We start from the raw sequence: 72089 nt of genomic DNA, 5'->3' as shown, positions 1-72089 counted from the left end.
AGCGTGGCGTCAGCCTATCAGCGCAACATGCGGCGTGTCCTGGCGGCTCAGGAGGCCAGGTACCACGCCGTCCTGGAGGAAATGGAGACGGTCTTCAAGGAACCTCCCGAGCCCCTAGAGCCTCCCGAGGCTCAGGGCTCCGGTGGCTCGTGAGGAGTAATCCCTTCGACGCACGCCTTCAGCTGCACCAACTCTACTTCGTCTACAGAACCAGGTGACATCTTCGAAGCTCGTTTAGCTGGGAGCGCCCATCGGGCTGCATTATTCCCAGGCCGCGTGGGTCTGTCCCTGCGGCATGTATCCCTTTTGCTTATGTCTTTAGCTTACCTTGCTGGGGGCGCCCCTCGGGCTGCATCATCCCCAAGCCGCTCGGGCCGGACCCAGTGGCATGTATCTTCCTGCATTTACCCAAGCTGATCTGCTTTTCATGATTAACCTACCCACGCTATCGCCTGCTCGATCATCGCCTCCCATGGGGCCTTCTCACAGACATGGCATTGGTGCATGGGTCCGTCCCTGCCACGTCGACAAATCTGAGCGGCCGAGCTCTGGCTCGCGGCACGCCCCGCGCATGTCAGCTTACCAGGCCCTCAGTGCCTTCACTTCATCTAGAGCAACCAGCAGCAGGCTGACAGCCATAACGGCAAACCGTGCTTCTCCTAGTGCCTGATCACAGGAACCTCATGGGGAGGATAACAGGAGGCACCGCGAGTCTCCTTTTTTCTCGTGCAATTCGCTTGCGCGTTAAAGGGGGGCTCCTGAGCATCGCGACTCAAGAGCTCTTACTGGCTCTCCAGCCCTCACCCCCTGGCCTTGACCACGGCATCCCGACCTGGCAGACCAGCGGCGGCTGAGCTCGCTCGAGGGCCAGGACCTGAGGACGTAGAGCACTGAGGAGAGCATGGAGGAAGGAAACTCATATGGGTCGGCCTTGCTATGCCACACGAGTAGGCGCGCAGCCCTAGCGCACCATCAGGAATCGCCATGAAGTCAACAAGATAAGTCTCGATCTCGGACCAGCTAAATGTTCGGGCCTAACGGTCACTTACGCCTCGCCGCAGCCCCGTTGTGGCCACGTCGACTCCTTTTCTTGCCTCACCATGGCCGCTTGAGCGCTAAGGGGGACCTCCTGAGCATCGCGCCTCAGGGGCTCTTACTGGACCTCGGGCCGCAGACCTCCTGGCCTTGACCACGCATGCGACCTGGCATACCAGCGACGGCTGTAGCCTGCCTCGGGATCGGGACCCGTCAGTAGAGCAACAAGCTATTGCGAGGAAAGAAAAGGGGGACCGAGCCTTAACGGGACATTCGTTCACCAAATTTTCATAACAGGGAAGATAAGCACAAAAGACATTGCAAACCCTTACATGCCCCCACGGGGTACTTCGTGACTCTTTGCAGGGAACAAAAGCTAAAACTAAGGGGGATTCAATCTACACCCTCCCGTGGCGGACGCCATCATCAACAGTGGGCCACAGGAGGCCGGCGCCAACCCCATCCAGATCAGCGACGGCCGGACGCCGCGGCTCTGCTCCAAGCGCGGCGAGAGCTCGGGGGCACGTAGCTGTCATCACTCGTCTCCGGAGTCTCATAGAGCTCAGGAGAGCTGCTAGAGTCCCAAGGGCTGCTGCTGCTGGAGTAGCCGCGGGCAGAACGCGCGTCAGCCTCGTGCTCCTCTTCGGGGCAGCACTCCAGGCGGTGGCCCTCTGGATCGAAGACCTTGAAGAAGAGCGTGGAGACGCCGTCGAACTCAAGGTGGATCATGAGGGCACCCCTCGCGCGGCAGACCCGCGCGATCTCGCCCCAGCCACGAGTCATGAAGATCTTGCCGGCGGGGACTGCTTCGACCTTTGCTCCGGTCGCCGGAGCGCTGCAGTCGGCGTGCTGCAACCAGAGCTTGAGAGGCCCCCTCGGCAGCATCACGTCAGAGAAGAACCGCGGGAAGCGGATGCAGGAGCTAGGAGGCATCGGCGCCCACAGCAGCAACTCACGCGAGGAGTCCGCGGCGTGGACTCCGGGGGCGACGGCACGCGTCGCCGTGGCGCGGCGACCCCAGACGCGGCGTGGGCGCCGCTGCTCGTCGCTCCGTCCTCCTGAGCCCTCAGCTCGGGCGTAAAAGGGTAGCAGATACCCTGGAGGAGGCCGCTCGCACCAAGGCCTCGTCACCACCTGCATCGCCGCTTCATCACGGGGGTGGACCATCCTCTTCTTCGGCGGAAGTGGCCCCGGATCATCGCGAGGGGCCTTTCTTCTCTTCGGCAGAAAACCTTCTGATGGGCGCCATTGTTGTTAGCAGTGGAGCAAGGAGGAAGGAGCAAGCAAGCGAGGAGGAGATGGGCAACGGGGGCTCCGCCTCCTCCCCATTTATAGCAAGAGAAGGCCAACCGGCGCCTCCCACGATCGCAGGTAATGATGGTTTTCCTTGCATGTCATAGGGACTTGTCAATTCGTGCAGTTGCCGAGGCAGCGTGGGGAAGCGGAGATGCCCATGTCCAATCAACCGCCACGCGTCAACCGAGGCCGCAGGCTTTTGGGGCCCACGGTGCTCCGTACTTGACACTTGGCTTCGCCGTGAAGCCAAGCCCGAGCGCACCTTCGGCCCGGGGGCTACTGTCGGCGTTCTTGGAACGGGGGTCCCCAGACTTGCCTGCTAGCGGCCCACAGCGTGGCTAGGCCAGCAGGCCGTACGGCCCATCTTCATCAACAAGGCATCCAAGACCCTCGCGAGGGGCCAAGCCTCGCGAGGCGGACGATGCAAGACCTCTTCAGGAGTGGCCTAGTCAGGCAGGCTCACGAGGAGCGGAGATATCAAGGCGGGGCAAACCTCACGAGGCTCTCGTGATGTGAGCCATGACGATCGGCAGCAGGCGGGCGCCAGCGCGCGGAGCGTCCTTGTTTCCTCTTCGGTGCTAAGGAGGCCAGCGCAGGCGAAGAGTACCGAGGCATCAGTCAAAGGTTGCTATATTGGTGCAACGAGACCAAGACCATGAGGACGGCAAGACGAAGGTCATCGTGGAGCCCAAGACGGCGTCACCACCAGAGCTTTTCGTAGGCGAAGACTGCATTTGTCAGGATAGCTTGTACTAGCTGTCCCACTTTAAATTTGCCCGCCGTTGTTGGCTCCCTTCCCGCTCAATATTTTGGAAGAGGACCAGGGCCCCTATAAATAGGTCTAGCCACCAGAGATCGAGAGAAGGAGAGGGGCGCACAAGTCCGCAAGCACAAGAACACCCCAACCTCAGGAGGCTGTTCTTCCCTCTGTACTGTTCACCACCAGCCCAAGAGGCAATCATCCACGACCACAGTGGAGTACGGTATTACACCATAACGGTGACCCGAACCAGTATAAATCTCGTGTCTCTTTGTGATTGCGAGTTCGTCAAGTTCGTCCGCGAGATCTTAGCGAGCTAGGGTGTAGATCGGTAGGAGGGAAAGACTTCAGGCGCACCCCAATGTTCGAACCTTAAGGGTTTGCCGGAAACCCACATTCGACAGTTGGGTGAAGAGTTGAAAGATGTGCGGGCCCAGCTAGCCGACTCCGTGAAGGAGAACAAGAAGCTGCGGGGCGGTATATTCAGTAAGTTTCCGAACTTGTTTTTTTTAGTAGTTCAGAGATAAATGGAACTGATATAGCTATGTTTGCAGGTATATTGACGGGCTGTCCTGAAGAGGAGGTGTCCGGATCAGCAAGTGATCTGCTGCAAAGACTGTCGCAAGTGCACGAGCATGCTCGGCTGGCCATGCGGAGTGTTGCCTAGGCCTTATAGCCATCCGCCTCCCCTCCAGGAAGTATGGAGGAGCTTGTAGAGTTGTTCAAGGGAGCGCAGCGGCGTATCCGATTATGTAAGATATCGGCCTACCGAGAGGGTGCGCGAGAAGCCTGGGCCATGGTGAAGACCCGATATACCAAGCTGAATCCTAATCACATGGCCCGGGTTGGACCGTTGGGGACAAATGGGGAAGAAATTCCCGTTAGTTTAGTATATGACCAAGTAGAGGTTGCCGCCAAATATTCCCAACAGGATTGTAAGTTAGACTGCCTGTTAGATGGTATAGAGGAAGAAGTGTTTGAGTCCAAGTGACTGTGTACTTTCCTCACCATGTGGAATTCTAGCTGAATTATATATCATTTGTCATGGCAGACCTTTTCACTTCAACCACCGGACCCGAAGGTGAGGAGTGTTTCCGAATACCGTCATGGCCGAATAGGCTCGGGTATGCGCGGAAAACTAAGCGTAGGGGTCATAGTTGCTTGAACAGACAAGTTGTATCTGGCTAGTTATGTTATATTACATTGAGATTGTAAGAAACATCTTCCAGGGAGAATAGTTCCGTTAAGGGTTCCTTTCCCTAGGTGTGCATGCAGTAGTAGACATGTCCGAATTGTGATGTGAAAATCACAATGTGTATAGCTTCTGGGGGTTCACAATAGAGTGAGTGCAAAGAATATTTTTCATCCACCGACCGAATATTCCCTTAAGAATGCTAGCTTTCTGCTTCACCCAGTCTGAGGTATACATTCGGATGACCCGGCAGTAACAATCGCAGAGGTGCTCCCTTTACCACCTAGCCGAACAATCGGGAATGTAGGGGTAAGCACAGGAGCCAGGCAACCCAGCTTGGCCAAAACTTAAGTCATATCGATGCATATAATGGTGAAGAAAAGACATACGGGAAAAACGTGCATGTGTGATGAGCTTGATGCTCGAAAAATAGTATTAACAAGCTTCTGTTAAAGAAGCCCCAAGGTATGACGGGCGTACATATGTAGAAATGTGTATGTCAGCAGTGTTCGGTCAAGCCGAACGAGAGCTTTAAAGTGAAAAAAATAATTGTGTAAAAGGGAGAAAAAGTAATGGAAACTATAGGGGAGAAGGAGACTAACAAAAGTTCGGCGCTAGGCATAGAACCTTCGGAGTCTGGCCGCGTTCCAGGGGTTCGGTTCTAGGCGATTGTCTGATGCGTCACGAAGACGGTACGCTCCTCTGGTAAGAACTTCATCCATTATGAAGGGACCCTACCATTTGGGCTTGAGTTTGTCCTTTCTCTTCTCCGGCAAGCGAAGAACGAGTTCGCCAACATTGTAAGTCTTGGCCCGTACTTCTCTGCTTTGATATCTTTGAGCCTGCTGCTGATAAAATGCTGAACGGGCTTTGGCAATGTCGCGCTCCTCCTCGAGGGCGTCTAGGCTGTCCTGTCTATCCAACTCGGCCTCTTTCTCTTCGTACATACGCACTCGAGGTGACTCATGTATAATATCGTAGGGCAATACAGCCTCTGCACCGTACACCATGAAGAAAGGTGTGTATCCGGTAGTACGGTTGGGCGTGGTCCGCAGCCCCCAGAGTACGGAGTCAAGCTCCTCGACCGAGTGTTTGTCTGATTCTTTCAAAGACCGCACTAGCCTGGGTTTGATGCCGCTCATAATAAGACCATTAGCTCGCCCGACTTGACTGTTTGTTTGTGGGTGGTGGACAGAGGCGTAATCGAGCTTAATGCCCAGATTAGCACACCAGGTTTTCACCTCATCAGCTGTGAAATTGGAACCGTTATCAGTGATGATGTTGTGCGGTATACCATAACGGTGCACCACATCAGATATAAATGCGATCACCGGTCCGGACTCGGCCGTTTTAACTGGTCTAGCCTCTATCCACTTGGTGAATTTGTCCACCATGACCAGCAGATATTTTTTCTTATGGCTTCCCCCTTTAAGGGGTCCAACCATGTCCAAGCCCCAGACCGCAAAGGGCCATGTCATGGGGATTGTTTGTAGGGCGGTTGGGGGCATATGGCTTTGGTTGGCCAAGGGTTCGCATCCAACGCAGCGCTGGACGAGGTCCTGTGCGTCTGCCCGAGCCATAGGCCAATAAAATCCTGTCCGGAAGGCCTTGCTGACCAGTGACCGGGCTGCGGCATGGTGCCCACCGAGACCGGCGTGAATTTCTGCCCAGAGTTGTCGCCCCTCCTCCTCGGAGATACACCTTTGAAGGATTCCGGTAGTGCTTTTCTTGTAGAGCTCTCCCGCGTGAACTTTATAGGCCTTCGAACACCAGACGATGCGGCGAGCCTCGTTCTGATCCTCTGGGAGCTCCTTCCTATTAAAGTAGGCCAAGATTGGATCGGTCCACGGGGCAATTACTGCCATGATGAGGTGGGCTGATTGTGTTATTTCGGTGGCTCAGCCTCCGATGATATCGGCGTGTTCGCTATCTGTGTTTGTGTTCGGAATGGGACTGTCGTTGATGTCTCCCCCTTGCCACACCACGGATGGCTTAAAGAGCCTTTCGAGCAAGATGTTAGGTGGGACGGGGTCGCGCTTAGCACCGATGCGAGCAAGGACGTCTGCCGCCTGATTACTTTCGCATGCGACGTGATGAAATTCGAGCCCCTCGAACCGAGCCGACATCTTCAAGATGGCATTGCGATAAGCTGCCATCTTTGGATCTTTGGCATCAAAGTCTCCATTAATTTGGGAAATTGCGAGTTTTGGGTCCCCGCGCACCTCCAGGCGTTGTATGCCCATTGACACGGCCATCCGAAGGCCATGTAGCAAGGCCTCGTATTCGGCTGCGTTGTTGGAGTCTGTGTATAATATTTGGAGTACGTACTGGATGATATCTCCTGTGGGGGGCATTAATACGACGCCCGCCCCTAGCCCTACCAACATTTTGGAGCCGTCAAAATGCATAACCCAGTTGGAATATGCGTCGTACTCTTTAGGGAGTTCGGCCTCTGTCCATCGGCGACGAAGTCAGCCAGTACCTGGGATTTGATGGCTCGACGTGGTTTGTACGTTATGTCGAATGGCAGGAGCTCAATGGCCCATTTGGCAATCCGGCCCGTTGCATCCCGGTTGTTGATTATATCATTGAGGGGCACTTCGGAAGCCATTGTGATCGAACACTCCTGAAAGTAGTGTCGCAATTTTCGAGATGCCATGAAGACTGCATATGCTATCTTTTGATAGTGAGGGTACCGGGATTTGCATGGTGTGAGGCCGGTGGATACGTAGTATACCGGCTTTTGGAGCGGAAATTTGTGTCCGTCCTGTTCTCGTTCGACGACGAGTACGGCGCTCACCACCTGGTGTGTTGCCGATATATACAGGAGCATTGGTTCACCGACGTTTGGCGCGGCCAAGATTGGGTTGCTTGCCAGAAGGGCTTTTATTTCCTCCAGTCTGGCTGTCGCTGCGTCTGTCCATTCGAAGTTATCGGTGCGCCGTAGTAGGCGATAAAGGGGCAGCGCCTTTTCCCCCAACATGGAGATAAAGCGGCTTAAAGCTGCCACGCACCCAGCGAGTTTTTGGACCTGTTTGAGTTCGGTTGGCGTGGCCAACTACGACAGAGCTCGGATTTTGGCTGGATTTGCTTCAATTCCTCTGTTGGAAACGATGAAGCCCAGTAGTTTACCGGCGGGGACGCCGAAGACGCACTTTTCCGGGTTAAGCTTGCTGTCGTATGTGCGGAGGTTGTCGAATGTGAGACGCAAGTCGTCTATTAGTGTTTCAATGTGTCTAGTTTTGTTGATGACATCGTCCATGTACGCCTCCACTGTTTTGCCGATCTGTTTCTCGAGGCATGCTTGGATCATGCGCTGGTAGGTGGTGCCAGTGTTCTTGAGCCCGAAAGGCATGGTGTTGAAGCAAAATGGCCCGTATGGCATAATGAATGCTGTTGCGGCTTGATCAGACTCCTTCATTTTGATTTGATGGTATCCGGAATATGCATCAAGGAAGCACAGTGAGTCGTGTCCTGCGGTAGCGTCAATGATTTGATCAATGCGGGGAGAGGGAAGGGATCCTTAGGGCAAGCCTTGTTAAGGTCTTTGGAGTCGACGCATAGGCGCGAGGATTTATCCTTCTTTGGTACCATTACCAAGTTTGCCAGCCAGTCCGGATGTTTAATATCTTTGATGAATCCGGCCTCGATGAGTTTGGCTAGCTCCTCACCCATAGCTTGTCGTTTGGGTTCGGAAAAGCGCCGCAGTGTTTGCTTGACCTGCTTATATCCCTTTAGTATGTTCAGGCTGTGTTCGGCCAACTCGCGTGGGATTCCTGGCATATCTGAGGGGTGCCAGACGAACATATCCCAGTTTTCACGCAAGAAATCTCCTAGTGCGGCATCTACTGTGGGGCTGAGTTGCCCTCCGATGGAAGCTGTATTCTTCGGGTCTGTTGGATGGACCTGAGATATGACCGTTTCTTCTACTGGCTTGAAGGAAGTAGATTTGGGTCGTTTGTCCAGGATAACATCATCTCTATCCAAAGTGGAGCGTAGTGCGGTTAGTTCTTCAGCCGCAAGGGCCTCAGACAATGCCTCGAGGGCCAAGGACGCGGTTTTATTCTCGGCGCGGAGTGCTATATCTGGATCACTGATGAGGGTGATTATTCCATTAGGACCGGGAATTTTTAGCTTCATATACCCATAGTGAGGTATGGCTTGAAAGCGCATGAAGGCCTCTCGCCCCAACAAGGCGTGGTATCCACTGTTGAAAGGGGCCACCTGGAAAGTTATTTCTTCGGACCGATAATTCTCCGGCGTGCCGAATACCACATCAAGTGTAATTTTTCCCGCACACCGCGCTTCCCGACTGGGAATGATACCTTGAAAGGTTGTGCTGCTTTTCTCGATGCGGCTCCTGTCTATTTCCATCTTGTGGAGCGTGTCCTCGTAAATGAGGTTTAGTCCGCTGCCGCTGCCCATGAGGACTTTTGTAAGTCAAAACCGTCCATGATGGGACTGAGGACTAATGCAGCTAGCGCTCGGACTGTTCTGTATTTAGGTTCGTCACTGGCATTAAAGGTTATGGCCGTGTCGTTCCAGGGGTCAATTGCGGTGACCTGGCAAACTTCGGCGAGATCGCGCAGTGCCCATTTGCGCTTATTGTTTGAAGCGAATGTCTCGAATACTGTCAATACTCTATTGTCGTCGTTTGCTGGAGGGTGTTGTTCTGGGGTGTGCTTGATAAGGATGTCCTCGCCGCTCTTGGCTACCTGCCGAAGTATCCAACATGCTCTGAGGCTATGTGTTGTCACGGTATCTGGCGTCGTGTGTATTTTACATGGGCCATTGAGCCATTCCTCCAGAACGGTGCCGTGCAGCGTAATGGGTTTATGTTTTTTGACTGTTCGGCTGGGCATGCCACGGGGGTGCATCCTCTTCGCCTGTAGGATGAGTTGGGTTGGGACCGATGGTTCCCAGCGAGCTGCCTGAGTTTTCCAAGCGCTTTCCATCGTGCTGTACTTTTGTACGATAGTTGCTAAGTCAGCAAACTTTACTATGCGGTGGCGATTGATGGCGTTGAGGATACCTTCCTCCGCGCAGTTGTTGTGGAATGCCGCTATCACGTCTTCGTCGCGGCAATCTTTTACCTTATTTCTAACAAGGAGGAATCTGGCCCAGAACTGGTGGACCGTTTCCTGAGACTTTTGTTTGATGCTCATGAGAGCGTCTATGTCCGGGTGGGTGGGTGGAACGAAATCCGAACCGTGACCCGATTTTGGATCCGGAGTTTGAAGATCTACCGGACCTGCCAGTTCGGGCTCTGGGATATCGACTGATTTTTTAGGCTCATTGTCCGACTCCATGTTCGCGGGACGGGACATGCCTTTCCGCCGGAGAATATCCGGCCCTTCAAGATCGGAGATCCGAACATAGTTTGTCTTCAATATAGTAGAAGAGTTGCTCTACTCCTCGACTACCGCTATATGATGGGTGATCGGTGGAGTTTTAATTTCTCTCTGGTCAGGTTTAAGCCCAACCCGATCATAGTCCGTGGCGACCCCCAAGGCGGCCATGCGATCCAGGAGTTCGTTTAACGATGATAACTCCATTGGATCCATGCGGGCGGAGTATTCGGGATCGTCACGGAGGAGATTTTCGATGACTTGAGAGGTCATCGTCGGCTTAAGGGCCGACCCGACGGTCATGACGAAGCCGCCCAGCCGGAGGGTTTGGCCTAAGGCTAGGGCTCCTCCGGAGATGGTATTATCCTTGAAAACAAGGCGAGCCATCAACCCTCTTGGCGACGGCACATCGGAACTCTCAATGAAAGCACCAATGTCGGTGTCAAAACCGGCGGATCTCGGGTAGGGGGTCCCGAACTGTGCGTCTAGGATCAATGGTAACAGGAGACGGGGGACACAATGTTTTCCCAGGTTCGGGCCCTCTCTATGGAGGTAATACCCTACTTCCTGCTTGATTGATCTTGATGAATATGAGTGTTACAAGAGTTGATCTACCACGAGATCGCAATGGCTAAACCCTAGAAGTCTAGCCTATATGAATATGTTAATGAGTTTGCCTATCTGTACTACGCTCTCCGGTTTATATAGACACCGGAGAGATCTAGGGTTACACGGGGTCGGTTACATCAGAGCGAATCTACATAGTCGGTTGCCAAGCTTGCCTTCCATGCCAAGTTGAGTCCAATCCGGACACGGGTACAATCTTCGGTCTTCATGTCTTCACAGCCCATCAGTCCGGCCCACAGATAACAGGCCAGACGCCCGAGGACCCCTTAGTCCAGGACTCCCTCACCGGTAGGTTTCACGGGTCGGAGTTATTAGAAAAGTAAATTCCTTGTACTACAAAACATTGGTCTCACGCGGTTTCGGGCGAGTAGAGGCTCTTTTGGCGCTTTGTTCGAAATTTTGAAACACAAGCATTCACGTTTAGAGTACTCTTGAACTTTGAGGATTGACCTAAATAGACAACGTTAAATTTGACCTTGTATGTTTGAAAACCTCACTAAATTATCCGCTTCTTTTTGAAATTTTGACACTTGAAAATCCTATAACTACGATTATTTTGGAATGGAGGAGCTAAATTAGAATCTATTTTGTACACGACTACATATGCTATTATGTACAAAATCAGAGCAAAGATTGGTGCCCCCATAATTTAGGTATGATTTACAAATGCCATGATATCAAATTCAAATAATTGAATGGACTTCATGGTGAATTCGATTTTTTAAACCACCTTAAGTTGAATTCAAATGTATGCTAGTTCATAGGTAGCTATTTATAATGTTCATTGTGTAACTTTCGTATGTATAATGTGCTTTACACACACAACATGAACTATACTCACGTTTATATTCGATTGCTAAAGCGATGCATTGTCTGGAGTTCAAAATACTAACTATGTGGATCAATTGTGTCAAATAATAACATAGAGATGCTCAAATTCGATAGAATCTAGATGTCGGATGGATCAATGACCATTCCTTACGCTAATTGCAAATATCATGATCCCATCCTAATATTTGGATATAATTTATAGCTTTAATCAATGTGTACAGTAGTCTTGTACGTGTAGTTTCACTCTCCATCGGCGGTCTCTCACACATGCTCACACACTCTCCCCCAAGGTGTCTTTCTCGCACACATTCTCTCGATATAACCCTCCCTCTATCTCGTAACCATTTACGACTGTTTTCACTAACCTTTATCACAAGCACTCTTCCTCTGGCAAGCATACACACGCACAATCCCCATTGACCCTTTCTATATACATAGACCTACCTACGTGTCTCCTATACGCACATTATCTTTAGGCCTGTCTCTCACGCATTGTCTCACACCTCTCTTCCTAATCGATGAGTATGATTCTAGCAGAGCATTCTGTAGGTTGCCCCTTAAAGTTAGGTTGGATGAATAGTAATATCAAAGATAAAGGGGTTACCTTAGTCCGAGAACCTAGGGTTAAAAATCCTAGCCGGCTTTGTCAGTGGACATAGAGTCCTTCACAATTATGCTATCTTTGTCTTCTACGACTAGTCATCCATGGGTCTCCCTAAATGCGTCACGGGCCGACCAATGTGGCGCAGGACGGAACCGAACGAAGGGCCTCACCTCGACCCACCGGACCTCACGCGGTGACACACCCTCTGCCCCCACGTCTCGTTATCTTCTCACACCCACACATACCAACACAGACACCACACACACAAAAAATATTCTCCTCGTGCCTCTATCCACTCCCCCTTGCATATACACACTCAAGGGAATCTCTCGCCGTGACGTCATATTCGTCTCTCTCTCTCTAGACCACTCTCATTTCTCGTGCTATCTCTCCCACGCCCCCCTGTCAGCCCCTCTATCCATGCCTCTCTCGAATACGTAATACACACACATACCTTTCTAGGCCCTGCCAAATGCATCAACTACACATTCACACATGTTACATCACGTACCGCATTCATCTAAAAAGCCCTCTCTTCACATTTATTTCGCATACAACATTCCTTTTGAATAAAGTGTGGCCAAAAAAATATTTTAGAATTTCTACATATATACAACATTACAAAGTTATATGGAGGAGTATGAACGCTTGCATTGCCTCGTGCCCACAATGATATTTATTCCGCACTTTGAATTTGTACATTTTTATACTATATATAAAGTTAGTCATAATAAAGAGAAACGAAGAGCATCTCTCTCTCCATCGCATACCCCCCCCCTCTATGCCCCTTTCACGTACGCACACAAACTATCTCCAGGTCCTCTAAAAGTAAGCCCCCAGCACATTCACGCATGTTTCATCTTTCTCTCGCGATATATACAGTGACGATCATTGTATTTGAAGCGAAAGCACGATACGTACATTGGACTTCAGAATCCACTCATTACGGTCACCATTTACGTTTTGTGGTTATTATACAGTCACGGGCTCACCGTACAACTCTGTATTTGCTCAAGACACGACAAGTTGACCAGTTAAACGCTCCACGTGGCACCTCTAGTGTTGCATCACATTACCTCACTACCATCGGGCCCACCTGTCGGCTTGTATCTACTCTACATCTACACTCTTATAAAATACTAGCAAGATGCCCATGCGTTGCACGGAACATCAAGATGCATTTGTATGAGTAGTTTATCTTGTGGGAGAAAAGGATGAACAAGGGAAGGCCTTATTTGCAAGTGTGGACAGGGGTGTGGGTATCTTTTTGCAAAATTGCCATAGTTTCCTTCCTATCCGTTAGATATAGATCGGACGACCTATATTGCAGGATGGCGGGCACACGATCATCACCGACTATGCTTTTTATAAGAGTAGGGATAAAATACACTCTCTTATAAAAAAACAGAGTTGGTGATGATGGTGTGCCTACCATCCTGCAATATAAGCCGTCCGATTTATATCTGACGGATAGGAAAGAAACTATGACAATTTTGCAAAAAGGTACACACACACCTCTCCACATTCCCCAATAAGGCCTTCCCTTGTTCACCCATTTCTCTCACAAGATAAACTAGTCATACAAATGCATCTTGATGTTACATGCAACGCACGATCATCTTGCTAGTAAGAATGAAAACAAACGACAAAAAAATATTGGACGGTGGTTCGAAGTCATGACTGCGGGCACAGCGGACAAGGTGGCCTTGTATTGGTATGCTGAGCGGTCTGTTTTAACACACAGGAGCTGGTTTGGTGATTGTACACACACACGCACGCATGCACATGAACTGCATGCACACAACACTCACACGAACACATGGACCCACGCACGCACGCAACACTCACACGTACACACGCAGCCATGCACGCACGCAACACTCACACGCACACACGCACGCATGCATGCACACACCAGTACACCACACGACCAACACACACTCTCAAGCTCAAGTACTCAACCTACACATGCATGCGCACACATCAGGCCCTGACAGACACATACACAACCAGGTGATTCCCACGCATGGGGTGGAGTATTGTCGTGCCTGCGTAAATTTGTGTTTATCTGATGTTTTCCCTATGCGAACTGATAGGTGGGACCCACAAGGAACGTGGTCAATTTAACTAGTCAACATGGTGCCACACAGACTATTTGGCCGGTCAACAGAGTGCAATCCGATGATGAACCGTGAGCAAGTGACCGTATAATCACCGCAAAACGTATATAGTGACCGTAATCAGCTTATTCTGAAGTTCCGTGAACGTATTACGCTTTTCTCTCTGTAGGCCCTCCAAAACTACATCTCTACACGTTCTCGCATGTTACATCTAACAACTATGCAATACAGCACTACTACTACACTCTAACACAATAAATCATATGTGTTTTTGGTTTTACTAGATATCATATTGTTATTTCATTATTCAGTTTGCATACATTAAAATTGCCTTTGAAATGTATGGCCAGTATCCTGTTTAATCGGGTTTGTATCGATGGATCATGCCAAACAGCAAAACCATAGTACTATATACAGTACAAGTGACAGTTCACTCGGCCGTCGTGTCGTGTACTCCTCCGTCGTAAGAGTGGAGCGCTCGCTTTCATAAATCTTCTAGTCCCTTTCGCCAACATGTGGTGCATCAAGCTACCGGGTCCACGTGCCATACCGGAATACAGTGCAGAGCAGCCGGAGTGAAGCACCCCGTTATGGCGCCAGCGTAGTAATGAGCAATGAGGCGTCAAATCACAAAGTTGCACCTTTCCCGCAGTTAAGTTGGAGGGACGAAGTAATAATGCTAAAAAATAAGTTGGGGACGAAGCAACCATCATTTCACTCGTTGCTGAATCCGCTTCTCCCTCGTCTTCTTCAAGTTAACCACGTGTTGCTTCTGCCGTTGTTCTGCCTCATGTGGGAAGCAGATCGGCTTGGTAAAGCACTGACACATATGATCGCATGTTAGCAAACCGCCAGGACAACGTCCTCCAAAAATAAGAAACCTCCCCCGCCATCCACGCGGCAAAATCACCTCCTTTTTACTAATCTTGATTCTATAATTTTTTTAGATCAATATAATTGAGATTTGTATAGATAGCACACAGGAGCAAAACCAAGTGGTACGGTTAGGGGCATCCACAATGTGTAGCCAAATGTGAAAATAGCTTTTGGCATCGTGGGAACCATTGTGGACGGTGTTGCCAAAGCCAAAAGGATGGAACCGAAGCTCCCTGATTGATTGATTGATTGAAGGAATGGAAAAAATGCAACGTCTCTCCTCTTTCTCCCGTGCTTGGACGCATGTACAGTATAGAGGACAGAATCTACTCCCCTGTCCCTTCTATCACAAATCACAAAGCAGTGAGGCATCAAATCACAAAGCACAGACGAAGCAACCATCATTTCACTCTTCGCTGACTCCGCTTCTCCATCGTCTTCTTCGAGAAAACATGTCACTGCACTAAGCTGGACGGACGACGCTATTGTGTACGAGCAGTACTAGTACATTTACGCGTCCTTTGGTTCAACGGACTTCCTGGATGCAAATAAGGCGGCACTTGCGAACGACTTACCGTGGTCTCCCTCAATGGTGTTCTCCGTCGAACTCACTTCGCGAAACCACAACGTTCGAGATATCGTCGACGTCACCGCAATGGGGAAGGATGTCAAATATAGTTACTACCTCCATTTTTTTGTACACAAGGCCAGTATATCAAAATTACAATTTGCAAAAGGCCAGTAACACTAATCGAGGCAAAATTGATGGGGTTTGCCTCGTACTAGCAACCAAGGACATTAATATCCCCTGCATGCATGCCGAAGTGAGAAGGTTGGTTTGCATGGCGCTGCATTAATCAAGCGATGAGGAGTGAGATGGTTAGCTCTTTGGGCTTTGGAAAAAAATACGCATTAATTGACACGTGAAACGATGATTTGTATCGATTAATCCTGCGAAGGAAAACCCCGCCTTTCTTTTTTAACACTAGTACTCCTAGTACGTAGTACTACGTACTTATCCTGTTTGGGTCTCGGCCTTGCATTGCCATACTTCGCCACACATTTTTGCCAAGCTTGCTTTATTTTCAAAATGAAAAGGAGGTACACTTGCGCACGGCTGTCGCGGTCGCACCGCACCCTCACACGGTCACTCCTGCACGCCGCGGTCGCACCGCACCCTCACATGCAGAGTCGCTCCTGCACGCCACAAACCCAACCAACGGAACGCACCCTCACTGACATGTGTTGTCGCATGTGAACAAACTAAACTCAGCCATCCTACCGCTGACACATAATTTTCGTTCATAGAGTATGTTTATCCAACCGCATGTTGGGGAGTATCCGTACGGCCCATGCGGTGGTTTGTTGGGGAAGAAGAAGTGGTGAGGAAGAAGGGTTTGGAGATGTAGGATATTCATCCAACCGCCTGAAATGGTAGACTGACCCAAGTCAGGCGACTTGCATAACAATATATGTTTTTATACAGCAAAAGATCCATAAAAACAACAACATAAAGAAAAACTATCACTGCTCGCGGAACGAGCCGGCCTCGTCGTCTTTGGCTGCCGACGCGAACCAGCCGTAGCTGCCGATGTGTGTCTCCGCACCGTGGTTGTCCTCGGCCTCCAGCTACTCGTTCACGCGGAGCGTGCGGGCGCTCTGCACGGACGAGAGCACCACCTGGTTCAAGTCGAGGACGTCCGGTTCCGCCTGCAGGAGGGCCTCGATGGCAGCGGCATCCGTCCGCTCCGTGTCGAGTCGAGCCTCCGTCGCCCAGTTCAAGTCCAGGACGTCCGGTTCCGCCTGCAGGAGGGCCTCGATGAGAGCAGCATCCGCGCGCTCCGCGTCAAGTTGAAACTCTGCCACCCGGTTCAAGTCCAGGACGTCCGGTTCCGCCTGCAGGAGGGCCTCGATGGCAGCGGCATCCACGCGCTCCGCCTCAAGTTGAGCCTCCGCCGCCCGGTTTACATCCACGACATCCGGTTCTGCCTGCAGGAGAGCCTCGATGGCAGCGGCATGCGCGCGCTCCGCGTCGAGTTGAGCCTGTGCCTCCCGGTCCTCCTTTAGTATCGCCAGGTTGAACCGCTGGTCCGCCTGCACCATGGGGGACTCGGACGCCGGCACAAAGTCGACGTCCATTGTCTTATACCCATCGGGGGCCTTCTGCGCCGTGACCTCCGCCATGAACATTGGATTGGCTTCCTCCTCCTCGTAGCTTGGCTCCAGAGAACTCGGGGATTGGCCCGCCGCAAAGCGAGCTTGGGAACGGACGTCTCTGGCGCCGACCGCCGCCACGATTTCTGCGCTGCGCTCCGGTGTCAGCATCTTGTACTATGTCATCTTGCGGTGCACAATGGCTTTCCGGCGAACTAGGGGACGCTTGATGCGGGCTAGGGGATCGAAAGGTGGGGGAAGGGCTGGAGATTAGGTGTGGTTTTAGGGCAGTGGCTGGCGTAGGCCGAGCATCGAAGGTTGTGGTGTGAATAGTGGTTCCGGTGACGACCGGTCAATCGGTTTTGACTGTACATCGCTCTTGTCGCGTTCGCGTTGCAGCCCGGCACGCTGGACCCTCCACGTCTCTCACCGAATGGAACGCGTTTCGTCTTGCGTTTTTGCTCGCTTGTGGGACCGCAGTTGAGAGCAAGCCGACGTCCCTCCCCCTCCCCCGCCCGCGTCATTTTATGCGTAGTAAATAAAAACAGAGGGAGTATACTACGGATGAGGATCCCCTGACGTGGCCGGACCCATTGAGTAACTGACATGCGGGGCCTAGAAAACATGGGGTCCGCCAGTAAGTGACCGAAAGGGAGGGTAAGGCAGGGATACGTATGTGAAAGGAGCTTCCAATGATATAATTTTCACATTATACATCTCATGTACTATTAATCTTGTCAATAGTCAAATGCGGTTTTGAAAAACGCATTAGAGCATGGTTAATAATATAGCCAGTCGATGGTTATAAGGAATTGCATGTCATCTATAGCCATCATCTATTATATGCACTCATACAGTAGTGTCGGATATAAGGTTGGCTATTTCCTGCAAAAAAAGTTATAAGGTTGGCTATTGTATTAGTAGTTTTTTCCATCTCCTCTCCATCTCTTTCTTCATATTTATTGTACGTATTTAACTAGGAATGTGTATATAGCTAGGCTCTTGCATGAGAGCTCACTCCCCTTACTTTTTCACATCTCTCTCCTCCACATAGGCCCTATATAAATGGAAGGAGGGAGTACAACTATGAGCACTGCATACTCTCGTACAGATGTTGTGAGTACTCCACTAGTACTATTGGACAGGGAGCTTAAGAAAATTTACTATTGGACTGGCTATACGTGGCGAAATCCTAGTAGGAAGAGCATGCGCGAGAACAAGCACATTCATGTGGTTGAAAACAAATTGGAAACCATCTCGAGTACAAATCTAGGAGTATGTACGAATCTAACAATATTGATTGGGCGTTGTTGAATGTTGATACTTTTTTTATCAAAGTAGAGATACTTGGACTACACATAAAACTTATATTGAAACTAGAAAGGATAGGAGGGAGTATATTGTACGTTCAAAAACGAAACGAACATTGAATACCCTTTATATATGATTTGCGGATGCTATGATCACCGGTTCAAAATTTTGAATCCGCCTTAGGTATCACACATGCCCCCACTCGTTCTCTCTCGATCTCATCTCGGGGTCTGGAGATCGATTGAAAGAGGACTAGGGTGGGTACAATACGTTCGTTTCGCTTATGAACGTACAATATACTCCCTCTAATCCCCACAGACCCCCCCCCCCCCCCCCCGCGGGTCATTTCTACCATAGAAACAGACCAAACCTTTATCTCCTATCACGACACGCAATTGATCTTTGAACATCAATCGATCTCGTCAACATGTGTCGGGGCATGAACCGAATGGGATGTCAAAACTAATACGTGAAGCGACACGTAGTGGAGGCAAAGTGAAACTTCAAACGAACCATTTGTTTGTATGCATGTCGGACAAATTACAAATAAACATTGGAAATACAAGCATGGTCTAGGCCCACATGCGAATGATACTCGGCAGAATGTTCAAATGAGCCATGCGGGAGGATGGACTCGACCGGAGGGCGACATGATCGATGGAGAAGAGGGTTGGAGAGGAATGAGAAATAAGCAAACGTCATATGATTATACTTGAACGGCTCAAATAAACAATAAGTTGTCTCGCTTGGCCTACATAGTGAAAGGCCTAATGCGCAACGTGGAGCACTGACGCTCGAATATGGCCGGGAAAACAGGGAAACCGACATGTGGGGCACACCTGTTAGGACGACGTAGCGCAAACTAGTCCAATGGAGGAGCTGGCCCACGACCTCCTCGCCACCGGCAACCGTTCATGTGGGTCATGGGGGCCAACAACGTGGCGCAGCTCCAGCACCCCCTCTGGACACGGCGACCGCGGTGAGCGACACGCTCATCGTCGCTAGACACGGTCGGTTTCAGTGTGCCGACGGTGGCGTTAGTGCTGTGGCACGACCAACAGTATGTTTGGTTTGTGCCCAAGGTTGCCCCATCAAAGCATTGGGTGTAGCCAAAATTTTGGTTGAAGTTTTGGTTGCCCATGATTTGGCTGACATCGGCAAGAAAAATGAACTAGAGTTGGCTAGAGTTCATTGGCATGCCAAAAAAATGGCAACCATCCAAACAAAGACCAATCTTTGGGTCATGACCAAAATTTTGATAAGGTGCACTTTGGCCACAATCCAAACACACCCCAACACCCGGCTCGTCGAGGATGCACGGGGCGCCAGGACACGTCCGCGGAGTGGTGTAGCGCGGCCAACTGCATCCTCAGGACCTGAGACTATGCCGGGTCGTCTTGATTTTTCAATGACATGCGTCGATCACATGTGAGCAAAGGGCATCTCCAACATTGCCACGACTGCAGCTGACTACCCTGGCACACCAAAAACCCTCGTCCCTCGCGCCGTCGCGCGGTGCGTTCCCAGCCGGCGCCAGTTACCCGCATTCATTCCGTCCGTCTGTATGCCGTCGTTAAGAGGCTCGGTGCCTGAGGAACCAACTCCGGCGACTTCATGACGCACCAGGAAGCTTGGCCTCACCGGAATGCGCTACTTAAAGCGGCAACGCCCAGCTAACCTCTACACCATAGTGCATCGTCCTCCTACCTGGCACCACATCCTCCATGACCGCAAGCGCGAATGCTCTGCGGGAGAGCTTGTCTTCGGGGATGGAGCTCGAGGTCGCAGCCCTCGCTCAAGTCGCCGCACAAGCGGTGGCCACGCTGGCGGCCGACGACGGGAGCACCATCAGCCACGCGTCCTACTTGCCGCCGTCCAACGTCCGGCACCGCCGAGGTCGGGGACTCCTCCGAGGATGAGTAGGGCATGGGAGGCGGCAGGGCATGGTGTGCCAACTGGCCGATCCGTCTCCCGTGTTCTACTTTTCCTCGCCGGAGACCGCACCTTCACTTCACGGGTCTTTAACCCCACTCCCGCACATGGAGATCGCAGATGGAGGACGTCGGTCACCGCCGTAGAATAGATTTAGGGTCAGGTTTCTTTTATTTTTCTGTCCTATAAAAGTTTGAAATGTAATGGAAATCTGCCGTGTTTGCATTAATCTCGGCCGGTGTATATGAACTTTCACAATAATATAGTATATTGTAGGAGTACTAGCAAGATGCCCGTGCGTTGCACGGAGGATTAACATCTTGTGGGAGAAAAGGATGAACGAGGGAAGGCCTTATCTGCAAATGCAGATTCACGCATTTGACATTTTTCTACATCTACGGGAACCTATGAAAGGGTTAACGTAAATTGCCTCTCTCTCTCCTCCCCTAATTTTCATGGTGGTGGGCCCCTCCCTCCCCCCAATCTACAATCAGCAGCTCACACATTTCACATTATGATAATTACGTAACTGGGAATACGTAGGTGTAGCATTACTCGTCCTAAAAAACCCAACAAAGCCAACCTCCCAGCATATCGCGCTTGAAAAGACCCGGCCGTGCCGTTTTAGTTGGGATTACCGGATTGCTAGTAGTAGTATCGATGTATTGCCCGAAGCAACAAGTTTTTTTAGGGGGCGAAGCACCTAGTTTAAAAGGAAAAAAGGTGGTACACTCACAGCACCCCTGTCACGGTCGCATTGCACCCGACACACGTTCGGTCCTGCACACGGCTCACGCAAACGGAACGCGCTCCGGCTTGCCTCTTCACTGACACGTGGGACTGCACTTAGAGAAACCGACCATGCGCCAAACTCCCCCCGCCCACCGCGCGAAAATCCTCCCCCACCCCACCCAAAAATTCCCCCCAAATCCTAGATTCAACCACCCTTCGGCCAACTAGCCAATAATATTGCCCAAACCCCCCCCCCCCCCATCCCCCTCCACTCCATTCGCTCCGCCAAAGCCACCCTCCCCGCAACGCCAATACGTCGGTGCCGCGGTTCGTCGAGGGGACGCACGGCGATCCTCTCGCTCCCACAGTACGCTCTCGTAGCCTGCCGTCCTCTAGCCGCACCGACACCACTGGCGACGTTCTTTTGGAGGCGCACGGCGGTCAGCGCCGCCACCGCTAGCGACGTTCGTGTGGAGACGCATGGCGGTCAGATTCTCCCACGGTACGCGCATTCTAGACTGAGGCCCCGTGCATGTCGGTCTAGCGCTGAATGTTAGTTTATAGTCAATATGCTTTTCTTAAGAAGCTTCCTTGCCCTGTTCTGCACTCAATCTGCTTAGCTGAGATGGCATGCCAAGGCCGATTGGTTGCTAAAATATCCTTCCATATATTTATTGTGACGTAGATTGCCGTGGTCTAGTAGCCAATCTGTTAGGTGAAATAGCTCTACACCGTTTTATACTCGATCTTTCTTGCTGCGATGGCCTTCGATAGTTCGATGGATGTCTGCTCGGCCTCATTGACTGCTGAAACAGTCTGCCATAATTTAGCACTCAAATCTGTTTGCTGAATTAGCTTTACATATATTTCGTTACTTAGTTCTGCTCGTCCAAATATCTTGCCATAGCTTTAGACATGGACCTAGGTATTTTCTTCTGGACTTCATAAAAAGCATATATGTTTTTCCTGTAATATCTATTTGAAGAACTAAATTGTATGTCTAACAGATGGACAGGACTTGGATAACTTCTGCTCGAAGATTCTCCACTGCATATGTCGAGGGGGTTGAAAACTTCATGAACTGTATCAGAGCTGAGTACGGTGGTCCGAAATCAGACGTGCTCTGCCCGTGTAGAAGTTGTATGAATTCAGTTACAAGACCCCAGTCAACTGTGCAAAATCATCTACACTTGTATCGGATGTTGGTCACATATACTAGGTGTGTTCATCATGGTGAAGCTGTGAACGTCAATGTTATTGACTACGTGGAAGCAGCAGATCACCATCTTGATCTGCCTGATGCCCAGGTGGAAGAGGAGGAGGAGGAGGTGGTGGCGGAGCTAGTGAGTTTGACCAACATTGAAACAATGCTACGAAATGCTCGTACATTCCGTGAACTTTCACCTGAAGAAGAAAAATGGTGGGCCCACATGTTGGAACAATGCAACGTGGCTGTCACCCCAGGAAATAAGCTGTCAGTATTCTCTGCTATGGTCACCTTTCTTCAGGTGAAGACATCTGAGCGGATGACCAACAAATCATTCGATGTGATGTTGGTTGCTTTCCGCAAAGCTTTCCCAGATGCGTCTGAGCTGCCACACACCTACAGTAAAATGAAGAATTTCCTTCGTGAAGTTGGAATTGGATATGGTATGACCCATGTTTGTAATTATTGTGTTCTGTTCTGGAAGGATTATGCCAACTTAAGTGAATGCCCGAAATGCAAATCATCAAGATGGAAAGATGACGATGATGTGAAGAGGATTCCTCATAATGTTCTGAGACATTTTCCAATTACACCAAGATTGCAGAGGTTGTTTCATGATGCTGAAACAAGAGAGGATGTACTGTGGCATTCTAGGAACCAGGAGTACAGGGATCAGAATGTAATGAGCCATCCATCACATGGTAGTGAGTGGAAAAGCTTCAATCAGAAACACGAAAAGTTTGCTGCTGACCCGAGAAACATTAGACTTGGCTTAGCTTCAGATGGGTTTAACCCATTTGGCCACCAGAGCGCCACATATAGCATGTTGCCAGTGCTTGTTATGCCTTACAACATGCCTCCAAATGTCTGCACCAAAGAATCAAACTACATGATGGCCTTGCTCCTCCCAGGTCCAAAAAGTCCTGGAAAGGATTTTGATTTGTTCATGGAGCCTCTTGTGGAGGAACTTCAACAGCTATGGAGGGGTGTTCTCACTCGAGACCTATATAGCAGCCCACCAGCTAATTTCTTTCTGCGTGCTATTATAATTTGGTGCATCCATTATTATACGGCTTTGGGCACTATGTCAGGACGAACGACACATGGTTACAATGCATGTGTTCGCTGTGACAGGAATCCGCTGTCATACGCAATACTTAGCAAGATTTGTTACATTGGAAACCGCCGTTTCCTTGCCAAGGACAAGTCGCATCCTAGAAAAAACCGAAGACATGTGTTCAATGCAAAGCATGAAAACCGTGATGCGCCAAAGAGGCTCACCGCCGATGAGTTGCAAGTGGAATTAGAGAAGGTCAGGCATATTACACCAGGAAACCATCCTAATAATGGTAGCGGGAAAAGGAAGCGTGGCAGGGCAGAAGAGAGATTATTGTTTACCCGCAGGTCCACTTTATGGGACTTGGAGTACTGGAAAGATTTGGATTTGCGGCATAATCTTGATGTGATGCACATCAAGAAAAATATATGTGACAGCATTATCGGCACACTTCTTAATATTGAAGGCAAGACGAAAGATACCTTAAAATATAGGATTGATTTGACACACCTGGGTATCAAACAGGATTTGCAGGTGCAAGATGAAGGTAAACCACGGGATATGGCACCAACTGTGTACGTCTTGGACAAGGTAAAAGAAAAGAATTCTACAAGGTCCTGTCACGTGTGAGATTCCCACATGGAATTGCTTCCAACCCTGAAAGGAGAGTCAGTGCAGATGGAAACAAGGTACAAGGGTTGAAAACTCATGACTGCCACGTCCTACTTCAAAGGGTTTTACCTGTTATCCTTAGAGGATTGGGTCGCCCTGACTTATACAGAGCAGTTGCAGAGGTGGGACAATTCTTCAGGGAACTCTGCAGTAGAAATATCATGATAGATGCTTTGGAGCGTCTTAGAGACAAGATACCAACTATCCTATGCGACCTTCAGAAGATATATCCTCCAGCCTTCTTTGATGTGATGGTGCATTTGGCTGTTCATCTACCTGATGAGGCACTACTTAGAGGTCCAGTACAGTATGGCTGGATGTACCCTATTGAAAGGAGGCTAGGCACTTTCATGGGCTATGTTAGGAACAGAGCTAGACCCGAGGGTTCCATTGCAGAGGCCTACATTGCTACAGAAGCATTGACATTCTGCTCAAAATACATTGAAACAGCTGATCAGCTTAGCAAAGACGTGGATGAAGACAATCCCGGGCTCAATGATTTCGATTATTCTATTCGAGTTACGCGGAAGAGTCGACAAAAGGACAAACCTAAAGATTTGGACAAAATGGTTTGATATGTGTTGAATAACTGTCCTGAGATACTACCTTATATCAAGTAAGTGCTAAGTACTGCAGTTTATACATCGTAATCTACTAAACTTGCAGCACATTCTTATATATTTAGATGTTTGACGCGATCACTATGTTGTGCAGCATCTACAAAAAGGATTTACTGCCGCAAAATCCAAGAAACATTGAGAAACTGGTTATGGCAGGATTTGCGAAATGGTTCAAGAGCCATGTAAGCTTTTGAATTGCACTGTCAGTTTTTTTAATATATTGAGTACATAACATGATCAACTTGTCTATTTTCTAACCATAGGTTAAGAAGATGCGGGAGGATGGGCAGGCAGTTGATGATGCCCTTTACTCACTAGCAATGGTCCTGATGCTCGGGTAAGACATTATGAATCTTTCGTTGTTGGAGATGTGCACTACAACACCCTTGCACGAGACGAAGGCAGGAAGACACAAAACAGTGCCATCATGAGCATGGATGCGTATGACAAAGAGACAACTGAAATGTATGCTAACATAACAGACATTGTTCAGTTGCAGTATATCTCCAGTTTCGAGGATCATCAGTGTGTGGTTCTATTGTGTTGTCGTTGGTATAGCCTGTTTTCCAGGATCGCAAAACCCAGAGCTGATGATTATTTCAAATCCATCAATGTCAAGGCGGCGTACCAGACCAACGAGCCTTTTATTTTGGCAAATCAAGCAACACAGATATTTTCCTTGGAAGACACATTTGCACGTAGCGATGACTGGAGAGTAGTGCAAAGGTTTGAGTAGAGGAATTCGTCTAATGAAGTTGCACAACAAGATGATGCTTACACTGCTCCTGATGTACAAGATAACACAGATGTTCCTAATATCTTTGAGAACCATAACGTCAATGACGCCTGCGAAAAGATTGCCTGTCGTGCTGTGGACATACAAGAGTTGATCAAGAAGAAGCCAACGTTCGAGGACGTTGAGGACGAAGAAGAAGATGACACCGTGGGGAATTACGATTCAGACTGATACACATGGCGAAGATGTTGACGCTGCTGTTGCGGATGATGATTACATTGCTTTTGTCGTATTTGCTTGTCAGAAGACGTTTGTTTATCTACTATGTGAAACTGTGTTTGCTATGACAACTGAAACCTGATGAACATGTTCTTTAGTATTTTCCTGTGAGAACATAACTTGTTATGTATGCTGATTTGTGTTTGGTGATTGTATGACGACTAAAACATGATGACATTGTTGCTTAGTTGTACTCATATTTGGCTATGAAACTTGAATTTGATGACATAGTTTGTTGTTGGACTGCAATTTGCTCGACGTCTTCAAATGAGAACAAAGCTGACCCGACAGGTCCTCTGCTAATTTATTTATTTATTACCAAAAGGGCCTCTGCTATTTATTTATTTATGAGCAAAAGGGGATACCCCCTGATTTCCGTTAATAGAAATCATTAGATGTTCACAACACTACGCCAGCCTGCTACACAGGTTTCATTCATTACTAGTTTCAGCAAAGTGGTCATGTCATAGCCACTGAATACATCACGAGTGCTACATACACTACAAATAAAGAGACAATCATCCTACAGAGCACATCGATTTTTCCCATTATCTTCACAAGCTCTTTCATCTCCTCATTGCTGTCAAGGCCGTTCAGCAGCTGTTGCTTGGCCATGATCAGAGGAACTGCATCTTTAACCTTCTGCTCTGCATCTTCCTCTTCTGTCGTTCCTTCAGTTACTTGTCCAACACCCCAACCTACTGGTATTTGGATTCCTCGGCTAACCAAATAATCAGTGTAGTTGCACTGCCCCACATCAGCAACTTCCTAGAAATACAAATCACACGAATCTTCCCTTTTCTGCACGAATCAAATTGGAAGATCATCAACCAAACTATTAAAAAAATCAGCAACTGAAAGCAGCAGAACAACACTTAAACGTATTATTACCCCATGATTCGGGCATTTGTAGAAGACTCGGCCAGGGTTGAGGATTGTGATTTGCAGCAGTGGCACCACACCAACGGCAGCGGGTTGCGATAAGCAACCGGCTGCGGTGCGCGTGCCGGCGGGGGTGTGATGAAACCCACAGGCGATGGTACGGGTGGCGACTTGGCGCATATTTGGTTGTTGCCTGCTGAAGAGCAGGTGGACGAGCAGCCAGCGGACATGGTTGCTGCGGCCAGAGCTTCTCATGCTAGGCAGAGTAAGTCTAGAAGAGGAGAAGCGAACATTGGATATGTCAGTTTCATTATTTGCAGAGTAGCATAGCACCATATATAGTCATAGTCTAGGTTTGGATTCGAACCAGCTACAGGAGCACGTCTCTCCTTTTTCTAAAACTCAGCAATGTCTCTTTACTGGTACACTAACTTGTTCTGTACGCCTTCAAAAGTCTTTGATTACTCCACCTAACATCTGGGACCCATCGGAAGGGCCTCTGTATTTCGTGAAAAAAACGTTCCCCCCGCTGACAGATCGGACCCACCAGCTATCTTCACACGCAAGGAAGCGCCTCCTTATTACGCACAAAAAATGAATACTCCCCCTGCCAGCTGGAACCCAGCATCATGGGAGGCTGACTTGTGGGCCTACCAAGTTGACGGGGACGGAGGGCTTTGTCAACTTAGTCAATATGAACAATTCTAGATCCAGTTACCGTACGATGTTCATCCAACGGCAGTAGTGCTTCTTTAACCTCTGGTCTTCTTGCTCCAGCCGCCCAAACCAACGCCGGTCGTGCCGCGTGCTCCTGCCTCCCGTGGCCGGCTGTGATGCCGCGGAGGCCTCACCACCCCCTACTACTCCCACCGCTGGCCAGGGCATCCCTCTACTCACCCACAAACCCCTATTATTCTGCAGCAACGGCAGCCTCACACCGCTGCCGAACCAGTGAACCCTCGTACTCCACTCCGTGTGGGCATCCACTACCGCGTCTTCCTCGGCTCCGCGTCGTCCCCTTCCTAGGCCTCGCCGTCGTCCACCGCCTTGGTGCTCTCGGCGCGGCGTGGTCAATGTGGTCAACGACCGACTTCCATCGGAAGAGTACTGTACGTGGAGAGGCTGACAGCTCGGTCCACGGCCACAACACAGTTTTTTTGTGATTTGCCAAGTAAGTCGCTTTGTCAGGCATGTTGCGCTGCAAATCTTTCAAGACGAGGAGAGCTTCATTCGGCTGGCCAACAGAATGGCCTATCAGTAATGAGAAATGGGCTGTACATTTTTAAAACACATCAAACCGGCAATTAGTTTCAAATTATTTTTTTTGATTTCGAGATTTTAAATTGCATTGATTTTTATGCGTGGACAATTTTTTGGATTTTATATTGATATACATTTACTTTTAAAATCAGTTTGAATATGAATCGAAATTTCGAGATTAAAAACAGTTCAGACCGCACCGAAATATGCAAAATTTCGTATAATTTTTTAACCGTGGCCACAATATGGGCTGTAATGCTAACAAAAAGAATATGGGCTCCAAAAAAACCTTAAGAATTAGCAAATGGGATGTAAATTATTAGAAATAATGGCAGATGGGTTGTATGATGTTTTCCACAGATTTGAGACTTTCCTAAAAAAAGGTTGACGCACAAGAAGTGACTGTTGGATGTCCATCCAACGGCCGTCGTGCTTCTTCAATCTCTGCTCTTCCTGCTCCAGCCGCTCAAACAAGCGCCGGCGGGACTGCCTGCTCTTTCCTACCCGCGGCCGTCTGTGCTGCCGCGCAGGCCTCACCACCCCACCGTACTCCCATCGCTGGCCTAGCCATCCCTCTACTCACCCACACCTGCTGTTATTCTCCGGCGACGGCAGACGAACCAGTAAACCCTCGTACAGTCGTACTCCCCTCCATGTGGGAAACAACTGCCGAGTCTTCCCTGCTTCCGTGTCGTTCCCATCCTAGGCCTCGCCGTCGTCCACCGCCATGGTGCTCTCAGCGTAGCCTGGTCAACATGGTCAACGACCGACATGCATCTGAAGTGGACTGTACGTGAAGAGGCTGACAGCTGGGTCCACGGCCGCACGCAAGGAAATGCCTCCTTATTTCGCGCAAAATAATGATTCCTCCACCTGACATCTGGGACCCACCGAAAGGGCATCTGTCTTTCGCGAAAAAAACTTACTGCCGCTGACAGCTGTGACCCACCAGCTATATCTTCGCACGCAACGAAGTGCCTCCTTATTACGCACAAAAAAATGAATACTCCCCCTACTAGCTGGGACCTAGTATAGTGGCAGGCTGACTTGTGGGCCTACTAACTTGACGGGGACGGAGGGCTTTGTCAACTTAGTCAATATGCACAATTCTAGCTCCAGTGACCGTACGATGTCCATCCAACGGCCGTAGTGCTTCTTCAACCTCTGGTCTTCTTGCTCCAGCTGCCCAAACCAGCGCCGGTCGTGCCTCGTGCTCCTGCCTCCCATGGCCGGCTGCGATGCGCCGGAGGCCTCACCGCCCCTACTACTCCCACCACTGGCCAAGCCAACCCTCTACTCACCCACGTACTCCTCTACGTGTGGGCATCCACTGCCGCGTCTTCCCCGGCTCCGCGTCGTCCCCTTCCTAGGCCTCGCCGTCGTCCACCGCCCTTGTGCTCTCGGCGCGGCGTGGTCAACGTGGTCAAGGAATGACTTCGATCGAAAGAGTACTGTACGTGTAGAGGCTGACACCTGGGTCGACGGCAGCCGCAAGGAAGTGCCTCCTTATTACGTGAAAAATAATTATTCCTCCACCTGACAGAATGGACCCACCGGACGGGCCACCGTATTTTGCGAAAAAATCTTTCCCCCCTGACTTTTCGGACCCACTGGATGGGCCACCGTATTTCGCGAAAAAGCGTTCCCCCCGTTGTCAGCTCGGACCCACTGGAAGTGCCTCCTTATTACGCACAAAAAAATGAATACTCCCCCTGCTAGTTGGGACCCACCTTGGTGGGTGGCTGACTTGTGGGCCTACTAAGTTGACAGGGATGGAGTGCTTTGTCAACTTAGTCAATTTGAACGATTCTAGCTCCAATGACCGTACGATGTCCATCCAACGGCCGTAGTGCTTCTTCAACCTCTGGTCTTTTTTCTCCAGCCGCCCAAAGCAGCGCTGGTCGTGCCGCATGCTCCTGCCTCCCGTGACCGGCTGTGCTACCGCGGAGGCCTCACCACCCCCTACTATTCCCACCGCTGGCCAGGCCCTGCGGCGACGGCAGCCTCACACCGCAGCCGAACCAGTGAACCCTCGTACTCCTCTCCGTGCGGGCTTCCACTGCCGCATCTTCCCCGGCTCCGTGTTGTCCCCTTCCTAGGCCTCGCCGTCGTCCACCGCCCTGGTGCTCTTGGCGCGGCGTGGTCAACATGGTCAAGGAACGACTTCCATCGGAAGAGTACTATACGTGGAGAGGCTGACAGCTAGGTCCACGGCCGCAGCAAGGAAATGCCTCCTTATTACGCGCAAAGTAATTATTCCTCCACCTAACAGCGGGGACCCACCGGACGGGCCACCATATTTCATGAAAAAACATTTCCATCTGACTACTGGGACCCACCAGCTACATCTTCGCACGCAAGGAAGTGCGTCCGGGCAAGAAAAAAAGATTCGCCCCCTGACTGTCGGGACCCACCAGTTACATCTTCGCACGCAAGGAAGTGCCTGACAGTCGGGACCCACCTGGTCGAAGCGTACGTAGCATTGTCATTCTGGTCACGAACGTGTACGTACATACTGGTCGATGTAGAGGCGCGCACGTGTCATAGTAGAGGCGCGCACGTAGCATGTACACGTACGTACAGCGGCCAGGATGCTAGAAAGTAAATACGGCCACGTACGTACATACGGGCGGGGTCTCGAACGCCTACTCGCGCGTACGTACGGCCAGGGCTCGTGTACATGGCTGGGTCGGAACGGAGAAACAGCGTTGTCATCGTGTTCATGGGGAGCCAACCAGCTGGGTCGGAGTGGAATGCGTCGTCGTGTTCATCGGGAGAGCTTGGACGGAACAACCGATGGAAACGAGGCCTGGCGTACGGCAGAACGGAGGAAACGACCTTGTGTTCGACCGGCCACGTTCGAAACGAGATCATGTTCATCGGGAGGGGTCTAGCGTACCGCAAAACGGAGGAAACGGACCTCCTACGGTCGAAACGGGGGTCCTGTTGATCGGGAGGGGTGTGGCGTACCGCAAAATGGAGGAAACGGACTTGTTTTGGAGCACTAGGTCGAAACGGGGGTCCTGTTCATCAGGAGGGGTGTGGCGTACTGCAAAACGGGACTCCACGGGATACTGTTCATCTCCACCGTCGACCCCCTCCAGCCTCCACGGGCTACTGTTCATCTGCCGTCGACTTCCTTCGGCCTCCACCTGCGACTGTTCATCCACGGGCTCCTGTTCATCCAGCCTCCACTGCGCGCTACTCCACCGGCTACTGTTCAACCAGCCCTCTCCACGGGCTCCTGTTCAACCACCCCTCCACGGGCTACTGTTCATCCAGCCCTCCACCGTCTACTGTTCATCCTGCCCGCCACGGGGTGGTCCTGTTCATCCAGCCCTCCACGGGATCTTGTTCATTCAGCCCCAACCGGCTCGATCAATCGGGGTCCTGTTCATCCAGAGGCAACAGCATGGGGTCCTGTTCATCCACCCCCACCGGGAACTGTTCATCCAAACCCCCAAGCAACACACACTGTTCATCCAGAGGCAACACCACGGGGTCCTGTTCATCCACCCCCACCGGGAACTGTTCATCCAAACCCCCCGGCAACACTCACTGTTCATCCAGAGGCAGCATCGATTGGCTTCAGTTAGCAGCAGTAGCGAAGGAATCGCTCTATCGGGTTTAGTTAACAGCCATCGATCGATCGCTCGGGTTCAGTAACGCGTAGCCTGCAGTGCAATCACTCGGGTCCTGTTAGAGCCCAATCCCTCGCTCGGGTTCAGTTAGAGCCCAACGCCTCGCACCCACGCGCGTGCGTGTACGAGAGAAACGCGCATCGATCGGCCCCGACCACCCACCCTAACCGGGAACACCCTGATATTTTCCTCGCCCTCGCTTCTACCACAGTTTTTTCCGTCATGGACGGCCCAAAGAATGTCATGCAACTGCATCTCCGGCCCGCCCAGGACGAAAAGCCCATTTTCTGTCATGATTTTTTGTCATAGAAGTAGGACCCCAGCACATCTATGATGATACCGGGTTTTGTCACAATTATCGTCATAGAAGTGTCATAAGTATGACAGAAAAAAATCCGTTCGGTCCAAAATGTCACGGATGTGTCTTTTTTTGTAGTGCATTAATGCGCATAATTAAAGTTCAAACAATCGGTGCATGAAAGAGTCCACAAGAACGACCTGGAAAACCATGCTTGTGCCATTTAGTAAATTCTCATGCCTTTTACAAGGAATGGACAGATATTTCGATGAAATGTGTGGCAATAGTCAACCACAAATGTTTGTTTGTCGGGTTTTCAACTATAGAAAAAATGGAATAAATGCTTAAGAAACATGACGCCTGGCATGGTGCCCTGGTATGACCTCACCATGCCCTGGTAAAAATTTGAGAAGGTTTGGCTTATGTCGTCATGCACGCCCTTCATAAATCGAACCATCACCGAGGAAGTTCCACGCTTTCGAGAGGGAAATCCCCAAGATTGAAGGGGAATCCAAATTTTCTCCGTTCTTTGCCCTGGAGTTTTTTTCTACGACGAACATACACCCTGCAAATCACCGTGTTAGAATTTGGCATTTTTTCGGGCTCATTTACCATATTTAGGGGATTATGTGCCTTTTCTAGGCATTTAGCGCATATAAATCCAATCCAGCTACAGGTGCACGGGTGTGATGTGAGTGACGTGGATTGTCGTTCGATCGCAGCGCATCCTACGGTGCACACGCGCGATCCGCGTGGCTGGGGCTCCGGCCAATCATAACGCAACACACAATAGGCTCAGCGCACACTGTTTCCGGAAGCGACGGGGATGAACTGTGTGCGATAATAAACGAGCAAAATTCTAAGGGAAGCCAAATTTCTGTTGTCCTTTGTCGTTGAGCTCTTGAATACCACCGCACTGTACGACTGCCCAGCCCCTCCGTCCCATAGCTCTCTCCAGGCGTCATCCATGGCACCGCGACGCACAGTAACTGGTACGGAAGCGATGGCATCCCGCCGCGCCGCGTTCCTTGCTGCCCGCGACCGCACACATGGTAAGGAAGCGATTGTATCTCGCCGCGCCGAGTTCATCGCCGCCGGCGGCCAGACAGTTACATGGGAGGACTCTAAGGCTTCCATGGCCGAATGGGTGGATGACCTAGAGGCGGCCAAAGCCGCACAGAAGGAGTGGAAAAGGCAGAGAGCAGTCAAGAAAAGAGAGTCCCACCGCCGCAAGAAAAAAGAGGCCGCACGCCATGGTGAGGAGAGCTTGGCAAAGATCGAAGCACGGTGGGCTGCCGCCTACAAGGCCGGGAAGGAGAATGCCGGCGTCTGGCCATCATGCCCCGATGGCGGCATGTGAGAAGTAGTTTAAGTTTGTAGTATTAAAGCAAATTACCAGTAGTACTTTAAGTTTGTAGTATTAACGTACAATGTCGGTAAGAGCATCCTTTGAGGGCTTTGAGCGTTGATTAGCATGTGTGCCCATGTGTGTGTTTTGCATTAATCATTAGAAGATCACAAAACACACGGTTTCTATGTCGTACCCGTCTGCGTTTTTTTGCGTTAATGACCCATAAGTTAGTTACCTGTGCGATGTTTCCTAATAAACAAGGCGTACCATTGACCGAAAAAAATCAAGTACACGTGTACAATTTTTTGGAGACGGGATCTGCCAACTTTTTTTTCTCGCACATGAGTATTTTACGCGCTTCGTTTGTGTTGTGTGTTTCCCCCGCCCAAGTTTCAAGTTTCATGGCAATATTTTCATTAGGCGCGCGATTTTAGAATTTATTCCTCCAACATCATCCCCACCCTCAGTACTCCCCCCTCGCGCCTCCCCCTACTGGCATCTCAAACCACCGCCGCCGCAACCACAGCTTCAACCACATCTACGTTCTGCTCGGATCCAATCAGGTAACCGACCGATCTCTATCGAGGCCCCGGCCTGATTGCTTAAATGGCGCCTACGAAACATCCTCATGCCTCCAAATCCCCCCCCCCCCCCGCCAGGAGCTGATGGCGGTCCATGGCGTGATGGCCGCTATGTGTGTTGACCCTGAGGAACACCTCGCCTCCGCCGCCGCCGCCGACATGGTGCAGGCTCTGGCCCAGATGAAGTCCCCCAGCGACTACCTCCCAGGACTTAACAGGTAAGATCTGACCAGCTAAATCTTATCAGTACGACTTGCAACGGCTATGATTTGTACGGTTGATGTATTAAGCATGTTAGTGCCTTGTTTATTACAATACTGCACACTGTGTGATGTTCAAATATTACCGTGTCCAGCTCAATTTCACCAACACCAGCAACAAACTTACAATATATGACCCGGGATATCACCAGAGATGCTGCCCATTTTCTATTTTTAGTGGATGCTAACCCTGTTGTACTTAACATGCATGTCCATGTACTTACGCAGGGTCATAACGGCCAATGCTTTTGTTTGCCGTCGACGTGAGCTGCATCCCATGTCTTACAATACTTCACATAATTTGTGCAATTGCAGTTTAACTTCTACCATTTACTGGTTGCATGTAGGTACACATGTCAGTGGCACTGATCCACGCTTCGATCCAGAGGAACAGCTCGCCTCCTCCATCGCTGACTTTGGGCAGGCTCTGGCCAAGATGAAGTGCCCCAGCAACTACCTCTCAGGGCTTACCAAGTATGTACTCACCAGTTCAATCTTACCAATACCAGTTGCAATTAATGGCTATGTTCTGTACGGTCGATGTATTAAGCATGTTCTAGTAAACATTCCTAACACGTTTTTGCTACTTTCCCTACCCTTTTATAGACATTTGGGCCATTCTCTGCTCTGGCAGTACCTTCCTTGTGATGTTGAACTATGCCAATTACATTTTTATCAGTACCGGTTTCAATGTCTATTAAGCCTGTTGCAATTAACAGTTCAATCCATTTTTAAAGAGTTGTATTTCAATGGCTACAAACTTACAAAACATGACTTAGGATGCTGTTAAGCCTGTTGCAATTAACAGTTGTATCCTTTTTTTTAATCTGTCCATTTGCTACCACGCTACTCTCCGCAATAAAGATATACTAGAGATGCTGCTCATTTTCTATTTTTAGTGGATGCTAGCCCTGTTGTACTTAACATGCCTGTCCATGTACTTACGCAGGGTCATAACGGCCGATGCTATTGTTTGCCGTCGAGGTTAGCTGCATCCCATGTCTTACAGTATTTCACATCATTTGTGCAATTGCAGTTTAACTTCTACCATTTACTGGTTGCATGTAGGTACACATGTCAGTGGCACTGATCCATGCTTCGGCCCGGAGGAACAGCTCACCTCCGCCGCCGCTGACTTTGGGCGGGCTTTGGCCAAGATGAAGTGCCCCAGCAACTACCTCTCAGGACTTACCAAGTACGTACTCACCAGTTCAATCTTACCTATACCAGTTGCAATTAATGGCTATGTTTTGTACAGTCGATGTATTACGCATGTTTTAGTAAACATGCCTAACACGATTTAGATATTTTCCCTACCTTTTTATACACAACTAGGCCATTATTTGCTCTGGCAGCACCTGCCCTGTGATGTTTAACTCGGCCAATTGCATTTTTACCAGTACCGGTTTCAATGGCCATTAACCCTGTTGCAATTAATAGTTGTATCCATTTTTAAAGAGTTGTATTTCAATGGCTACAAACTTACAAAACATGAATTAGGATGTTGTTAAGCCTATTGCAATTAATAGTTGTATCCATTTTTTAATCCGTCCATTTGCTACCGTGCTACACTTTCGAAATGAAGATATCACTACAGATGCTACCGTTTTATTACCATTTGCTATTTTTGGTGGATGTTAACCCTGTTGTAGTTAAGATTGGCTTTCCATGTACTTACACAGGGCTACAATGGGCGATGTTGTTGTTTTCCATCGAGGTTAGCTGCATCCCATGTCTTATACACCATCTATTCCTAAATATAAGTATTTTTAGAGATTCCAATATAGACTACATAAGGAGCAAAATGAGTGAATCTAGATTCTAATCTAAACTATATCTATAATTCTATATACATCCGTATGTAGTTCATATCGAAATCTCAAAAAAAAATACTTGTACTTAGGAACATAGGTAGTTTTATTTTACATCATTTGTGCAATCTCAGTTTAGCTTCTAACATTTACTGGTTGCTTGTAGGTACATATATGAGCAGTACTGATCCACGCTTTGATCCCTTTTGCGTATGGGGCAATGAGATATTCATGAACAAGCGTCAAGTGAGGAAACTAAGAAAGATTGTTAGGCGAAAGAAACGGGTGATTGGAATTAAGCTCTTTATTTACACTTTGTCCAAGACAACAGTGAACTTTAGGATGGTAAGTAATGTGTTGCCTTTTCCCCCTGCCCACAACAAGTTACTCTATTAGACCTCAGTATCTGATATTTTTCTCTTTTCATTTTTTTCCAAGCTATTTACTGATGATTACCCTGCAAACTACATGACCGGAGTGGAGGCAACTAAGGTTAAAGTATATAATTCATGCTACCATGATAATGCTCTAGAAGTCTTCCTGGAGGCGGTGAAGGATGGGCGGGCGATCATCACAAGCGGTTGTACAAAAGTGGTTCGTGCCTATGGCATGCAAGAAGGCACATTATGGGCATTCCGCTTCTTCAACACCGTCGGCAGTCAAAATGATTTACACTTGTCTCTTCACCTTTACCGCCTTTAAATACTGTGGTTCATCATAGTTAATTGCTCCCTAATTCTGTAATTACTGAATATATTGTACTGGCAATTTTATTTATGGATTCGTTGTTGAACCATTGTGCTGAGAATTTGAATTGCAGGTTTCATATTTCAAAATTTCCAATTCGAATAATAAATTACAGGCAAAAATAAAAAGAGAATAGACTGTCATGGAACTTTGCAAATGGTTCTGGCAGTAAAAGCGCTTGTGATGGATAGCCCAATTGCACATAGTTTTCTACATCAAATCATGTGTGATGTAGTTAATGAAAGCAAACAGTTAACCAAGGCAGAGCGTGTGTGATAGTAACACCTTTTACACATGAGCGTATACATAAAACTGTGTGGGATGTACATACGAACGGAAAAGTTTTCCATGGATTGACTGTGTGGGATGTACATAAGAACGGAAACGTATTCCTTGGATTGACTGTGTGTGATATATATACGAACGGAAATGTTTTTCTGGGATTCACCGTGTGGGATGTACATACCTACGGAAATGTTTTTCTCGGATTAGCGTGTGGGATGTACATACCTACGGAAATGATTGGGTTTCGATGCCTCGCCTGATCGCACACGGCCCCAGCCAGGGTCCCAGGAGGGCCTAACCCCGACGATTTCTGGGTCATGTGGGATGGACCCCCTATCGCCCACACTCACTTGGCGACGGTTCCAAATGCCGTCGCGGAAAGGGGTTAAAAACCATTTGTATAGCATCAACGCGAACCAGTGTGGTGAACCCCTATGTGATGGTGTCTAGATTGGATCTGGTGGTTCCGGACTCTGTGGCGGCTGGAATTGATTTTCGTCGACTCCCCTAGGGTTTCTGGAATATTGGGGTATTTATAGAGTAAAGAGGCAGTCCAAGGGGCACCCGAGGTGGGCACAACCCACCAGGGCGTGCCTGGGCCTCATGGCGCGCCCTGGTGGGTTGTGCTCCCCTCGGAGCACCCCCCAGGTGCTTCTTTGGCCCATTGGTTGTCTTCTGGTACAAAAAAATCTCCAAAAAGTATCGCTGCGTTTGGACTCCGTTTGGTATTGATTTCCTGCAATGTAAAAAACATGCAAAAAACAGCAACTGGCACTTGGCACTATGTCAATAGGTTAGTACCAAAAAATGATATAAAATGACTATAAAACATCCAAGATTGATAATATAACAGCATGGAACAATAAAAAAATTATGGATGCATTGGAGACGTATTAGCATCCCCTTGTGATGTTTAACTCTGCCAATTGCATTTTTATCGGTACCAGTTTCAATCGTCATTAAGCCTGTTGCAATTAGCAGTTGTATGCAGTTATAAATAGTTGTATTTCAATGGCTACAAACTTACAAAACATGAATTAGGATGTTGTTAAGTCTATTGCAATTAACAGTTGTATCCATTTTTTAATCCGTCCCTTTGCTACCGTGCTACTCTTTCGCAATGAAGATATCACTACAGATGCTGCCATTTTATTACCATTTGCTATTTTTGGTGGATGTTAACCCTGTTGTAGTTAACATTGGCTTTCCATGTACTTACACAGGGCTACAATGGGCGATGCTGTTGTTTGCCATCGAGGTTAGCTCCATCCCATGTCTTATACACCATCTATTCCTAAATATAAGTATTTTTAGAGATTCCTATATAGACTACATAAGGAGCAAAAATGAGTGAATCTGGATTCTAATCTAAACTTTATCTATAGTTCTATATACATCTGGATGTAGTTCATGTTGAAATCTCTAAAAAAATACTTGTACCTAGGAACGTAAGTAGTTGTATGTTACATTATTTGTGCAATCTCAGTTTATCTTCTAACATTTACTGGTTGCTTGTAGGTACATATATGAGCAGTGCTGATCCACGCTTCGATCCCTTTTGCGTATGGGGCAATGAGATATTCATGAACAAGCATAAACGCGAGGAAACTAAGAAAGATTGTTAGGCGAAAGAAACGGGTGATTGGAATTATCCTCTTTATTTACACTTTGTCCAAGACAAAGTGAACTTTAGGATGGTAAGTAATGTGTTGCCTTTTCCCCCTGCCCACAACAAGTTACTCTATTAGACCTGAGTATCTGATATTTTTCTCTTTTCAGTGGTTTTCGAAGCTATTTACTGATGATTACCTTGCAAACTACATGACCGGAGTGGAGGCAACTAAGGTTAAAGTATATAATTCATGCTACCATGATAATGCTCTAGAAGTCTTCCTGAAGGCGGTGAAGGATGGGTTGAACAAAAGTGGTTCGTACCTATGGCATGCAGGAAGGCACATTATCGGCATTCCGCTTCAGCAACACCATCGGCAGTCAAAATGATTTACACTTGTCTCTTTACCTTTACCACCTTTAAATCTTGTGGTTCATCATAGTTAATTGTTGTCTAATCCTGTAATCCTGTAATTACTGAACATATTGTACTGACAATTTTATTTATGGATTCGTTGTTGAACCATTGTGCTGAGAATTTGAATTGTACGTTTCATATTTCAAAATTTCCAATTCGAATAATAAATTACAGGCAAAAATAAAATTTTACAGGAGCTAATAAAATAATGTGCACGTGGTTAGAAAGAAAACAGTGTGTGCGATGAAAAAAGAGACCAGTTGTTTCTTTGATGTGAAACGTTTGCGATGCCCGACGGATACACACATGGTTTCGTATCATATGCGTGTGCGATTCATGGTAATACGGCAAACGTTTCAAACCAGCGCATACCAATCGCACATAGTTATGAAAATGGACACGTTGGCGTTAGTAGAGGCACAACACACATTTTACATTCTTGAACCATGTGCGATAACGTACCTATCACAAACATATCGGCAGATTAAATATTGATGTCCACCTTTTTCACACGACTATAGCGGCGTAATTTTTTGGGATGCCTCTCTGATCAGAAACGTAACGTCGAGATGTAATGTGTGGGACTGGGGCGGCTTCTCGTACGTTTATTCAATGGCGATTGTCAGTAGCCCCTCACGCATCCCCGATGGTTTCTGGGTCGTGGGGAAGGACCCGTTATCGCCCACACTCACTTGGCGACGGTTCCAAATGCTGTCGCGGAAAGGGGTTAAAAACCGTTTGTATAGCACCGACGCGTACCAGTGTGTGTGAGCGTAAATTGCAAGATGAGCCATCAAGCTAGTTGTGGAGTTGCCAACATGCTCTAAGTGCACGCAACATTGAGCAGAAAGAAGCATGCCTAGGAAATTAATGCGTGCGTAGGGAGGCCCTTTGCTAAGAGAAGCATCTGAACTTAAGTGCATAAACATGCTGAACTTAAGTGCTTGTGAATGTTAGCTAGTATGCATACCGTATCTTGTGAAGCTTAGTTTAGTGTGAATGTTAGCGTGTGAACCTTTACAATCTACGTATATTGTGGGCATGTTATTTGACCCCTCATTTTGCTGCACTACGACTAGTGTGAGCGTTTGCATGCAGTACACCATCCTCTAATTTGGTGGATGCCAAGCTAGCCCGAAAAGGAGCTATAACTTTTTTTCAAGTTGAAAAATGTTACCGATGAGGAGGCATAATTAAGCTGGAGGCGTCTCTTTTTTTCTTTCGAATGGGGAATAAGCTGAAGAGCTGGAGAGTGTCTCTAATGGGTTGCCTCTAGAGTTAAGTGTCGGTGTTCTGGGAACGGGGGTCCCCAGACTTGCCTGCCTGCGGCCCGCGGCGTGGCTCCTCTAACGGTCTGGTATGGCCCATCTTCACCAGCAAACACTCGATACCCTCGCGAGGGGCCAAGCCTCGCGAGGCGGATGACACAAGACCTCCTCAGGGGCAGCCTCATTAAGCTGGCTCGCGAGGAGCGGAGAGATCAAGGCGAGGAGCACCTCGCGAGGCTCCCGTGACGTGAGCCATGACGACCGAGGCCACGCGGGCGCCCACGGGCGTAGAGTACTCATTTCCCCTTTAGTGCTAGAGGAGCAGGCGCAGGAGAAGAGTCTCGAGGCATCAGGCAAAGGTTTCCATATCGGTGCAACGAGACCAAGACCAGCAGGATGGCAGGACGGAGGTCACCACGGAGCCCACGACCTCGTCACCACCAGAGCCTTTGGCAGGCGAAGACCACCTTTTGTCAGGATAGCTTGTACTAGTTGTCCCCCTTCAAATTGGCCGTTGTGGGATCCCTTCCCTCCTAACATTTGGGAAGAGGACCGGGCCTCTATAAATAGGACTAGCCACCACCATAGGAGGGAGAGAAACCTTGGATCATATCCATTCTACCCTCACACGCACAAGCTCACCGAGCTCAAGAATACCTCTCCTCAGGAGGATGTTCTTCCCTTGTACTTGTTCATCCTCAGCCTACAAGGCAATCCACCACACCACACTGGAGTAGGGTATTACACCACATCAGTGGCCCGAACCAGTATAAACTCTTGAGTCCCTTGTTCCTTGGGTTCGGCGAGCTAGGCCTTGAGATCATGGGGAGTGGGTGAGCTTGGGGGAGAGAGATCTTCGTGCGCACCCAGAGTTCAAACCTTGAGGGTTTTGGCGGAACCCGTAATCCGACATTTGGCGAGCCAGGTAGGGGTGCGCTGAAGCTTTCCTTCCGCCGATCCACGCTCCACCACGTCCATGGCTGAACGCCGGGCCGCCTGGCCGCCCGCGTCGCTCAAACAGCCCATGTTGGCGGGCCTCCCCGTCGTTCTCCATCACCCGCTGCCAACGCCGCCACCGACCCGGCGGGAAACGAGTAGCAAGCATCTTTGCTCTACCCCTCGGTGCGGCGGGATGGCCGCACCGCCACCCCGTCGCTGACTCCGGCCGGCTCATCGTCCCACGCTCGTCGCGCGCCCACAGACACGAAGGCCGCCCTGCTCATGGCACGCGAGCTCCTGCGCTACCGCCCGGTCGACGACCTCTAGGAGGACTGGCTGGACCGCATCGCCGAGCTCGTCAGCGCCGCTGGGGGCTCACCTATACCGTCTCTCTCGCTACCTCGCCCTCCTCCAGCTGCGGGTGACGTAGCCCACAGAGCGCCTCCACCACCTCCACACCAAGACGGCGCCCTGGCACCAAGACGCGCGGCCCCTCGGCGCGACGCGCCGCGCCGGGCGCCCGCGCATGAAGAAGGAAGCTGCCAAGAAGTTCCCCGGCCGCTAGAAAATGCTCCAGGCGCCCGGCCACTAGGCGACGGATGGTGCCTTGAAGATCCTCCCGCAGCAGGGTCAGCACAGAAAGAGCGTGCTCCAGGACGTCAGGCGAGGGAGAAGGATCATGAACTGATGGTGAGGCAGAAGAAGGAGGCAGTGTCGTCGCCAAGACCTGCAGGTTGATGGGGGTGGAAGAAGAGGCCAGGAGCTCCAGAGCCTGCGGGGCCTCGGCCGGCGAGCTGGGAACGAGCGCCTCAGGAGCTGACGAGGCCTTGGGGGTCGCCCTCTCCTGGAGACGCACCTTTGGGCCTCGCAAGGATAACCGGGCTGGAGAGGTGCGGGCGCCGCCGCCGCCTTTCTGCGCTAGAGGAGGTGCGGCCGTGCCAGGCTGCTGGGTCCCCGAGGATGTGGCCACCCCCTCCCTCTTCTTATTTGATGACGACGTCGGCCTAGCGGCACAAGGAGGAAGCATCAGGAGGCCGCAGCGGAAGCAGGAGCAAGGACAAGCTCAAGACATGATACTCACTGGTCCACGGCGGCGTAGTCCCGCCGCCTCTTCAGAAGCATGGAGCGTGGAGGCCTCACAGCCTCGGGCAGTGGCGCGCGGGCCCCAAGAGTCGACGAGGCCGTGGTGGCCCCGGGTGGCGACACGGCAGGGGCGTCGCCCGGGGAGATCAGCGTCGATCTACTCTTCATCGGGACACCAAGCGGCGGCTTCCTCGAGGGGGAAAACCTAGACCTCGTGGTGACCCCAGTAGGAGGCGGGACTTCCTTCACCAGGTGGTCGTCGTCGTCATCAGGCAAGGAGCGAAGAAAATCAACCTTGCGCGGAGGGGAGGTCTACCCAGATGTAACACCCCGGATGTAACTTTCCATATTTGTAACTCCAACTCTTGCCAGCTTCGGCTATGTGTTATGATATTCCCTTCATGGTTGGGTTTTGTCTCTCGTTTTGCAATTTGTTCATGTCATGCATTTCATATCATGTCATCATGTGCAGCTCATTTGCATACGTGTTCGTCTCATGCATCCGAGCATTTTCCCCATTGTCCGTTTTGCAATCCGACACTCCCACATGCACCGGCGCACCCCTCTTGTTTCTTTTCATGAGCGGGTGTTAAACATTCTCGGAATGGACCGAGATTTGCCAAGTGGCCTTGGTATACCACCGGTAGACCACCTGTCAAGTTTCGTTCCATTTGGAGGTCGTTTGATGCTCCAACGGTTAACCGGGTAACCGCAAAGTCCTTTTGTGTGTTGCAGAAAAAAAACCTCCAAACAGCCCAATAACCCATCTAAGTCACTTCCATGCTCTCGGTCGTTCGATCACGATCGTGTGGGCGAAAACCGCACTCCATTTGGAGCATCCTAGCTCCCTCTACCTATAAGTATGTGATCCCCTCCGAAATCCCGGGTCCCCGAAAACCCTAGCCCGCTCCCTCTCCGCCGTCGGACACGTCCGGTCCGGACGGACGCATCGCTGCCGCCGCCCCGGGCCAATCGGGAGCCGCCACGTGGCCCCCGCACCACCGTGCCGCCGCCGGCCCGCTCGGCCCGCGCGGGCCCCCCGAGCACGTCTCCTCCGCCCGCGCCCCGCTCCTCCAGCGCCGCCCGCGCCCGACCCCGCTGCCCGGTCGCCGCCCTCGCCGTCCCACCGCGCGTCGTCGCAGGAGCTCCGGCCTCCACCGCCGCACCTCGTCATCGGCGCCGCCCCCGCGGCCCCGTGCTCCTCCGCCCGCGCCACTCCGCACCGGCGCCCGAGCCCCTCCGAGCTCCTCCGCCTCCCTTCCCCGAGGCTCTCCATCTCCGGCCGCCGTCTCCGTCTGTTCTCCGGCGAGCTCGCGCCGCCGCCTCGGCTCCCGATCCAGATCTAGACGGGGTTGAATTTCCCCCCTCGAATTTTTCTCCAAGTCCGGAAGTTCCAACATTCTGTTGCCATGTTCATTGCATCATAACTCTTTGCATACTGCTCCATTTCGTGCGTGTAATATATCGAAATGTTCGCCACGAGATGATCTTCATTTTGTTCCATTTTGCAATGCTCGTTTGAGTCCATCTTAGTGCCCAAATCTCTGGTGCAAGAGTGCTATATGATGGTTTCTGCTGTACTTATCAGAACTTGGTGTTTTGTTATTTTTGTTGCATTTGATGTGTGCATCTTATGGGCATGAGCTCTACAGGTGTTTTGATCTTTGCCATGCCATCTTTACAGAGGTGTATTTTTGTGATCTATGTGGTGACTAGCACAAGCATGCAAACTAGGCTTCGTGATGTTTCTATTTCCTGGGACTTAGGATTTTGCCAAGTCTGTTACTGCTGTTATTTTGTTGCCATGTATCCATGTGTCTACAGTGATATCCATGCTTCTTTTGGGCATGTTCAGTAAGGATGTTTTGTAGATATAATTGTGCTCTATCGATCCATGCCCCTGTTTGCAATTATGGAGTGCCATAGCAGGTCTTAATCTTGCTCTACGTTTGCTATAAAATGTTTCTGGCAGATTGTTAACATGATATTCAATTTTGCCAAGGTTTTTGTAGTTGATCCATAAATGCTATGAACTTTCTCTTGCCATGGTTAGCTTCTTGAACATGCCATCTTGCTGTAGGTATGCTTGTTTTGTCATGCATTGATTTTTGATGAGTGAATCGAGTTCACAAAGATGCCTTCATAATTCTGTGCCTTTTTGCCTCATGATCAGTAAGGGACTTTTGTTCTATGCGTTTAGTAGATTCATTCCATGCCTTGTTTTGCTATATTAAGTTCCTTTAGCATGTTGATTGGTTGCTCTGAACATTGCTACCTGATGCTGTTTCAGCCATGTTCAGTATTTTCACCAAGTCTGTGAAGCTGATATCTTTTGCACTTTTGCCATGCTTGTTTGAACCTGTTATATTGTGATCTAGCCGTAGCTCATTGTTCATCTTTTGTCAAGCATCTCCTGTAGATCACTGCCATATGCTTTCTTGCTATGTTGGGGTGTTGTAGCATAGTTACTTGATGTATTCTAAGTGCTATCATGCTGTTAATCGCAGATCCGTGTCATTCTTGTTTTGCTTGCCATTTGCAAACCGTGCATCCGTTTCCGGTGATCTTTATATCGATTTCGACCGAAATCATCTCATCTTTCCAGCGGCATACTTGGTTTGCCAAGTTGATGCCTTCTTCATATTTTCCCTTCCGGAGCACGCATATGCATTGCATATCACATCTCGCATATCATGCCATGTATTGCATCATGTTGCTTGTGCATTTCCCGTGATTGATTGTTGGTCCTTTGCTTGTGTTCTTGCTTTCGGTAGAGCCGGGAGATGACAACACTTATGAGGAACCTGTTGAGAACGCTTACGAGGATCAAGCTTTCGACAACTCTGAGAACCTTGCAGGCAAGATGACCATACCCTCTAAATCACTTCTATCTTTGCTTTGCTAGTTGTTCGCTCTATTGCTATGCCGCGCTACCTACCACTTGCTATATCATGCCTCCCATATTTCCATGTCAAGACTCTAACCATCCTTTCCTAGCAAACCGTTGTTTGGCTAAGTTACCGCTTTTGCTCAGCCCTTCTTATAGCATTGCTAGTTGCAGGTGAAGTTGAAGTTGTTCCTTGTTGGAACATGGATATTTTGGAATATCACAATATCTCTTATTTAATTAATGCATCTATATATTTGGTGTGCCCTGAGAACGAGATATGTGCAGCTCCTATCGGGATTTGTTGGCACATTCGGGCGGCTTTGCTGGCCTTCTTTTACCATTGTCGAAATGTCTTGTAAACTGGGATTCCGAGACTGATCGGGTCTTCCCGGGAGAAGGTTTATCCTTCGTTGACCGTGAGAGCTTATAATGGGCTAAGTTGGGACACCCCTGCAGGGTATTATCTTTCGAAAGCCGTGCCCGCGGTTATGAGGCAGATGGGAATTTGTTAACGTCCGGTTGTAGAGAACTGGACACTTGACTTAATTAAAATACATCAACCGTGTGTGTAGCCGTGATGGTCTCTTTTCAGCGGAGTCCGGGAAGTGAACACGGTTTGGGTTATAAATGAACGTAAGTAGCTTCGGGATCACTTCTTGATCATTTCTAGCTTCGCGACCGTTGCATTGCTTCTCTTCTCGCTCTCATTTGCGTATGTTAGCCACCATATGCTTAGTGCTTGCTGCAGCTCCACCTCATTACCCCATTCTCCTAAAAGCTTAAATAGTCTTGATCTCGCGGGTGTGAGATTGCTGAGTCCTCGTGACTCACAGATTCTACCAAAACAGTTGCAGGTTCCGACGATAACAGTGCAGGTGATGCAACCGAGCTCAAGTGGGAGTTCGACGAGGAACGTGGTCGTTACTATGTTTCGTTTCCTGATGATCAGTAGTGGAGCCCAGTTGGGACGATCAGGGATCTAGCAATTGGGGTTATCTTAGTTTCATTTAGATTTGACCGTAGTCGGTCTATGTGTGGATTTTGGATGATGTATGAATTAATTTATGTATTGTGTGAAGTGGCGATTGTAAGCCAACTCTCGTTATCCCATTCTTGTTCATTACATGGGATTGTGTGAAGATGACCCTTCTTGCGACAATACCTACAATGCGGTTATGCCTCTAAGCCGTGCCTCGACACGTGGGAGATATAGCCGCATCGTGGGCGTTACACCAGACCCCTCCGAGCTGGCCACCAAATCCTCCTCCTCCTCCTCGTCGGAGTCACCAGAGGACACCACCACCGGAGTCGTCGCCACCGGGATATCTGAGGGCGCGGGCGGCAGGAGCCCACGCCGGTCAAAGACAGGCTTGGCGGCGGCAGTCTCCTCCCAATCTTGTCGGCGGTACAAGGGAACGAAGGAGTTCGACGGATACCCTTGGTCGTCCCCAACTAAGGAGCGAAGGGTGCTACCTCTTGGGCACTGCGTTGGTTTTCCCTTGAAGAGGAAAGAGTGATGCAGTAAAGTAGCATAAGTATTTCCCTCAGTTTTTGAGAACCAAGGTATCAATCCAGTAGGAGATCACGCACGAGTCCCTCACACCTACACAAACAAATAAGAACCTCGCAACCAACGCGATAAAGGGGTTGTCAATCCCTCAACGGTCACTTACGAGAGTGAGATCTGACAGATATGATAAGATAATATTTTTGGTATTTTTATGATAAAGATGCAAAGTAAAATAAAAGGCAATAAAAATAACTAAGTGTTGGAAGATTAATATGATGGAAAATAGACCCGGGGGCCATAGGTTTCACTAGTGGCTTCTCTCAAGAGCATAAGTATTACGGTGGGTGAACAAATTACTGTTGAGCAATTGATAGAATTGAGCATAATTATGAGAATATCTAGGTATGATCATGTATATAGGCATCACGTCCGCGACAAGTAGACCGAAACGATTATGCATCTACTACTATTACTCCACACATAGACCGCTATGCAGCATGCATCTAGAGTATTAAGTTCATAAGAACAGAGTAATGCTTTAAGTAAGATGACATGATGTAGAGGGATAAACTCATGCAATATGATATAAACCCCATCTTTTTATCCTCGATGGCAACAATACAATACGTGCCTTGCTGCCCCTACTGTCACTGGGAAAGGACACCGCAAGATTGAACCCAAAGCTAAGCACTTCTCCCATTGCAAGAAAGATCAATCTAGTAGGCCAAACCAAACTGATAATTCGAAGAGACTTGCAAAGATAACCAATCATACATAAAAGAATTCAGAGAAGATTCAAATATTGTTCATTGATAAACTTGATCATAAACCCACAATTCATCGGTCTCAACAAACACACCGCAAAAGAAGATTACATCGAATAGATCTCCACAAGAATCGTGGAGAACTTTGTATTGAGATCCAAAGAGAGAGAAGAAGCCATCTAGCTAATAACTATGGACCCGAAGGTCTGAGGTAAACTACTCACACATCATCGGAGAGGCTATGGTGTTGATGTAGAAGCCCTCCGTGATCAATGCCCCTTCCGGCGGAGCGCCGGAAAAGGCCCCAAGATGGCATCTCACGGGTACAGAAGGTTGCGGCGGTGGAATTAGGTTTTTGGCTCCGTATCTGATAGTTTGGGGGTACGTAGGTATATATAGGAGGAAGAAGTACGTCGGTGGAGCAACGTGGGCCCACGAGGGTGGAGGGCGCGCCCAGGGGGGTAGGCGCGCCTCCCAGCCTTGTGCTCTCCTGGTTGATTTCTTGACGTAGACTCCAAGTCCTCTGGATCACGTTTGTTTCGAAAATCACGTTCCCGAAGGTATCATTCTGTTTGGACTCCGTTTGATATTCTTTTTCTGCTAAACACTGAAATAGGCAAAAAACAGCAATTCGGGCTGGGCCTCCGGTTAGTAGGTAAGTCCCAAAAATAATATAAAAGTGTATAATAAAGCCCGTTAATCATCCAAAACAGAATGTAATATAGCATGGAACAATAAAAAATTATAGATACGTTGGAGATGTATCAAGCATCCCCAAGCTTAATTCATGCTCGTCCTCGAGTAGGTAAATGATAAAAACAGAATTTTTGATGTCGAATGCTTACTTAGCATAATTTTCAATGTAATTCTCTTATTTGTGGTATGAATATTCAGATCCGAAAGATTCAAGATAAAAGTTTAATATTGACATAAAAATAATAATACTTCAAGCATACTAACCAAGCAATTATGTCTTCTCAAAATAACATGGCCAAAGAAAGTGATCCCTACAAAATCATATAGTCTGGCTATGCTCTATCTTCATCACACAAAATATTTAAATCATGCACAACCCCGATGACAAGCCAAGCAATTGTTTCATACTTTTGGTGTTCTCAAAACTTTTTAATCTTCACGCAATACATGAGCGTGAGCCATGGACATAGCACTATATGTGGAATAGAATGGTGGTTGTGGAGAAGACAAAAAAGGAGAAGATAGTCTCACATCAACTAGGCGTATCAACGGGCTATGGAGATGCCCATTAATAGATATCAATGTGAGTGAGTAGGGATTGCCATACAACGGATGCACTAGAGCTATAAATATATGAAAGCTCAACAAAAGAAACTAAGTGGGTGTGCATCCAACTCGCTTGCTCACGAAGACCTAGGGCATTCTGGGGAAGCGCATCATTGGAATATACAAGCCAAGTTCTATAATGAAAAATTCCCACTAGTATATGAAAGTGATATCATAGGAGACTCTCTATCATGAAGATCATGGTGCTACTTTGAAGTACAAGTGTGGTAAAAGGATAGTAACATTGTCCCTTCTCTCCTTTTCTCTCATTTTTTATTTGGGCCTTTTCTCTTTTGTATGGCCTCTTTTTTACTTTCTCTTTTTTTTATTTTTCGTCCAGAGTCTCATCCCGACTTGTGGGGGAATCATAGTCTCCATCATCCTTTCCTCACTTGGGACAATGCTCTAATAATGATGATCATCACACTTTTATTTACTTACAACTCAATACTTAGAACAAGATATGACTCTATATGAATGCCTCCGGCTGTGTACCGGGATATGCAATGACTCAAGAGTGACATGTACGAAAGAATTATGAACGGTGGATTTGCCACAAATACGATGTCAACTACATGATCATGCAAAGCAATATGACAATGATGAAGCGTGTCATAGTAAACGGAACAGTGGTAAGTTGCATGGCAATATATCTCGGAATGGCTATGGAAATGCCATAATAGGTAGGTATGGTGGCTGTTTTGAGGAATGTATATGGTGGGTGCATGATACCGGCGAAAAGTGCGCGGTATTAGAGAGGCTAGCAATGGTGGAAGGAAGAGAGTGCGTATAATCCATGGACTCAACATTAGTCATAAAGAACTCATATACTTATTGCAAAAATCTACAAGTTATCAAAGCAAAGTATTACGCACATGCTCCTAGGGGGATAGATTGGTAGGAAAAGACCATCGCTCGTCCCCGACCGCCACTCATAAGGAAGACAATCAATCTATAAATCATGCTCCGACTTCATCACATAACGGTTCACCATACGTGCATGCTACGGGAATCACAAACTTTAACACAAGTATTCCTCAAATCCACAACTACTCAACTAGCATGACTCTAATATCACCATCTTAATATCTCAAAACAATTATCAAGCATCAAACTTCTCATAGTATTCAACACACTCATAAGGAAAAAAATTACTAGTCCTGGATGCCTATTACTTTTAGGACTAATTTTTCAATTTAAGCAAATTACCATGCTGTTTTGTAGGACTCTCAAAATAATATAAGTGAATCATGAGAGAACAATAGTTTCTATAAAACAAAAACACCACCGTGCTCTAAAAGATATAAGTGAAGCACTAGAGCAAAAACTATATAGCTCAAAAAGTATAAGTGAAGCACATAGAGTATTCTAATAAATTCCGAATCATGTGTATCTCTCTCAAAAGGTGTGTATAGCAAGGATGATTGTGGTAAACTAAAAAGAAAAGAGTCAAATCATACAAGACGCTCCAAGCAAAACACTTATCATGTGGTGAATAAAAATATAGCTCCAAGTAAAGTTACCGATGGAAGTAGACGAAAGAGGGGATGCCTTCCGGGGCATCCCCAAGCTTTGGCTTTTTGGTGTCCTTAGATTATCTTGGGGTGCCATGGGCATCCCCAAGCTTAGGCTGTTGCCACTCCTTGTTCCATAATCCATCAAATCTTTTACCCAAAAACTTGAAAACTTCACAACACAAAACTTAGCAGAAAATCTCGTGAGCTCCATTAGCGAAAGAAAACAAAACACCACTTTAAGGTACTGTAATGAACTCATTATTTATTTATATTGGTGTTAAACCTTCTGTATTCCAACTTATTTATGGTTTATAAACTCTTTTACTAGCCATAGATTCATCAAAATAAGCAAACAACACACGAAAAACAGAATCTGTCAAAAACAGAACAGTCTGTAGTAATCTGTAACTAACGCAAACTTCTGGAACTCAAACAAAATCTACCAAAATAGGAAGACCTAGACAATTTGTTTATTGATCAGCAGAAATTGGAATCAATATTTTATCACGTTCTGGTGATTTTTAACAATTGTTTTTGTGATCAGACAGTTTCTGGAATTTTCAGCAAGATCAAATAACTATCATCCAAGAAGATCCTATAGGTTTAACTTGGCACAAACACTAATTAAAACAGAAAAACAAGTCTAACCAGAGGCTAGATCAAATATTTATTCCTAAACAGAAGCAAAAAAAACAAAAAACTAAAATAAAATTGGGCTGCCTCCCAACAAGCGCTATCGTTTAACGCCCCTAGCTAAGCATAAAAGCAAGGATATAGATCTAGGTATTGCAATCTTTGGTTTTAGGGAAGAAAAGAGCAAACTTATTATCTATGGAATTAATATTTCTATTTTGATAAAGCACGTGGCTATTAATGGTAGAAGAAATATTAAGCACATTACGAAAATTTGCATATAAGCTAGCCTTCATCTCTTTGATAGATTCGTTTTGGTAGGAGAGAAAAAGAGATGTAGATTCAACTTTCTCATTCATGGGGTGCCCAAATATAGTCTTCATCTTTTCATAAGTATCTACGGCATCCCCTTCAAGAAAACCTTCTTCAAAAATAGTATCTAAGACATGCTTAAACGAAGAAGGTAGGGCAACATAAAATCTCTTTAAGTAAATTTCAATTTGGTATTGGGGCACATAGCTAGCCTGGATCCTTAATAGTCTATCCCAAGCATTTTTAAAGATTCATCGAGTAAGTAATGAAAAATTCCAGAATCATCTCCATCAAAATTATTAAGACTCTCATTGATAACTCCAGCAGATTTTTCCATAGTATCTTTATTTATGAGTTTAGATAGAATAGCAGGATTGTCTAAAGTGCTAAAACTCGGGAGAGAAACCCCACCCCTTTTTGATTCCAGCATGGCAAAAGGAAGACGAGCGGAAAAGAGACGGCGAATAAAATGGCAAGGGTGAAGTGGGGGAGAGGAAAACGAGAGGCAAATGGCAAATAATGTAATGCGAGGGATAAGAGTTTGTGATGGGTACTTGGTATGTCTTGAGTTGACTTGACTTGGCATGAATCTCCCCGGCAACAGCGCCAGAAATCCTTCTTGCTACCTCTTGAGCACTGCGTTGGTTTTCCCTTGAAGAGGAAAGGGTGATGCAGTAAAGTAGCGTAAGTATTTCCCTCAGTTTTTGAGAACCAAGGTATCAATCCAGTAGGAGATCACGCACAAGTCCCTCACACCTACACAAACAAATAAGAACCTCGCAACCAACGCGATAAAGGGGTTGCCAATCCCTCAACGGTCACTTACGAGAGTGAGATCTGACAGATATGATAAGATAATATTTTTGGTATTTTTATGATACAGATGCAAAGTAAAATAAAAGGCAATAAAAATAACTAACTGTTGGAAGATTAATATGATGGAAAATAGACCCGGGGTCCATAGGTTTCACTAGTGGCTTCTCTCAAGAGCAAAGTATTACGGTGGGTGAACAAATTACTGTTGAGCAATTGATAGAATTGAGCATAGTTATGAGAATATCTAGGTATGATCATGTATATAGGCATCATGTCCGCGACAAGTAGACCGAAACGATTCTGCATCTACTACTATTACTCCACACATCTGTCGGCGTTCTGGGAACGGGGGTCCCCAGACTTGCCTGTCTGCGGCCGACAGCGTGGCCAAGCAACAGGCCTTACGGCCCATCTTCATCGACAAGGCATCCAAGACCCTCGCGAGGCGGACGACGCAAGACCTCCTCTGGAGTAGCCTAGCCAAGCAGGCTCACAAGGAGCGGAGATATCAAGGCGGGGCAAAACCTCACGAGGCTCTCATGACGTGAGCCATGACGAACGCCACCAGGCGGGCGCCAGCGCGCGCAGCATCCTTATTTCCTCTTTGGTGCTAAGGAGGCCAGCACAGGTGAAGAGTACCGAGGCATCACGTAAAGGTTGCTATATTGGTGCAACGAGACCAAGACCAGGAGGATGGCAAGACGGAGGTCATCGTGGAGCCCAAGACGGCGTCACCACCAGAGCTTTTCGTAGGCGAAGACCGCTTTTGTCAGGATAGCTTGTACTAGCTGTCCCCCTTCAAATTCGCCCGCCATTGTTGGATCCCTTCCCGCTCGATATTTGGGAAGAGGACCAGGACCTATATAAATAGGTCTAGCCACCACAGTAGGAGGAAATCGAATCCTCACCCGCACAAGTTCGACCAGCACAAGAGCACCTCAACCTCAGGAGGCTGTTCTTTCATTGTACTGTTCATCATCAGCCCAAGAGGCAATCCACCACCACCGCACTGGAGTAGGGTATTACACCAGTATAAACCTCGTGTCTCTCTGTGTTGCGAGTTCGTCAGGTTCGTCCGCGAGATCTTAGCGAGCTAGCGCGTAGATCAGTGGGAGGGAAAGACTTCGCGCGCACCCCAGTGTTTGAACCTTAACTGTTTGCCGGAACCCCACATCCGACATTTGGCGCGCCAGGTAGGGGTGCGCCGAAGCTTCCCTTCCATGTTCGTCGCTCCATCGTCTCCATGGCAGACGCTCGCCGTGCTCGAGCTGAGCGTCGGGCTGCCCTTACTGCCCGCGTCGCTCAGACGGCTCCCGTCGGCGGTCCACCTCGTCGTTCTCCGTATCCCGCCTCCAATGCTGCCACTGGCCCGGCGGGGAACGAGCAGCAGGCGTCCTCGCTGCATCCTTCGGTGCGGCAGGACGGCCGCACCGCTACTCCGTCACTGACCCCTGCCGGTTCTTTGTCCCACGCGCACCGCGCTCCCATGGAGGCACGGGCCTCGCTCCTCGCGGCGAACGAGCTCCTGCATTACCGCCCCATCGACGACCTCTCCGAGGAGTGGCTTGACTGCGTCGCCGAGCTCGTCCGCGCTGCAGGGGGCTCTCCGGTGCCGTCCCACTCTCTGCCTCCCCCTCAACTAGCCGCGGGCGACGGGGCTCATGGCATGCCACCACCACCTCAGCCCCAAGATGGCGCCTTGGCACCAAGGCGCGCGGCTCCGCGGCGTGATCCACCACGCCCGTCGCCCGCGCGCGAAGAGAGAAGCTGCCAAGAAATTCCGCGGCCGCGAGAAGCTGCACCTGCGCTCCCCGCGCCACCTCGTCAAGACCGCGCGCCGCCCACAGCGGCACAGCGCGGACCTCGTCAAGACCAAGCTCCACCTCTGAAGCGGGCCCCGGCAACCACGGCTGGCTGCCGCGCCTTCACCCCCGAGCTGCATAGTATCGCCTGGCCAAGCAAGTTCAAGCCGGATCTGCCTCCTCGCTACGACGGCACCACCGACCCCGCGGAGTTCCTGCAGCTCTATGAGCTGAGCATCGAAGCGGCCAACGGCGACAAAAAAGTCATGGCGAACTGGTTTCCCATGGCACTCAAGGATGGAGCCCGCTCCTGGCTCCTGAACCTGCAGCACGGCTCGATCTCTTCCTGGGACGAGATGCGCGACCGCTTCGTCGCCAACTTCCAGGGCACTCGTGACCGCCGGCCGGCCGCGGGTGATCTACACCGCATCAAGCAACAACCAGGAGAAACCCTCCAGAAGTACATCCAGCGCTTCAACAACACCCGCCTCAAGATCCCCAAAGTCACGGACGAGGCCAACATCTCCGCGTTTTCCGACGGCGTTTGTGACGTCAAGATGAAGGAAGAGCTCGCCATCCACGAGGAGCTCTGCACCTCTCGGGAGCTGTTCAACCTGGCGACCAAGTGCGCAAGAGCTGAGGAGGGGCGCCTTTCTCTCCTTGAGCTGCCAGCCGCAGCAGCGGAGGAGAAGAAGGCCAAGGCCAAGGACGTGAAGCGCAAGGAGGCGGTCGTGCTCGCAGCGGAGCCCGACACCCAGTGGGGCAGAGATCAGCCCAAATCATCCAAGAACGGCTGACCGTTCTGCGCCTTCGACAACCTGAACACCCAGAACACCAGCAACTGTCAAGAGCTCAGAGCCATATGGGAAGGACGCTAAGGTCGACGCCCCGAGCGCAACGACAAGGGCTACGGCCACGGAGGAGGACGTGGAGGCGGACGCTGGGATGACCGTGGCCCACGCCAGGAGTGGCACGACCGGCCTCGCGAGGACCGCTGGCAGGACCAACCTCGCGAGGGCGCCTGGAGGGACCCGCCTTGTGAGGATCACCCCCGGGGCAACACCGGTCTTCCCCCGCTGCCGCCACCAAGGAGGAACGACGACCACCACCCGGATGAGGGGGCTGGGGACTTCCAGGAGCCGCGTGAGATCGCATGCATCTTGGGCGGTGCCCAGGCCCGGGCCTCTCAGCGCATCTTCAAACAGTTCGCTCGCGAGGTGAACGCGGTGCTCCCCAAGCTCGAAGCCACGCGCCCGCTCAGGTGGTCCCAATGCGCCATCACTTTCAACTCGGTGGATCAGCTCAAGTGCGCAGCCACCGCTGGCGCCCTCCCTATGCTGTGTTCCCCAGTCATCAGCAATGTGCAGGTCACCAAGACCCTCATCGACGGCGGCGCAGGGCTCAATGTCCTGTCCGTTGACACGTTCGACAACCTCCAAGTGCCATCTGAACAGCTCGAGCCCACCAAGCCTTTCTCAGGAGTGACCGACGGTTCCACCACACTAATAGGGAAAGTCCGCCTGCCTGTCACCTTCGGGGAGCGCAAGAACTACCGCACCGAGCTCATCGACTTCGAAGTAGCACACATCCGCCTGCCGTACAATGCCATCCTCGGGTATCCAGCCCTGGCCAAGTTCATGGCAGTCACTCATCACGGCTACAACGTTCTCAAGATGCCAGGAAGCGGAGGAATCATCACGGTCCCATGTGAAGAAAGGGATGCGGTGTGCTCCCTCGAGCGCTCCTTTCAAGCCGCAGCAATCGACGACCCCGATAGCAGAAATGAAGGCCCTCCGGAGGCCATCCCCAAGAAGAAGCAGCCGCGCCGTGTAGGACCTCGGGAGGATGGCGCCGTGACAGGGGCCTCGTCGGGATCAGCGCCCGCTCCAGGGGCGCCTCCCTCCATCACATAAGAAGGTGCGCCTGACGCCCCTCTCGGGGCAGGGCTCGGGGGCTCTCTTCTGGAGGGCCTCAGACCTTGCCAACTTCACAAGGGAGGCGCTTGGGCACCACTTGGAGGGGTGCTTCACGGCACGTGTTCCTCGGGAGAGCACAGGGCAAGGAGTGCCCACCACCCAGGAGTTCATCACCAAGACCACTCAGGAACTATAAGATGCAAGGGCCATGCGCGGCGACCGCCGCTCACGAGGCACAGCTCCGCATCCTGGCGAGGATGCCAGGCTAAGTGTCTGCATCGACGTCCTCGGGCTCAACAGGGCCGCATCGCAGGAGCGCTTCTGGCCATCACGTGTGGGCCGCTGCGAAGGTCCACCACACAGCTACGTTCGTATGCCCTTCGCCTTGTCGAGCGTGGCGTCGGCCTATCAGCGCAACATGCGGCGAGTCCTGGCGGATCACGAGGCCAGGTACCACGCCGTCCTGGAGGAGATGGAGACGGTCTTCAGGGAACCTCCTGAGCCCCAGAGCCTCCCGAGGCTCAGGGTCCCAGTGGCTCATGAGGGGTCCTTTCTTCAGCGCACGCCTTCAGCTGCATCAACTCTACTTCGTCTACAGAACCAGGTGACATCTTCCAAGCTTGTTTAGCTGGGAGCGCCCCTCGGGCTGCATTATTCCTAGGCCACGTAGGTCCGTCCCTGTGGCATGTATCCCTTTTGTTTATGTCTTTAGCTTACCTTGCTGGGGGCCCCCCTCGGGCTGCATCATCCCCAAGCTGCTCGGGCCAGACCCAGTGGCATGTATCTTCCTGCATTTATCCAAGTTGATCTGCTCTCCATGCTTAACCTGCCTAGGGCTATCGCCCGCTCGATTACCGCCCGCCACGGGTCTGTTCATCCTATGCAATTCGCTTGCACGTTAAAAGGGGGGCTCCTGAGCATCGCGACTCAGGAGCTCTTACTGGCTCTCCAGCCCTCACCCCCTGGCCTTGCCCACGGCATCGCGACCCGGCATACCAGCGGCGGCTGAGCTCGCTCGAGGGCCGGGACCTGAGGACGTAGAGTGCTTGCATCTAACCGCCTTGCAGGGACATACAGTCACCAAGACTCAAGGCCAGGCGCAACTCGCCTTGAGGTAGGGCCTCGTGAGTCCCGCGCTGGCTCACGAGTGCCCAGATACACCTCGCAACCCTGTCGTGCAAGCCACGTGTCAGGGAGGGGCTGTACACGCCCCGGGGGCTCCTCCCGGAGGGGGCCCCCATCCCACGCCCAAGTGGAAGCACCATGCTCCGTGCTGGCTGTCGACACTGTCGAGGAGCGGCTATGCCCGTGGACAAGAGGAAGCACTATGCTCCGCGCTGGTGATAAACAACTGAGGGCGGCCCCATGGTCATACCAACCTCAGGGAGCCCAGAGCTCAGCGTCCAGCCTCACCGCAACGCCTCCCCTCGGGAGAGCCGCGCGAGGGGGCTGGGCATGGGGGCTGCGCTCGGGTCACGCCCAAGCGCACGCCACCCAACCAGGTCCCTGGACCTGGGCGTCGCGCGCCCCTCCCGAGGCCTCGGCGAGGGCAGGTATGGAAATTGTTTGAACGTCAAGGGGGACTCCTGAGCATCGTGACTCAGGAGCCTAACTGGTCACGTAGCCCCTCACTCCTTGGTCCGTCCTGGTCTCCGGTCGGCCCAATGGCGGTTGAGGTATGCGCGGAGCCGGCCTCTGCCGACGTAGAACATTGATCTATCCCCACGAACTCTCCCTATATGTTGTTTGCGCGTCAAGGGGGACTCCTGAGCATCGCGACTCAGGAGCCTAACTGGTCACGTAGCCCCTCACTCCTTGGTCCGTCCTGGTCTCCGGTCGGCCCAATGGCGGTTGAGGTATGCGCCGGGCCAGGCTCTGCCGACGCAGAACGCAAAGCAAATAGGAAGGAAATCGCAAAATCTCGAAGCAAATATTACAAGCATATTGTCCTCTCAATACAAAATGAAAAGTCTAAACGCATCCACGAGGCCTGGTACATGTCGCAGGAACGGAACGGGAAGAATGGGCGCGGGTCACCTCATAGAAGAAATCAGAGAAGGGAGGAACCAACCCCACGGCGACGCTGCTCGAGAAGAAGGGGAAGCAGGTGCTTCCCTCGGGCTCCGGCACGTCGGAGGCAAGCCGGAGCACGGTCGCCCCCCACTCATTGCTCTTGCCTGCCGTCAGCAGGCGCACGGAGGCGAGGCTTCTCTCTGTGATGGTGGGCGCTTCCAGGGCCGGCTCATACCAAGCCGGTGCTGAGGAAGTCTAGACTTTCCGCGGCACCATGGACTGTGGGTGCAGGATGAGATTGGAGCGGATCTGGAGCAAGGCAAGGAAGAAGCAATGAAGGCAAGAACTGCCCGCGCCAGCCTTTTGTCAGGTCAAGCAGTTGCCAAGGCAGCGTGGGGAAGTGGAGACGCCCACGTCCAATCAACCGCCATGCGTCAACCGAGGCCGCAGGCTTTTGGGGCCCACGGTGCTCCGAACATGACCCATGGCTTCGCCACGAAGCCAAGCCCGAGCGCACCTTGGGCCCGGGGGCTACTGTCGGCGTTCTGGGAATGGGGGTCCCCAGACTTGCCTGCCTGCGGCCCGAAGCATGCCCAAGCAGCAGGCCGTACGGCCCATCTTCATCGACAAGGCATCCAAGACCCTCGCGAGGGGCCAAGCCTCGCGAGGCGGATGACGCAAGACCTCCTCTGGAGTAGCCTAGCCAGGCAGGCTCACGAGGAGCGGAGATATCAAGGTGGGGCAAAACCTCACGAGGCTCTCGTGACGTGAGCCATGACGAACGGCACCAGGCGGGCGCCAGCGCGCACAGCGTCCTTATTTCCTCTTTGGTGCTAAGGAGGCCAGCGCAGGCGAAGAGTACCGAGGCATCAGGCAAAGGTTGCTATATTGGTGCAACGAGACCAAGACCAGGAGGACGGCAAGACGGAGGTCATCATGGAGCCCAAGACGGCATCACCACCAGAGCTTTTCGCAGGCGAAGACCGCTTTTGTCAGGATAGCTTGTACTAGCTGTCCCCCTTCAAATTCGCCCGCCAATGTTGGCTCCCTTCCCGCTCGATATTTGGGAAGTGGAGCCAATATAAATAGGTCTAGCCCCCACAATAGGAGGAAATCGAATCCTCACCCGCACAAGTTCGACAAGCACAAGAGCACCTCAACCTCAGGAGGTTGTTCTTCCCTTGTACTGTTCATCATCAGCCCAAGAGGCAATCCACCACCATCACACTGGAGTAGGGTATTACACCACAACGGTGGCCCGAACCAGTATAAACCTCGTGTCTCTCTGTGTTGCGAGTTCGTCGAGTTCGTCCACGAGATCTTAGCAAGCTAGGGCATAGATCGGTAGGAGGGAAAGACTTCGCGCGCACCCCAGTGTTTGAACCTTAAGGGTTTGCCGAACCCCACATCCGACAACATCGACCGCTATCCATCATGCATCTGGAGTATTAAGTTCATAAGAACTGAGTAATGCTTTAAGTAAGATGACATGATGTAGAGGGATAAACTCATGCAATATGATATAAACCCCATCTTTTTATCCTCGATGGCAACAATACAATACGTGCCTTGCTGCCCCTACTATCACTGGGAAAGGACACCGCAAGATTGAACCCAAAGCTAAGCACTTCTCCCATTGCCAGAAAGATCAATCTAGTAGGCCAAACCAAACAGATAATTCGAAGAGACTTGCAAAGATAACCAATCATACATAAAAGAATTCAGAGAAGATTCAAATATTGTTCATAGATAAACTTGATCATAAACCCACAATTCATCGGTCTCAACAAACACACCGCAACAGAAGATTACATCGAGTAGATCTCCACAAGAATCATGGAGAACTTTGTATTGAGATCCAAAGAGAGAGAAGAAGCCATCTGGCTAATAACTATGGACCCAAAGGTCTAAGGTAAACTACTCACACATCATCGGAGAGGCTATGGTGTTGATGTAGAAGCCCTCCGTGATCAATGCCCCTTCCGGCGGAGCGCCGGAAAAGGCCCCAAGATGGGATCTCACGGGTACAGAAGGTTGCGGCGGTGGAATTAGGTTTTTGGCTCCGTATCTGATAGTTTGGGGGTACGTAGGTATATATAGGACGAAGAAGTACGTCGGTGGAGCAACATCGGCCCCATGAGGGTGGAGGGTGCGCCCAGGGGGGTAGGCACACCCCCCTTCCTCGTGCTCTCCTGGTTGATTTCTTGACGTAGACTCCAAGTCCTCTGGATCATGTTTGTTCCGAAAATCACGTTGCCGAAGGTTTCATTCCGTTTGGACTCCGTTTGATATTCTTTTTCTGCTAAACACTGAAATAGGCAAAAAACAGTAATTCGGGTTGGGCCTCCGGTTAATAGGTTAGTACCAAAAATAATATTAAAGTGTATAATAAAGCCCCATCCAAAACAGAATATAATATGGCATGGAACAATAAAAAATTATAGATACATTGGAGACGTATCAAGCATCCCCAAGCTTAATTCCTGCTTGTCCTTGAGTAGGTAAATGATAAAAGCAGAATTTTTGATGTGGAATGCTTACTTAGCATAATTTTCAATGTAATTCTCTTATTTGTGGTATGAATATTCAGATCCAAAAGATTCAAGATAAAAGTTTAATATTGACATAAAAATAATAATACTTCAAGCATACTAACCAAGAAATTATGTCTTCTCAAAATAACATGGCCAAAGAAAGTTATCCCTACAAAATCATATAGTTTGGCTATGCTCTATCTTCATCACACAAAATATTTAAATCATGCACAACCCCGATGACAAGCCAAGCAATTGTTTCATACTTTTGGTGTTCTCAAAACTTTTCAATCTTCACACAATACATGAGCGTGAGCCATGGACATAGCACTATATGTGGAATAGAATGGTGGTTGTGGAGAAGACAAAAAGGGAGAAGATAGTCTCACATCAACTAGGCGTATCAACGGGCTATGGAGATGCCCATCAACTAGTTGCGCTGTTGTTATTTACTTTTTTTGAGGAACAACCAGTTGTTATTTACTAGTTTTAAAGACGGATCAGGGTAACAACAAGGATGTGCGGGGGCTGTGGCCCGTCTAGCCAAGGTTTTATTTTATGTTTATCACGTCATGAGCCCAGTTGTGTTTTTTTCTTGCTGAAAATGGCTAGCACAGTTCTACTTTTTTAAAGAAATACCCAACGGAGGCCTACTTGCTTTCTCAGCCCTGCTGGGCTACAAATCTTTCAAGATGAGAGCGATGTATTCGCTTGCCCAGAAAATGAAGTAATGTAAATTTATAAACACAGCAAACCGATAATTAGTTTCAAATATCGTTTTTAAAGATTTCGACATTTTGAATTTAATTGTTTTTTGCGGGGAAAATTATGTTGGATTTTAAATTTATATAAATTTATTATTTTTAAATTAGTTTGAACGTGACTCAAAATTTTGGGATTAAAAACAGTCCGGACAGCACCGAAATATGCAAACTTTCGTAGAAATTTTTAACTGTGGTCACAATATGGGATGTAATGCTAACAAAAAGAATATGGGCTGAAAAAATCCTTAAGAATTAGCAAATGGGATGTAAGTTATTAGAAATAATGGCAGATGGGATGTATGTTGTTTTCCACATATTTTGAGGCTGACGTGTGCGCCTAATATAGGTTGACACATACGCTTTCCTAAAAAAAGTTTGACGGGCACACGAGAGGAGTGACTATTGGATGTCCATCCAACGGCCGCCGTGCTTCTTCAATCTCTGCTCTTCTTGCTCCACCCGCTCAAACCAGCGCCGGTGGGACTGCCTGCTCCCTCCTCCCGTGGCCGACTATGCTGCTGCGCAGGCCGCACCGGCCCACCCAACTCCATCGCTAGCCAGGCCATTCCTCTACTCACCCACACCTCCTATTATTTTCCAATGACGGCAGCCGAACCAGTAGACCCTCGTACTCCCCACCACGTGGGTAACAACTGTCGACTCTTCCCCGCCTCCGGTTTGTTCCCTTCCTAGGCCCTGCCGTCGTCCACCGCCCTGCTGATCTCGGCGGGGCGTGGTCAACATGGTCAACGAATAACATCCATCAGAAGAGGACTGTACGTGGAGAGGCTGATAGCTGGGCCACGGCCGCACGCAAGGAAGTGCCTCCTTATTACGCGCAAAATAATGATTCCTCCACCTGACAGCAGGGACCCTTCGGAAGGGCCTCTGTATTTTGCGAAAAAACATTCCTCCCGCTGACAGCTCGGACCCACAAGCTACATCTTCGCACGGAAGGAAGTGCCTCCTTATTACACACAAAAAAATGAATACTCCCCCTACTATCTGGGACCCACCATAGTGGGAGGCTGACTTGTGGGCCTACTAAGTTGACGCGGACGGAAGGCTTTGTCAACTTAGTCAATATGAACGAATCTAACTCCAGTGACCGTACGATGTCCATCCAACGGCCCTAGTGCTTCTTCAATCTCTGGTCTTCTTGCTCCAGCCACCCAAACCAGCGCCGGTCGTGCCGCCTGCTCCTGTCTCCCATGGCCAGCTCTGCTGCCGAGCAGGCCTCACCGCCCCACCCTACTCCCATCGCTGGCCTGGCCATACCTGTACTCACCCAGACCTGCTGTTATTCTCCGGCAACGGTAGCCTCACACTGCAGCCCAACCAGTAACCCTCATACGCCCCTCCGCGTGCGAAATAATTGTCGAGTCTTCCCCGGCTCTAGGTCATTCCCTTCCTAGGCCTCGCCGTCGTCCACCGCCTTGGTGCTCTCGGCGAGCCGTGGTAAGGAACGACTTACATCGGAAGAGGACTGTACGTGGAGAGGCTGACAGGTGGGTTCACGGCTGCAGCAAGGAAGTGCCTCCTTATTATGCACAAAATAATGATTCCTCCACCTGACGGCTGGGACCTACTGGAAGGGCCTCTGTATGTTGGCTTAGTTGTATTTTGCGAAAAAAATATTTTCCCCCCTGATAGCTGGGACCCACCAGCTATATCTTTGGACGGAAGGAAAGTGCCTCCATATTAGGCTTGAAAAAAATGGATCCTCCCCCAGAAAGCTCAGACCCACCATCAGTAACTTTGCACGCAAGGAAGTGCCTCCTTATCCTCCCTGACAGCCGGGACCCACCTGGTCGAAGCGTACGTAGCGTTGTCGCGAACGTGTACGTACATACTGGTCAATCGGTCTCTCTTCGATGATGAACCGTGGTCGAGCAAGCAGCGGCACATGTAGTAGTAGAGCCCCCGACGTAGTAGTTCAGGCAGTCCCTTCTAAACCGTGTACACGTACATACAGCCACGTGCCAAAAAATATGGCCATGTACATACATACGGGTGCGGTTTTGAATGCGTACTCGCGCATACGTATGGCCAGGGCTCATGTACATGGAGAGGCAATGGACGGCAACAACGGCGTCCTGTTCATCGGGCAGCCGACCGGCTGGGTTGAAACGGAGAAACAACGTCATGTTCATCGGGAGGCAACAGACTGGGTCAGAATGCGTCCTGTTCAACGGGATCCAACTGGCTTTGACAGAACAGCAGAAACGAGGTCTGGCGTACCGCAATATGAAGGAAACGGCCATCTGTTCGACCAGCTATGGTTGAAACGGGGGTCCTGATCATCAGGAGGGGTGTGGCGTACCGTAAAACGGAGGAAATGGACTTGTGTTGGAGCGCTACGGTCGAAACGGGGGTCCTGTTCATCGGGAGGGGTGTGGCGTACCGCAAAACGGAGGAAACGGACTTGTGTTGGAGCGCTACAGTCGAAACGGGAGTCCTATTCATCGGAGGGGTGTGGCGTACCGCAAAACGGGACTCCACGGGCTATTGTTCACCCACCGTCGACTTCCTTCAGCCTCCCCTTGCACTCTTCATCCACCGCGTCTTCCTCCTGCTTCCACCAGCTAATGTTCATCCACGGGCTACTGTTCATCCAGCCCTCCACCGGCTACTGTTCAACCAGCCCTCCACGGGGTCATGTTCATCCACCCCAACCAGATCGGCTGTGGCGGCCTCCTCTCGGGGTCCTGTTCATCCAGCGGCAACAACCTACTACTACTGGCACGAGGTCCTGTTCATTGATACGTCCATTTTGCATCATGTTTACCTACTATTATTTATATATATTTTTGTATAATAATGCTTTTTGGAGTATTTCTAATGCCTTTTCTCTCTAATATGCAAAGGTATACACAAAGAGGGAGAATACCAGCAGCTGGAATTCTGGACCTAAAAAAGCTACGTCAGGCTACCTATTCTGCATAACTCCAAATGAGCTGAAACTTTACGGGGAATTTTTATGGGATATATAAGAAATATTGGAGCCAATAAGTATGAGAGGGGGCCCACCAGGTGGGCACAACCCACCTGGGCACGCCAGGGAGCCCAGGCGCACCCTGGTGGGTTGTGCCCTCCTCGGCCCACCTCCGGTGCCCCTCTTCTGGTATATAAGTCATTTTGACCTAGAAAAAATAAAGAGAGGACTTTCGGGACGTAGTGCCGCCGTCTCGAGGTGGAACTTCGGCAGGAGCACTTTTTCCCTCCGGAGGAGCGATTCCACCGGGGGAACTTCCCTCCCAGAGGGGAAAATCATCGTCATCATCATCACCAACAACTGTCCCATCTTGGGGAGGGCAATTTCCATCAAAATCTTCAACAGCACCATCTCCTCTCAAACCCTAATTCATCTCTTGTGTTCAATCTTCATACCGCAACTATGGATTAGTACTTGTGGGTGACTAGTAGTGTTGACTACATCTTGTAGTTGATTACTATATGGTTTTTTTTGTGGAAGATTATATGTTCGGATCCATTATTCTATTTAATACCCCTCTGATCTTGAGCATGATTATCATTTGTGAGTAGTTACTTTTGTGAAAGTGCGTTATATCGACTAGAGGGGGGGTGAATAGGCGATTTTTATAAATTCTTCACTGAGGAATTTGTGGGTGAGGAAATTCCTTTGCGAAGAACTACTTGCAGCGGAATAAGTACTCAAAAGTATGCATAGCAGAACACAAGCATAGTCATCATGATGAAATGAAAAGAAGCACAGAGTACAGAAAGCGTAAACACAGGATAACACAGGATGAAGACAAACACGCTGAGGAAATTGAGAAAGTCTTCAATCGAAGTCCTCAAACACAGATATGAACAATTGCACAACACAGGAATGAGGAAATGAAAGAGTTGAGGAAATAGAACCAGTTGGCCTGGTGAAGACAATGATTTGGTAGACCAGTTCCAACTGCTGTCTCAGTTGTACGTCTCGTTGGAGCAGCTAGGTATTTAAACCTGAGGACACACAGTCCCGGACACCCAGTCCTGAACACATAGTCCAGGACACCTAGTCCTCACCGTATTCTCCTTGAGCTAAGGTCACATAGACCTCGCCCAATCACTCGTGGTAAGTCTTCAGGTGACTTCCGAACCTTCACAAACTCGGTCACTCGGCGATCCACAATTTCCTCTTGGATGCTCTAGACCATGACACCTAACCGTCTGGAAGAAGCACAGTCTTCAAAGGTAAGAAGCGTCAGCTGATGTAAAATCTTCATAACATATTCTTCATAACATATTTCATCATGCATCAGTCACCATAGTACAATCTTCATAATATATGTTATGAAGAATTTGAAATGCATGATGAAATATGGTGACTGATGTAATTCAGCATGCGTGCAATAACATTAATGAGGAATAAGCATGCAGAAGAAACAGCAAAAGTATCAGGTCACCATAGAGTTTAAGTTTACAAGTCGATCCAGCTAAGTCTTCAAAAGAACGAGAGTTGCAACTTAGAAGAAAAAAAACGCCCATATAATAGACCCGCTTGAAGACTAACTCAAATTTCTCCCCCTTTGTCATCAAATGACCAAAAGGGTCGAAAATGAGGACTAACACCCCTGAAGAATATCAAGGTGATGAAGGAGCGTCAGCGTTGTTGGGGTCGGTTGTTGGAGTAGGGCCTGCCGCAGTGTCGTCCAAATCTTCATTTTCATCAGTGTCATGTGCTGAAGAATAGGAGCTGGCCACCAAGGAAGGAACCTTGACCTTCTTGTACTTCTTCGGAGGAGGTGCAGCCCAGTCAAGATCATCCTTGAGACCCATTGTCTTCAGATCTTCTTCACTATAGACTTGAGACAGAACAGCCCAGGTGCGGTTGAGGATTTCATGAAGGTAGTAGTGGTTTTTCTTCACTGCATTGTGGGTAGCAGTCATGTTGTGAAGAATTGAACCAAACTGACGTTTGACCCATTTATTATTGCGATCAACCTTCTGATGAAGACTGAGGAGAAGCTCACGGTCAGTCATCACCCTGGGTGATGTGCCTTGAGGATTTTGCTTGGGTGCGTTGGCGGCAGAGTCATGGGTGGCAGAGTCATCATTGGTGGAGTAGGATGCAGCCTTGCGAAATTGTCCATTTAATGGACGAGTGCCTTCATCAATTACAGCAGTAGCCTTGCCCTTTTCATCAGCTGAGGAAAATGTCCGTTTGAGGACTTCAATTGGGGGCAAGTAGCTGCAATGGTTTAGTGTATCAGCTTTATAGTTGAGTGAAGACCATGTCCTGATGAATCTCATAATCCAAGGTGCCTAAGGCTTCAACTCAAATGGTGACATGGCGACATTAGCCAGAGTCCTCATGAAGAAATCATGGAAGCTAATGGGAATGCCATGAATGATATTGAAAAGCAGATTCTTCATGATGCCAACGACTTCTTCTTCATTTGAGTCGTGGCCTTTGATTGGACTCAATGTCTTCGTCAGAATGCGATAGACAGTCCGAGGCACATACAGCAATTCCTTCACAAGGAATTTTGTTCTTGAGGTCTGACCTGGTTCAAAGGCTTCATCAGCACTTGCATGTAGTGATCGGTTAGCTCAGGTTCATTATATACGCAACAAGCACCTTCAAGGGGCAAACTGAGAGGTAAGGCACGAAGAAATTCAGTAGCTGGTGCCTTGTAGTGAGTGTTTTCAGACATCCAGTCCAGCACCCATGAATTCACATCTTCAGAGTTGCCGGTGATGTGCAGCGTTGCATAGAATTGAAGAATAAGTTTTTCATTCCAATCACAGATGTCAGTGCAGAAATTTAACAGTCCAGCGTCGTGAAGAACACTGAGGACTGGCACGAAGGACGGCAGAGATTCCATGTCCACGTGAGGAATGTGCTCATGATCGAAGACTTTGTCTTTGTCGAACAGCACTGAGGAATAGAAATTTGCCTGGCTGGCAGTCCAGAAATGCCTCTTCCTTATGCGAGCAGTCATAAGGGTTGTAATCAGTGAAGAATACATGCTCGCCAAAGAAGGCATCAGTCTTGAATTTTTGCTTCCTGGAGAAAGGATCCTTTGGTTTGGCCAGAGGAGTGTCAGTGAGTTGCATCACAACCTCAGGAATCACAATCTCAGGTTCTTCAGGCTGAGGAATTTCTGCTTCCTCTTCAATGGCAGCCTGGTTCTTGAATTCTTCATTTTTAGTTTCTTCAGCACTAGCGGCTGGAATGTCTTCATGAGCTTCATCAGATCCCATTTGAACTATAGTGACTGGGGACTGAGGAATTTGCTGTAGTGGAGTGAAGAGTGGAGAATTGGGGTGCTGACTTTCCCAAAAGTCATCATTCATCACAGGTGTGGTACATCCAATGTCCACATCTTCATCTTCAATTTCTTCAACGCCGGCCTCTTCAGCAGTAAACTGAGGCACAGGCGAGGAAACAACTGGGGTTGAAGGGATTTCATCCACTTCAATTTCTTCATCCATCTGCTTTGACGTAGCAGCAGAAGGAGTTTCTTCATCAGATCCGCTAGGGATCACATATTCTTCACCAAAAGGAACAAGGTCCTTTGATGGCATGGTTGAGATTGGAATAGCATCAATCGGGTTTGCAAAAGAGCTGGTCATAGGCTTCATTTTCTTTGGAGAAGAAGAATCTGAAGAAGCTGATGCTTTCCTTTTCTTCACTGTTGCACGCTCTGCAGCTTGGTCTTCTTCACATCTGATGTAGATGGAAGGATTGGAGTTGGAGTAGACGCAGGTGGAGCAGAGGAATTTTGTGCAGTTTCTTCAGACACAACTGATGCTGTTGCCCAGACCTCTTCATTTTCTTCAGGCGCACCGCTAGTGGGTGCCCTGGAACTCACATTATCTTCAGCAGCCTGATTGTCATTAGCGGTGCTGGCATGTTCTTTAGTTTGCTGAGCAGATGCTTCAGCAGGAGTGACTTCAATATGCACAGGGGCATCGGCACTTGAAGTGAGTGTCTTTGTCAGATTGACGAACCTGACCTTGGCTCCTTTCCAATCAGCATAGTAAGCGTTGAAATCATCGCTGAGGACTTTGATTTCAGACTGAAGCTTTACAAATTCATCAGTTGTCATAGAGACAACGTTGTTCTTCAGGAACTTCTCCTTCCTGTACTGTGCTTTCTTGAGTTGCCTGGCCTTCTCATATTTCCATTTTTCTTCACTAATGAAATGGGTCAGCATGTGACTTTGGCCAGGTGTCAACTTGAAATCAGGCATAGGAGTGTTTGGGTCCTTGTGCCAGAGATCAATATAGTCGAGGATCAGCTTTGGATCCAAAAGCAGTGGCACTTCTGTGCCCTTGGCTCTAGTGGCCCTGACTTGCATGTCTCTGATGATTTCAGCAAGTTCTTCATCATCACCTTCGTCTTCATCAGACGGTACTTGGAAGGCGACCTGCTTCTTCTGAGGACTTGGGCGAGAGCCTCGTCCAGCAGTTGTCTTTGTCTTCAGCAGAGAGGGTCCTGTTGAAGACTTTGGTGCAGCTGAGGATCTAGCTGAAGCTCCTGAGGCAATAGAGATGCCTGTAGTCCTTTGGCACGTGGCGAGATGCACAGGTGTTGAGGATTTTGTTGGAGCAGCTGAGGACTTTGCAGGAGCAGGAGCGGCTTGAGGAATTGGCCACGAGGGCTGAGCTGAGGAAATTGTCCGTGAGGGCATTGACGAAGAGGCACTTGGCTTGTGCGCAGGCTTCTTTGCCATGGATTTCTTCGGCCGTACAGAGGCCTCAGCAGCAGCAGTAGTGGAATCTTCGTTGAATTTCTTCACTGCATCTTTTGCCTGTTTGGCCAACTTGGCTTGGCGCTTGGCCCATTCTTCAGGAAAATCCTCACCGCACTTGATGCTAGTGGGATCTGCCTCTTGGCCAGGTGCCAATGGAGGTCTTGAGCATGGAGGAGTAACAGCGAATTTCTTCATGTATTTTGGAGTCACATACCTGTACTCCCTCCACTCTTTTGCCCATCTCCTTTCTATCCTCTGAATGCGCACCTTGCGCTGATTTTTATCTTCCTCAGGGGGTGTGCAGTACCCAGCATAAATGTCCTCAGGGATTTCAAAGGCAGTATTGACCTCATGCTTCTTTCCTCCTTTCTGTGGCCTCTTTTCAATAGCCATTTTCTTCAGTTGAGGAATTTGAACAATTGAACTCTGTGAAGAAGTATGCAACTTTTCTTCAAGGAACGCTGCAAATGAGTTAAGTTGATGAGAACCTAGTGATTCAGCAGCGGATATGAGTACATGTGAACAGAGTATAGTTGCGAGGAATTTGGAGAGGTCATATGCGTTCTCAGAAGGTTTTTCAATAAGAACAAGTTTGAGGAATTTGACCAGATGAGTCTTGAAGAATTTCACTAAGCGTTCTTTGTCTTAGGTTCCAGAGTTGTATAGATCGAAGATCCACACAATTGAGGAATCTTGCAGAAAAGTGATTCTTAGAGAAACGAATCAAGAGCAGATGACATGTGAGGTGTCTAGTGTGTGAGGATTTGAAGAAAAAAACACCTTTGAAGATTTTGTAGTAAACATTTGAATCAAAGTGGGCAGTAAAAGTAACTTTTAATTACCCTGAACGAAGAACACGACGAACTGGGATGTGGAGAAGTGAAGCTCGTCTGTGCAGATCTTCCACGCCCTAACTTGGCGGAGGAAGACGGCTACGGCGGCGGCAGAGTGAAGATTTCCACGGCCGGCCTGAGTACGGAAGCGACGAGGTCAAGGCAGTGAAGCTCTTCCTCACCGGCGACGATGATGTAGCGGCGGCGCTAGGGTTTGACAATCTCGAGCTTGGAGAAAGGTCGAGCGGAGTAAAAGAAGTGAGGAAGGGGAGAGGGGGTATTTATAGCCACGGTGAAAAACGGTCCACCCAAAGAAATTGGACGAACGTGCCCCTGACCCTTCTCATTCGCATTACATGTGTCACCCACGTACTGAGAGGTGGAGATCGTGTTAGATCGTGGGTGAATAGATAAGTATATCGTGGGAAGCAGAACGGTTTGAGCGGCAAAGCCGAAAATTTTGATAAGATAAGTTAAAAGTTCCGTTCGCAAATTCTTCAGCTGACAAGGACACAGTGAATATTTTGAACGAGTTTCAAATAGAACGCACCTGAAGAATTTGTGAATAGATTGGGTTGAGTATAGCATAGAGGGGGAAGGGTCCGATCACATTCACTTAGCAGAAATAGCAACTTGAAGAAATAGCAATAAGTGAATGCTGTAGAGGACATAAACTCATATATATATATATATATATATATATATATATATATATATATATATATATATATATATATATATATATATATATATATATATATATATATATAGCCAATGAAGAGAAACAACGGAAACAGTGAAGATTTTGCAAAGTTGAAGATTATGAACAACTGAGGAATTTCAAAACTGAGGAAAAACTCAAATTGAAGATTTTCAACTTTTGTGGTGGCATGACCCACCGTATAAGAATGATGATTTCAGACACCGTGTACAATTGTCGTAGGGTTCTGAGAATCAAATTCTTCATTAATTTCTTCACACTTAGAGTGTTATTCTTCATTGATTGAAGAAAAACGTTTCTTCATGTGTTGCACATCTAAGTCATCAATTTTGCATAAGTGTTAGGATGAGTGTCCTTTTCAAAGAACATTCGAAGATTCTAGGATATTTAGCTCACACCGGAACTTGCTAAATCTCTTCACATCCAAGGGCTTTGTGAAGATATCGGCTAGCTGTTCTTCAGTCTTCACATGCTCAATAGAAATGTCGCCCTTCAACACATGATTGCAAAGAAAATGATGACGAATCTGAATGTGCTTTGTCTTTGAGTGCTGAACTGGGTTGTGAGCAATCTTGATGGCACTCTCATTGTCATAGAAGAGAGGCACGTTCTTCACATTGACGCCGTAGTCCTTGAGGGTTTGCTTCATCCACAGCAATTGAGCACAGCAAGAACCAGCAGCAATATACTCAGCTTCAGCAGTAGACAGTGATACGCAGTTCTGTTTCTTTGAGGACCAACAGACCAAAGATCGTCCGAGGAAATGACATCTACCAGATGTTGACTTGCGATCCACACGATCACCAGCATAGTCAGAGTCATAATATCCAACGAGATCAAAAGCCGAGCCCTTGGGGTACCATAATCCTAGTGTTGGTGTGTGAGCTAGATATCGAAGAATATGCTTCACAGCCTTATGGTGTGATTCCTTCGGTGTAGCTTGAAATCGGACACACATGCAAACACTAAGCATAATATCTGGCCTAGATGCACATAATTACAATAAAGAACCAATCACCGAGCGCTATACCTTTTGATCGAAGTCAATACCATTTTCATCAGTGCACAGATGGCCATTTGTGGGCATAGGAATTTTGACGCCTTTGCAATCTTGCATGCCGAATTTCCTCAGTACATCCTTGAGGTATTTCTCCTGAGATATGAATATGCCATTGCGCTATTGACGAATTTGAAGACCTAAGAAGAATTTCAACTCTCCCATCATAGACATTTGATATTCTTCACTCATCATATAAGCAAATTCGTCACTATAACGTTGGTCAGTACAGCCAAAGATGATGTCATCAACATATATTTGGCATACAAACAATTCATCATCATATGATTTAGTGAAAAGAGTAGTGTCGAGTTAACTAGGTTTGAAGCCTTTCTTCATGAGGAATTCCTTCAAAGTATCATACCACACCCGAGGGGCCTGCTTGAGGCCATAGAGGGCCTTATTTAGTCTGAAGACTTTGTCAGGATGCTTAGGATCTTCAAAACCTAGGGGTTGAGCAACATATACTTCTTCCTCAAGCTTACCATTGAGGAATGCACTTTTCACATCCATTTGATATAAGGTGATATCATGATGGTTAGCATAAGCAAGTAATATGTGAATAGCTTCAAGTCTAGCAACAGGTGCAAAAGTTTCATCGAAATCAATTCCTTCAACCTGTGTGTAGCCTTGAGCTACTAGTCGTGCCTTATTCCTCACCACAAGGCCATTTTCATCTTGCTTGTTCCGGTAGATCCACTTTGTGCCAATGATATTGTGTTTGCGAGGATCTGGACGATTGACCAGTTCCCAAACGTTGTTGAGCTTGAACTGATGTAATTCTTCTTGCATGGCCTGAATCCACTCAGGCTCCAGAAATGCTTCATCTACCTTAGTGGGCTCTGAGATAGAGACAAAAGCATAGTGCCCACAAAAGTTAGATAACTGTGAATCTTTTGAGCGTGTGAGAGGACCTGGTGCTTTAATGTCATCGATGATCCTCTCAACTTGTACTTATTTTGCAACGCGAGGATGAGTAGGTTGTCATCGAGGAATTTGATCAGCATTTTCTTCAGCACCATTTTCTTCAGCAATTTCTTCAGGTGCATTAGCTCGACGTTCTTCACGTTCTAGAATGAATTCTTCAGCAGATTCTTCGGTAGGAATGACATCCTTAGTAGCCTTGAACTTGATAGTTTCCTCAGGTGCTGGTTCATCTATCACAG

The sequence above is a fragment of the Aegilops tauschii genome, chromosome 1 (assembly GCF_002575655.3).
Source record: "Aegilops tauschii subsp. strangulata cultivar AL8/78 chromosome 1, Aet v6.0, whole genome shotgun sequence".
NCBI classification, from domain to species: Eukaryota; Viridiplantae; Streptophyta; class Magnoliopsida; order Poales; family Poaceae; genus Aegilops; species Aegilops tauschii.
This window is presented reverse-complemented; position numbering follows the sequence as displayed.